Genomic DNA, 72,089 nt, shown 5'->3' with positions numbered 1-72,089 from the left:
CAGGTGAGCTTTGACTTCAAGACTGTTATTGTAATATCCAAACAATTGGATAGTTTCAAAATGTACTCAATCTGATGCCAGGACTGTATGATTACTGTTTTTTTATAATTGGTTGGCCAGTAATGTGATTAGTAGCTACAAGGTATAAAAATGCATAAATACTGTAAACTCAAAAGTTTTTAGGTACATTTACCATTTGATAATTAAAAGAAACTGTGAAAAATGCAGATATATTACTGTTTACATTGTATAAACAGATACAGTTGTAATGATCTGCAATAAAGACAATTGGTCCAGAACTCCACTATACCAACTGAAGTTTAGATGTTTTTAGTCAACCAAATTTTCATGTTGCAGAAATAGTTCCCTAGTTTTCTGGAATGTTTCATTCTGATATGAATAGAATATAAGGGTATTCTTTAATATCTGTTCTCAATGGTATGTGGTAAGCAAAATTTATGATATTGTTGCTGACAGCTCTTGTTTCTTAATTGGTGTATTCAAAAAAAATCTTAAATATTAAGTGTAGCTCCCTTTATCCATCATAATTGTTTTCTGGCCTCTACTTAATAATAGGTAGTTCAGGACACAGACTTTTCCCTGCATAAAGTTACTGAAGGTTCACTGCTTGAGTTGGGATAGCTCTCTGAATTCTCTCTTCTCCCTTCCTTCCTTGCAACGTAGAAGTATGTTGTGGCATTTCAGACAAAAGCCACGTACTTTGGTGTTATGGCTTGACCAGTAGTTTTTCACACTTTTTAGTGTAAAGGGACCCTTGCACATGTTGGAAAGGTTTTAGATGACTGCAAATATTGTTGCAGACTTAGGGTCCCCTCTGTCTCCTGAAATACTACATCAGCTATCCAAAGATCAACAAGTATAATTGCAGAAAAGGTAGTATACGCTACAAAATAAATGCTAAAAAGTCAATTGATAAAGTGTAGTATTTTGAGGCATTGTACTTGCTGTCTACTGACAGAATTCTGATTGAAAGTATGATGAGTGCTTGGAATTTATTTGTTAACTTTTAAAATCAGAGGATATATCCTAAATGTTGATGGTGCATTTAATAGTTAAGTGCTGATGAAGTTGGCAAAAGTGAGTTGAGCTGCAAGAGCGAGAGGGCACCAGCAGAAAAGTCTTACGAGTTGGAGAATTTAAATTGGGAAGCAGTGCCTCTGGTAGATGTTGAGAAGGGAGAAAAAGGCCCAAGAGCCCTGAGAATGAGTAATACAGAATCAGGGAAGGAAGGTGGTGTTCAGTTGAACAGTATGGTTTGAATTGTGAAGAGAACATTTTCAAATAAAAAATAAACTTCGCTAGAAATAGTCTGGATGAGTATCCAAAAATGCGGGGAGTTTCAGGAGGCTCGACCTTTGAATGTAACTGAGATGCAAATTTCAAACTGTCACTTAAAGCTGGCGCAAAGGTAAGCATAATATCAGATGTGACACTCATATGTTTGAGATGAGTACAAATGTGACAAAAATAGAAAATCTCAAAAATTCTAATAGAGGTAAAATATAAAAGTTGCATTGAGGTAACATCTTCCTTGTCCTCCGGATTTTCCCCAAAACCGAATTACTTTGAAAACATTGCTCTATCGTAATGAACTTGCTAAAAGCAAGTAAGATCAACGCCAGCTAATTTGCTTTGTATTAAATGATGGAGCTTTAGGCATATTATAATTTTAAAGTGAACTCAGGAGGTAATGAGAGTTTGGAATAATTGGACCTGAAGGTAATGAGGGTGTACGAAAGAGTTTCAGTGAGAGTAGAGGTGAGTGGATGTGGAATTGAGCAAGAGTTGCAGAAGAAGGCAGCTTTGGCGGTTTTTGTATCTTCGCACCTGGAGAATATTATTAAGTAATGGAAGGATTTGCAGACTAATTGTCTGATAGGCCGCAAAGTGAATGCTCCTTCCATGGTTTTAACCATCTTAATGCCAGCTGATGGGATGGTTTGTCATATACGGCAGAAATGTGGGTAATGAGCCTCCACAACCTGAACAATGAGGGGAGGGCCACCCATGCCCATCAGATATGTGTATCCCACTGGATGTCAGCCCAGAATTAAGAGCTGGAGTCTCTACATGCCAGGACCGATTTGAGCTGGGTTTTAACCAATGCTTCGTCCTCTTAAATTTTTGTGCACGGCCGGTTTGATGCACCTGGTGGTGCTTTATGTCTGATGCGCATACACGTTGCATAAAGGGAACATTGCTTGTGCGCAGTAGGAATCTTGGTTTGAACGCTTCATTTTCTGGCTCAGGAGAGATTACTATCACGAAGCTGAGGGCTTGCTCCTGCCTTTATTTCAGGGTCATGTGGAATTTGAAGCTAAGACATTCCATGGTTTTGCACCTTCGTGTTCGCCTTGAGGGAGTTGTCAGTGAGAGGGAGAGGGTTGATTAAGATGCAGAATTTTAGGCCAGAACTCCATGAGCTTGGCTCCATTGATAATATTGAAGGAAATTCTTGTTGAGCCAGGACTTGATTGTAGCTTGGTACAACACAGTGCTTGTCGAGGCAATGTGGTGACAGAGAAGTAAAATTTGTTTCCTCAGTTTATGTGAAAGCTGCCTACGGGTAGCAGCAAGGGGTAGGGTGTATATATAGAAAAGAAGGGCATCAAGAACAGAATTGTGGGATATTACATACTCTCAGAATTTTAATGGCACAGAAGGAAGCCATTCAGCCCATTGTGCATGCACCAGCTCTCCAGGCCATTGCCCTGCCTCTTCCCCATACCCCTGCACATTGTTTCTATTCAGATAATCATCTAATGCCCACTTGAATGCCTTGATTGAACATGTCTCCACCACACTTCCAGTCAGTGCATTCCAGACCTGAACCACTTACTGTGTGAAAAAGTTTTTTCCATGTCACATTTGCTTCTTTTGCAAATCACTTTAAGTCTGTGCCCTCTCATTTTGATCCTTTTAGGAGCAGGGACAGCTTCATTGTTAAAGTCGATATTCTCATTGTGTTGGATAATAACTTGCATTTACATAGCGCCTTTAAAATAGTAAAATGCCCAAGGTGTTTCACAGGGGAGTTATCAAAACTTTGACACTGTACCATATAAGGAAACATTAGGGTCAAAGAGTTAGGATTAGGGTAGCCACTACCCTTTGTGTAAAGACTGGCTTCTTGATTTCACTCCTAAATGACCCAGCTCTAATTTTAAGATAGTCTTCTCATCCCTTAATTCTCTTCAGAAGAAATCTTTTGTCTTTATCCAACCTATTGAGTCCTTTTAACACATTAAACACCTTGATCCGATCACCCCTCGATCTTCTATACTCAAGGAAATACAAGCCAAGTTAATACAACTGGGCCCCTAGGGACGAGGTTATGCACGTGTCTTTCACATTGTTCAAACAATGATATATAGAGAAAAATGAGTTGGTATCACAGGCTGTAAAACAGGGGAATAATTAGTTTAAGTGATAAATGGGAAAAGGACACAAAGGAATTGTGCCTGCTGTATTGTCAAATTCCAGTAAGCAGCACTGTGGAGAAGGACATCAGACAGATCAGTAGTGCCACCAGCAGGATATCTGCATCAGCTTCAAATTATGCTGAAGATGACTGGATTTAATTCCTTTTTTTAAAAAAAAACATGGACATTAATTTCAAGACAATTTAAAAAGTATTGTTCAGTTTAAACCCAGGCAACAATGTAGACAAAGAATAGCATTAGGGCAACAGTGGAACCCAGGGACATTGCTGGGTGTTTCTGTGCTAATACAATGTAAACTGCAATGAAAACAACCAAGCTTATAATTTAAATAAGTGGTATATCAAAGTAAAACCAACCTTCACAGAAATCAGTGGAGTCAGAACTCAACTTCATGAAGTGTGATATTGGGCTAATATTGATATTTCTCTTAACACATTCTTCTCTCCCTGGTCCATTGATCCTGCCTGTCCTGGCATAAATTGCATTTACTCATCTCTGCCCTTCTCCCTTCTCCTCACTTGTCACACAATTGGTTGGATTTTACATTGAAGATAATGGTGAGGCTATCGATGCTCACTTATAGGGAAAATCACACAGCAACTTCAGAAGTCTGCACATGGATATCTGGAAATTACGGTCTGAGTTACCCTGCTCCTTCACATGCTGTCCTGTTCCTCAACTATGGATTCAGCTCCAAAATCAATGTAAAAGAATGAAGTTATTGTTCTTAACCACTAGTTGCCCATTAAACAAGGCAGAAAAAGTTATGGTTGACGTATGAGGTAGAAGTGCACTTTTAATAGCATGATCAGTCATAATTATTGCCAAACCACCTCTGATACTAAAAGAATAATTTTATAAATGTGGAGTCTCATTCCTTCAGAACTGAATTGGTGTTAGAGATTTTAAAAAGTATATATTTTACTTTCTCTGTTTCTTCTATTTCTCCCTCTAATCCTATTTTTCTTTAGCAGCTGCTAGTTTGCTTTCTGTACATGACTTCAATATAATTTATGCTTCAAGGTTTATATTATGCATGTCTCAATGAGGATTCTTCAATCTGATTGGTAGCTGTTTCTTGCCGTGCTCACAAATGCCCTGTAGAGCACACCACAATGGATCAGATGCTTGATGACATCAAATCTATACTCAAAAGTTTGTGAAAATTCTCTTGGCATCCATCAGCATAATCAATGGCAAATGTTTTTTTTGCTGCTGACCATGAAATCTGGGCCCACCTCCTAGGACCAGAAAATAAAGGAGGAAAAAAGTCTTTAAACTAATTTAGAGAAAAACTCTAGGAACTTTCTCTCTCAAGGTGATAAAACAAGTGGCAGGAAATCAAAGACAGGTGACATTAATTACCATTTGGCCACCTATCTTATATACATGTATGTGTTTGGCACATATATTAACTTGTTCAGCTCCATTTTAGATGTTTGCAGTGAATCTGCACACACTGCATGTGCCAGAAACATATTCCACATAACACATACCTCTACCCTCCGTGATTGCAGTTGGCACTTGTACAGAGAATCCTCATGATTAAGTTTTAACCAGCACACCAACCTATATAACTCCCAAAGCTGCCCAAAAGCTTCAAAAACAAAAGCTGACAGCTCAAGAACAACCTTGAGAAATGAAAACAAATAGCTATCCTGGGTTAGTAACTTAAGTGGTACATGTACACGGCATTCCTTCATTTATCTTGAAAGAAAAAATAAGTACAAAAGATTAAGAGGAAATTCAAGTGTGTATCTTTGAGGGAGAGCTATGCTTTCTTATAGGAATTTTGATTTTGTTATATTAAGAATTAGTCAGTCTGGTTCTTATTAAGTATTTTACTATTTAAAAGATTTTTAATCAAATAAGGAAACACAAAGTGACATTTGGACTTTTAAACAGTTGAAACTTACCCAAAAATTTCAAAAACCATTATTTTATCACATCCAATACCCCCACCCCAGAACACAAAGGCAGTATAATTCTACAAATACAGTTCATATATAAGTTATGCTTCAGCCAACTCTCCATTCTCTTCTCAAATCCTTCCAATCATTCTGGTGCTTGTCCCTCTTCCTCATGAATTCCATCAGAGCAAACCTCTCCCTCTTGAGCCTAATTAAGCAGGTACTCTTCTCCCTCTCCACTATCCATACTGGCACTTTGCCTCTGTCCCATTCCTGCAGGCAGTCTACTGTCCTATCAGTTCATGCTGGCATTCTTGCTTCTCTCTTACATAAAAGCACAACATCTTTCTCCACTCCCAACCCCCGACCGTTCCCCCGACCGTTCCCCCCACCTCCCCAGCTACTGTCCCTCCAATTGCCTTTGTTACACTTCATACCATTGATAACCCCTTCCCTCCAATAAGTCCCACCACCAGCCATGCTGCCACCAATCCCCCCCACAACACCACCCGCCACCCCCCCACCCCCACCACACCCCCACAACACCACCCGCCACCCCCCCCCCCACCCCCACCCCCGCCCCCGCCCCCCTGCCCCCAAACAGCAGGAAGCGATGGCGTAGTGGTATTGTTGCTGGACTAGTAATCCAGAGGCCCAGGGTAATACTCTGGGGATCCGGGCTTGAATCCAGCGTACGGCAGATGGTAGAATTTGAATTCAATAAAAATCTGGAATTAAAAGTCCAACGATGACCATGAAACCATTGTCGATTGTTGTAAAAACCCATCTGGCTCACTAACATTCTTTAGGGAAGGAAATCTGTCATCCTTACCTGGTCTGGCCTACACGTGACTCCAGACCCACAGCAATGTGGTTGACTCTTAAATGCCCTCTGAAATGGCCTAGTAAACCACTACAAAGACACAAAAAAGGAATGAAACCGGACGGACCACCTGGCATCGACCTAGGCACCAGAAACGACAACGGCAATCACAGCCCTGTCGACCCTACAAAGTCCTCCTTACAAACATCTGGGGGCTAACTTGGGAGAGCTATCTCACAGTCTAGTCAACCAACAGCCCGACATAGTCATCTTCATGGAATCATACCTTACAGATATTGTCCCAAACTGCACCATCACCACCCCTGGGTATGTCCTGTCCCACCAGCAGGACAGACCCAGTGGAGGTGGCGGCACAGTGGTATGCAGTCGGTAGGGAGTTGTCCTGGGATTCCTCAACATTGACTCTGGACCCCATGAAGTCTCATAACATCAGGTCAAACATGGGCAAGGAAACCTCCTGCTGATTACGATGTATGGCCCTTCCTCAGCTGATGAATCAGTGCTCCTCCATGTTGAACATCATTTGGAGGAAGCACTGAGGGTGGCAAGGGTGCAGAATGTACTCTGGGTGGGGGATTTCAATGTCCAAGAGTGGCTCAGTAGCACCAATACTGACCAAGCTGGCCGAGTCCTAAATGACATAGCCGCTAGACTGGGTCTGTGGCAGGTGATGAGGGAACCAACAGGAGGGAAAAATATACTTGGCCTCATCCTCACCAATCTGCCTGCCACAGATGCATCTGTCCATGACAGTATCGGTAGGAATGACCACCAGTCGTTGTGGAGACGAAGTCCCGCCTTCACATTGGGGATACCCTCCACCGTGCTGTGTGGCATTACCATCGTGCTAAATGGGATAGATTTCGAATAGATCTAGCAACTCAAAAATGGGCATACATGAGGGGCTGTGGGCGATCAGCAGCAGAATTGTACTCGAGCACAATCTAACCTCATGGCCTGGCATATCCCCCACTCTACCATTACCATTAAGCCAGGAGATCAACCTTGATTCAATGAAGAGTGCAGGAGGGCATGCCAGGAGCAGCACCAGGCTTGCCTAAAAATGAGATGTCAACCTGGTGAAGCTACAAAGCAGGACTACTTGCATGCCAAACAGCATAAGCAACAAGTGATAGACAGAGCTAAACAATCCCACAACCAGTGGATCAGATCTAAGCTCTGCAGTCCTGTCACATCAAGTCGTGAATGGTGGTGGACAATTAAACAACTCACTGAAGGAGGAGGCTCCACAAATATCCCCATCCTCAATGATGGAGGAGCCCAGCACAGCAGTGCACAGCATAGCATTTGCAACAATCTTCAGCCAGAAGTGCCGAGTGGATGATCCATCTCGGCCTCCTCTGGAGGTCCCCAGCATCACAGATGCTAGTCTTTAGCCAATTCAATTCACTCCACGTGATATCAAGAATTGGCTGAAGGCACTGGATACTACAAAGGCTATGGGCCCTGACAACATTCCGGCAATAGTACTGAAGACTTGTGCTCCAGCACTTGCCGCGCCCCTAGCCAAGCTGTTCCAGTATAGGTACAACACTGGCATCTACCCGACTTTGTGGAAAATTGCCCAGGTATGTCCAGGACACAAAAAGCAGGACAAATCCAACCCAATTACTGCCCCATCAGGCTACTCTCCATCATCAGTAAAGTAATGGAAGGGGTCATCAACAGTGCTATCAAGTGGCACTTACTTAGCAATAACCTGCTCACTGATGCCCAGTTTGGGTTCCGCAAGGGCCACTCAGCTCCTGACCTTGTTACAGCCTTGGTTCAAACATGGACAAAGAGCTGAGGTGAGAGTGACTGCCCTTGACATCAAGGCAGAATTTGACAGAGTGTGGCATAAAGGAGCCCAAGCAAAACTGGAGACAATGGGAATCAGGGGGAAAAGTCTCTGCTGGTTGGAGTCATACCTAGCACAAAGAAAGATGGTTGCAGTTGCTGGAGGTCAGTCCTCTCAGCTCCAGGACATCACTGCAGGAGTTCCTCAGGGTATATTCCTAGGCCTAACCATCATCAGCTGCTTCATCAATGACCTTCCTTCCATCATAAGGTCAGAAGTGAGGATGTTTGCTGATGACTGCACAATGTTCAGCACCATTCGCGACTCTTCAGATACTGAAGCAGTCCATGTCCAAATACAGCAAGACCTGGACAATATCCAGGCTTGGGCTGACAGGTGGCAAGTAACATTCACGCCACACAAGTGTTATGCAATGACCATCTCCAACAGGAGAGAATCCAATCATCGCCACTTGATGTTCAATGGCATTACCATCACTGAATCCCCCACTATCAACATCCTGGGGGTTACCATTGACCAGAAACTGAACTGGACTAGCCATAGCCACTGTGGCTACAAGAGCAGGTCAGAGGGTAGGAATCTTGCGACAAGTAACTCACCTCCTCTCCCCAAAGCCTGTCCACCATCTACAAGGCACAAGTCAGGAGTGTGATGGAATACTCTACAATTGCCTGGATAAGTGCAGCTCCTACAACACTGAATAAGCTGGACACATCCAGCACAAAGCAGTCTGCTTGATTGGCACCACATCCACATTCACTCCCTCCACTACTGATGCACAGTAGCAGCAGTGTGTACCATCTATAAGATGCACTGCAGGAATTCACCAAGGCTCCTTTGGCAGCACCTTCCAAACCCATGACCACTACCACATAGAAGGGCAAGGGCAACAGATAGATGGGAACACCACCACCTGGAAGCTCCCTCCAAGCCACTCACCATCCTGACTTGGAAGTATATCGCCACTCCTTCACTGTTGCTGGGTCAAAATCCTGGAACTCCCTTCCTAACAGCACTGTGGGTGTACCTACACCACATGCACTGCAGCGGTTCAAGAAGGCAGCTCACCACCACTTTCTCAAGGGCAACTAGGGATGGGCAATAAATGCTGGCCCAAACAGCAAAGTCCACATCCCGAGAATGAATTAAAAAAAAAGCCCTGACATTTTTTTCCCTCTTTCATGTATTTATCCAATTCTCTTTTATGTATTTATCTTATTCTCTTTTGAAAGCTTCTATTGAACCTTTATCCACAACTCTCAGGCAGTGGATCACCCACTGATTGGTTCTTTTGCCAATCACTTTAAATCTGTGCCCTCTGGTTATTGATCCTTCAGCTATTGGAAACAGTTTATCTTTATTTACACTACCTAAACCCTTTATGATTTCAATCACACCTATTAAATCTCCTCTTAGCCTACCCTACTCCTAGGAAAACAAACCCAGCTTCTCCAATCTATCCACATAACTGTAATCCTCATCCCTGGAATCGTTCTAATAAAGCACTCTGTTACGTCTCCAAAGTCTCTATGTCCTTATTAAAGTGTGACACCCAGAATTGGACACAAATTGGACCATTTTAGCATTTGCTGTGTCAGGAAGATATAATGATGTCTATAATGTTATTTGAAAATTTAAAATAGTGTTCTAGTGGTATCCAGGTCCATGTGTATGTGTGCATGTCTTAATTAGATTAAAGCCAGCTGGTCTAGAGGCTTTGATGTATAGAAGTAGGTTTGATATGTTAATTATGTTATACGTTATCTGTTGAAGGGTCACGTTGGACTCGAAACGTCAACTCTTTTCTTCTCCACCGATGCTGCCAGACCTGCTGAGTTTTTCCGGGTAATTCTGTTTTTGTTTTTGATATGTTAATTGTTTGATATGTTAATTAGGTAAACATCAGGAAGTTAGAAGGTGAAGTTCAAAGGGCCAATTTGCATTTTCAAATAAACCATTCAAAACAATGGATAAAATATTACACCTAGCCAGAAGAAGCCAAACAATACGTTTATTTTTCCAAAGCTTACTAATAAAATTGCAGCCATGAAAGTGTTTTTTTATTAGATAAGGTAAAGTTCAAAAAATGAGAATTTGCATTCAAAGAGGAAAATATGTATAAAGGAAGAGAAGGCTGTTGTTAAAAGAGGGTTTCTAAGATCTAAAGTCTCCAGCCTGTAAGCCTCAAGCCACTGTTTGCAAGGACACAGAGCTGAAAGAAACTCATTTTGAATGCGACAGTCCAAAGTGTGCTTTGCTAGGGGTCTGTTTAAATCTGTGTTTTACTGCTGCCTTAATGGAGGTGTAACTGGGAGTCAGATTAATTAGGGGATTTTTAGAAGTTATTATAGTAGTAATTTGTAGACATATTTATGTGTTTACAATCTTTTAATTAATAAATGTTTAATTTAGTTTTATAAAAACCTCTCAAGACTCAGTGTTATTATAACTGAATTCAAAGCCTGCATCTTGAAACATAACCAATTTTTGCAATTTGTATGACAGTTGTTTCAAGTTTCCCTCTGGGATTTGAACAACTCAGCATTTACCATCAGCTGTGTCATAATGTTGTCTCTCCTCATTCATTCTGCCAAAATGTATCACCTCACGCTTTTCTGCATTGAATTTCATCTGCCATGTATCCACTCATTCCACCAGCTTGCCCAATTAATAGCTTTCCAACTGTCTAGTAGGCTGCCAAGTTTTGTTTCATCTGCAAATTTCAATTGTGCCCTGTACTTCCAAGTTCAAGTTATTAATGTGTAGAAGCTCTAGTACTGAACCTTGGGGAATGTCACAGTATACCTCCCTCCAGCCCAAAAAAGAGCCATTCACCATAACTCTATTTTCTACCCTTTACCTAATTTTCATTTGCATGTTGCTACGCCCCCCTTTATCCCATGGGCTTCAGTTTTGCCAAGCCTAGTATATGGTACTTCATTTAAAGTCTTTTGAAACTACATATAAATAAAAATGACACTGTCCTCATTCACTCTCTCTTTTACCTCATCAAAAAACTCAATCAATTTGAGTGGAATTTGCCTTTAGATTGCTCCTTGTCCTTCTCTATACTTAATCTAATCTAAAAATATGATACTATGACCGCTATTCTTGAAGTGTTCCCTAACAATGATATTCTTCACATGGGCCATTTCATTTCCTAGGTATCTAGACATTTACATTTAACATATTTTTTCAAAAACCATTTTGTCAATTGAACTTAAAATGCTATAACTAAAAACTTCAGAGGTTGTTCCAGCATGTTTGCACTTCTTATTGATACAGAATGGAACAGAATAGTTTGCATTAAGTCAAGTGGCTCACTTCTGGCAGTCAGTAGAGCAGACAATCATAGCAAAATTCGGCCCACAGCTATAAAACTGTTCAAGGGTGTGCCCCCATCACCACTGTCTCAAACAGACAATTCAATCTGAGCAAATTCCATACTTGAAACCACTGAAATTTGAAATAAAAAAAACAAAGGCACCCTGAAGATATCTTTGCATATTTTATTTGAAAGCAGTAAGGATTCATTTGAATTGCATTAAATACAAAAAAATGAAAATATCAATATACACATATGCTTGAGACAAACACCAAGAAAATAACATGCCATTCTTTAATTCTAATCACTTAAAATAAAATATAAAGATGATTAGCTCATTGTTATGTTCGATTTCTACTATTATAGTTGTAGGTTTCAGATACAATGCAGGCCGACACATAGTTCATCTTTTGAAAGGCAAAGCATTTATAATTTCCCAGCCTACAGAAGCACTGAATGGTTCTCTGTTTGGATTTGAAATTCAAATATATTAATTAAGATTTGTGTGATGAGATATATGGCCCTGCATACTTGTATAGGTTTTTGGGGAAGGGGAATATAATATTCTCCCTTTAAAGTAATCCAAAAGTGAAGTTATTAGACAAGTGAAAGAGTTGAAATATTAAAGGAAGGATGGAGGGAAAATTACATCAATATTTAGTGATGACATGAACATTTTTTTTTCTTCTCTCCAAACAGTGGTTATTCTCCAAACACATGAGCAATTAAAAACATACTTTATATCACATATTTAGGGAGTGGAAAGAGTTTATCCTAGAAGTAACTTCCTCCATAACCCAGATGACGACTTGAAGCTGAGGGGGAGAAAAGGTACTGGACTGCAAACACAGACGTGAACAATGCATCCTCTTGCAATCTGTCCAGTTTATTGTGAAAAATATTAGATTTGAGGTATGGAACAGCACATCTTGGTATTATTCAGAAGAGTATCAACAAAAATGAAGTAGCAGAGTTTGCACTACGGTCAGCAGATGACAATCAAGTAGGTCAGTCAAGTTGAAGTGAGGTAAACAACATGGTGTTCCCTCTACAACCAAATTACACTAAGTCAGAGCTGGGACTCTCTGAAGAAGAAAACCGCAATCACTGTCCCCATCTGAATATAAAACATTTCCAAAAAGGTTATAAAACCCGACATTACTTTAATCCACGACCTCCTCCAATTTTATGAAGTCGGAAATCTAGACTGAAAAATGGGGGATTCATTTATTTGGCTTTAATGAAAAAAAGATATCAAGATTACATGCCAATCTCAGTTTAAAATTAAATTTGTTTGCTTTGGTGAAGCCTTTCATTGCAATTTAGGAAGTTTTCATTGAAAGATTCTGAAGTGATATGTGTTTAAAAGGTTATATATGCATTGCACTGATCAAAACAAAATATAGAATTCCCCTGGCTTTTAGAAAACTTTTCACTCAGAACATCCAGTTTATCATTTGTAAAATAAAAAGTGCAATTTTCCCCCTAAAATAGAAGGGTCACTATTATTATAGAGTACACAACAAAAATTACAATGTGACTTTCAGTTGAAATGTATATACTGCAAATATAATTCCAATGTAATTGTAGCAAGTTTTTGAACAACCATACAAATTAATAAACAAATTTAATATGAGTTATTGATCTGAAACACATGAACTATATTTATAAAGCAGGGCTTGAACTTAAGCATGAGCAAGTGCAAAGTACTATTCAACAATGTGTTCAGCATTAATTGCACAAATCTTTAAAGTTCAGAAAAGCTCATTAACTTTTGATTCAGTCCCCATTTCGTTTTGGAAAACAGGGAGGACTTCAAAGATGCTGCTAATCTGACCAATGAACAGTGACAATATGACCCTAGATATTTTTAGGTGATGATCACAGCTAAACATTATACATCAGCATGGAATCTCAACCATATTCTATCAATTAAAACCTTGAAGAATCTTCATTTGACAAAAACGATCAGTTATATCAGCAAAGGCTGAAATTGATTGGCTAGTTATGGGTGTTTCACTGGAGCACACTGTTATGGAAACACAAATGCAATTAGTGATTATCAGAGCACAGAAACACTACTATATTTCCTGAACCACAGTCCAACCAATTCTCAGAATTAAATCCAGCGAAATTATGAGCTAAAGGAGACCCTCAATAGCCTCTTTGGTGCCAAAATTTAGCATCCATTAGCTTCCAAAATTAGATTACTGAAATTTATACACAAATGCTACAGGAGCAGTAACATTCCAGTGTAATGATTTTTTGATTAGCATTGTCAATAACAAATGTATGTTCCAACACTGCTTCCTGCTAGTACAATCAATACATAGTTGGCAAAGACCCAATTCTCCAAACATTTAATTGATGCTATTCTGTGACATTAATCGTAAAGATTTTCACACAAGTTATTTTTGGGTCATCAAAATACCTTCGTCCAGAAGTGCCTGTTTTTGTAGCACATCATTCTAATGCAGTTTACCTGAGATTAACAGTTCAGGTTGCTTCACTAGAATTGTAATAAACTGGACTACCCGTACAGATCATTGCAACTATAGGCTGCAACAAAAGATACCAATTGAGTCCAGGAAGATTTAATTCTTTTCCCCACTTCAGATTTGATACTGTTTTTACATCTTAGCATTATGTTCATTCCCATAAATGCTCACTATCAATTTATAGAATCAAATTATGTTGATGCAAACAAAATCACAGAAAATTTAGGTTCTTTGATGATCCCTACCTTAAAACCATACAAAACTTTTGCTGATTGGCTTTATCCATTGGGAAAGAATCATCGGCACAGTTGTCATTAAACAACCTCAGTTACCAAACACAACTTTTACACCAGAGGGTGCTGCAGAAATAATTCACAATTAACTGCTGTTCTTTATAGGTTTGCATTGGTTTCAGAGTTAATACATTGAATTGAGACTACAAAGTTGGACTGGGAACAATTGAATTCTTGTGGTAATGATGATTTGAAGATGGTCCTCCTCTTGTTCACAGGGATCAAATTCCTAACAATCATTACCATGGGTTTATCCCATTGCTTATCTCTTTGCAAGTCTATTGAGACTCACTGGCTTTGAGCTTCAGGTTAACATGCAGACGTATTGGAGTAGCAGGGAGTGAGGTGAAATGTGTAACAGTGTGTGCAGACACGGACTGGCTTCATCTGTCCATACCAAGGTAATGGTGCTGATTGGGAAGAACAGCGGGAACAGAATATCTGAAACAAAACAAAGTGGATTGAGTTTTTCCAGCGCATCCAACATCCTGATGTGGAGGTGGAATAGTTCTTTCTGCATATTGTAAACCTTCTAATATGAATCAGCAAAGCCAAACTCAGCATAAATACTATAAGATGCTTTCACCTAAATTTCTAAAAAAGGCAACACACACATTAAATGAACCAGAAAGCATTTAAAATAAGTTAGCCATGGTATTCTGGTTTGGAGTCTGAAGATTGTTCCCTTACAGGAGTTTCTGGTTCTTGGCACTAACGTATACATTATACAACTAATGTTGGTATTGTTATGGCACAGGCAATGGTAAATGCTGAGTTGTTCAAATCCAAAGGGAAACTTGAAACAACTACCGCAACTTATTTTGCAATTTGTATAAGTTTTGAGATGCGTGCCTTGAATTCAGTAGTAATAAGACCACCAAGTCTTATTGGTTTTTACAAAACTAGATTAAACATTTATTAATGAGAAATTATTTTAAAGCAGATACATACACTACAATTACTACTGTGATAACTTCTAAATCCCCTAATTAATCTGACTCCCAGTTACACTTTCGTTAAGGCAACAATAAGACAGATTTTAAAAGACCCAGGCAAAGTGAGACACAAGCCCTGAAAAAGTTGAATTCAAAATGAGTTTTCTTAATTTCAGTTCTTTGAAGACAGCAGCTTGAGGCAGATGCTGAAGGCTTTTCACACTTGTTAGATCCTAAAATGCCTACCCTTACACACAGCCTTCGCTCCTTTATACATATTTTCCCCTTTGAATGCAAATTCTCATCGTTTCACCATGTCTTTGGACTTTATCTGCCTGATCATAAAAAAAAATCATAGTACTAATTTTACCAGTAATCTTTGGGAAAAATAACACACTGTTCCTTAACTTCGACTGGTTCAGTGTAATATTTCACTCCTTTGAAAACAATCTAGTCTGCTTTATTTTAAAATGCAAATGTCCTTTTACACCTTACATTCTAAATTTCCCCCATGTTTACCATGTGTACATCAAAGCCTTCAGACCAGCTGCCTTTAATCCAATTAAATTTCCCACACATACACACAGATACCACTATTTTACAATAAATTCCAATAACATTATTATATCTTCCTGACAATATGTAATGTATGTTTCACAGCACTCAGCTCATATACTTGTGCCCATGAATTAGATATTAGTGCCATTCAATGGTTTCCCCTGTTTTATTATCATTGCGAAGATCTTTCATTAAAAAATGACTTGCATTTATATAGTTCATATGTAGGAAACATGGCAGCCTATTGGACAGAAAGGGACAAAAATTCTTGAAAAACATAATATTGCAAGCAAAAAGAGGCATAGACTTTCCAATATCCTCATTGATATCACATGATGTGCATACAGTAGTAACTGCATTTGATTTGATCACAAGCATTGGACTGTTTACATCCTTTCAGTACTTCATTCAACAGTCAGTTAAAAGTGACTCAGTAACATATTATGTTGATGGGCCTCAGTGCAATGCTAGAGGGTTTTGCCTACAACACCAAAAAATCAAGATATAATCTCAGTAATGAGAAGATAAGGCAGTAAACTAAAGGGCCTGGGGCTGGGTAGCCAAACTAGAGTAGATCTCCCTACAATGATTATTTGGAGTGAATCACTTGCTAACATGTTGATCAGAGTATTGTGTTAAACTGAAGAAAACAAGGAAAACATCTGTCTTTAGGGTAGCTAAAAGAAACATATTTCAGCTCAACTTCTGCTGAGTTAATTTAACAAATTATAAAGAAAAACAGCAAGTAAAATGTCAACCACATGGTTTCTATCACCGAAATCTATAAGCAACATGGCAACTGACTACTCAGTAAACCACATGTATGACACTGAAGCAATAGGCGGCACTATATTATATCCGTGGAATGTAAAAGTAGTAACATCGGTTTACTTAAGTCATTTGAACCCAAAGTGCCACTTTCATGATGTAGAACATTGGCTGAAACCACTGACAGGTAAAGCTGCAAAGATCCTAGATTGGAGTATCAGTTACTCCCTTCCATGTGTTATAGACAATGCATAATTTTAAGTTGAATTTATATGTATATATTTGTGTTAAGAAAGGTAAAAATGGTTTCAGTTTCATTGGGGTTTTGTTTATGAATCTTGGTGCCCAAGAGTCTGGATAGGCTTGTGACTAAAAGTTTCAGGTCTTTTGGGTTTGTTATATATATATATATATATATATATATACACACATTTTTAATGAAGACTTAATGCCTGAAGTTAAAGAGATGGGTTAAAAAAGGTTGAAAGCTCAGTGATTCTGGGGGAAAAAAAAGACACAAAGTAGAAAAGCTTGACTGTTGCCTAAGGACTGTGATCCGGTGACACGGACACAGAAAAGAAAGGAGTTGAGAGAGGGTATGTTCAGTGTGCATCAGAGAGTGAAGACAGGCTCTCTGGGCAGAGAAAAATACAAGGCTAGTGGAACAGTGGTTAACTGAATCATCAGTTAAAGGACTCAGTAAAGTGATCAGTTTAGCAGAGGTGCCACTGGAAGACTGAGTTTAGGGAACTCATTTGTTTGCTCCACAGTTGAAGAAACAATGAGTTTAGAGTGTGGTTTTTGGTATCTCGGAGAGAGATACGAGTTGGGTGAGAAGCATCAAATGAACACTCAGGAATTCACTGGAAGAAAACTGTTTGCAACGATGCCAGTCTCAAGCGAGAAGCCCTTGTATCAAGCTAGTGTTAACTCTTCACTGGTTTGTGTGTCTGTAAAGATATTGCTGGGGTAAAGGAATAGCAGGAATTTGAATCATCTTGTGTTTGTATTGAAATCTTTCCAAACTTTGTCTGGTTTAATATTAGTTCATGTTTCTTGTTTTAGTAAATATATTGTTCTTAGTATTAAAAGTTTATTAGCAGACTTCTGTGAATTTGTTCAGTAACATTTTTCCACGGTTTCTAAAAAAAAGTTAGGATCCATCCAGCCAGGTTTCATTCTGGGATCTGACTTGCCCAGCATTAACAGCAGCTGGGATTGTAACACATGTAATCAACACCTGATATCTGATCCTAATTTTATACGCCAATGTTTAAAATTCTATACCTTTCCACAATTCCTGCAGTGATGCCGCCTTCTGATAATCGTAAATGGTGCTTTACAAGACATGCATTGATTACAGGCAGAGTCTGCAATCCACTCTGGGGGCACTGTAATTGGGTGGGAAAAGAGATCAATTATGTGCACGAATGCTACAAAAACTAAAAAAAAAAGAACCACTTTGCTGCCATACAAATAATTTGTCCTTCTTCTGACTAGTCTTCTCAAACCAGATTGGTACTTCAGGATATTCTATGAGAGTAACCACTTGGGTGTGGCAAGAAGGCATAGAGAAAGGAAGTGGAAAAGGAATTCGTGCAGTGACTTTGTTTTTTTATTTGTTCATGGGATGTGGGCGTCACTGGCTAGGCCAGCATTTATTGCCCATCCCAAATTGCCCTTGTTCAGGGGGCATTTAAGAGTCAACCACATTGCTGTGGGTCTGGAGTCACGTGTAGGCCAGACCAGGTAAGGACAGCAGATTCCTTCCCTTAAGGACATTAGTGAACCAAATGGGTTTTTACAACAATCAGCAATGGTTTCATGGTTTTCATCAGAATTTTAATTCCAGATTTTTTATTCAATTCAAATATAGTACCGTCTTATTTTTATTCAATTCAAATTTCACCACCTGCTATGGCAGGATTTAAATTCAGGTCCCCAGAGCATTACCCTGGGTCACTGGCCCCGTGAAAGTACTACTATGCCATCACCTCCCTGGTAAGGATAAGGACTGGTAAGGGTAATACTGTGTTAAAGTAAAGCAACAGTAACTCAGTAAAATATTCAACAGATTAGTAATTTCATAGAAAATTCTTTCATGGGGGTGATTGGTGAAGGCCAAATGAAGAAGCTTCACCCCTAATGGAGCAGGAAATAGGATTTGAAAATCGATGCTTGAATCTACCAAGGAACAAGAGAGGAGGAAAGGTGAAATGCAGAAAGTGTATATATAAATCTATTTTCTCAAGAGACAAGAGTATTGTGTAAAAATAGTAGAGTTGACTAGAGTGCCAAATACATCCATTAATGAATGTGCAAAGATTTGCACAACTAGTTCTTTTACTGACATGCATCTATGGCAGATAGTATTTTTTAAACACACTGGTTGCTTCAACAAGTTGAACAATTCGCAAAATATCAAGATTTTTAAAAATAGATAACTGATAAAATTTGGGAACAAATTTTTACCTAGTAATCAGATAAAGATGAATATTAACCTTAATGGAAACTTAGCCTTACAGCAATATTTTCACAATTTAATAGTGATATTTAATTAGAGGCTAGCCATACTTTTATCCAGTAGAATAGAAACTTCATGTACAGTACCTTCTATTTTTGCGCTATTTAAATTGGAAGCTCTAGATGAGTAGGAATGGGATTCCTGACAAAGCACACAATCATCCAAGATAGGGTCCAGATTAACATGCTCCTCCTCTGAAAGATGTATAAAGGTAAAGTAAAGGAAACAATTGCAATGCACAACTGATTTTTGTTTTTAAATTAATAAATTGTTAGTACTGAATTTCATTAAGATACTGCACAAGACCAGAATGTACACAGGATGTTGCATTTTGCAGAGGTTCAGTATCTGAGCAGTGATTTTTTCTGATAGCTTCCCCCACTGAAATGCACACCTTTGCACTGAATTTATAGCAATGACCTATTCATTGTAGCTGTGCTTGGGAGAGTGGAGATACTCCAGGGCTCTCCTTTGTGCCCTACTCAGCAACTCATCAAACGGCCAGTCCATGTCTCCCCACTCTGTATAGTCTTATTTTTTCATTCATTCACGGGATGTGGGTTTCACTGGCTGGGCTAGCATTTATTGCCCATCATTAGTTGCCCTTGAGAAGATGGTGGTGAGCAGCCTTCTTGAACTGCTGCAGTCCATGTGATGTAGGTACACCCACAGTGCTGTTAGGAAGGGAACTCTAGGCTTTTGACCCAGTGACAGTGAAGGAACGGCGATATATTTCCACGTCAGGATGGTGAGTTACTTGGGGAGGGAACCTCCAGGTGGTGGTGTTCCCATCTGTCTGTTGCCCTTGCCCTTGCCCTTCTAGGTGGTAGTGGTCATGGGTTTGGAAGATGCTGCCTAAAGAGCCTTGGTGAATTCCTGCAGTGCATCTTGTAGATAGTACACACTGTTGCTACTGTGGAGGGAGTGAATGTTTGTGAGTGTGGTGCCAATCAACTGGGCTGCTTTGTCCTGGACGGTGTCCAGCTTATTCGGTGTTGTGGGAGCTGCACTCAACCAGGCAAGTGGGGAATATTCCATTACACTCCTGACTTGTGTCTTGTAAATGGCGGACGGGCTTTGGGGAGTCAGGAGGTGAGTTACTAGTCGCAAGATTCCTAGCCTCTGACCTGCTCTTGTAGCCACAGTATTTATAGGGCTAGTCCAGATCAATTTCTGGACAATGGTAACCCCCAGGATGTTGATAGTGGGGGATTCAGTGATAGTAATGCCATTGAACATCAAGGGGCAATGGTTGGGTTCTCTCTTGTTGAAGATGGTCATTGCCTGACACTTGTGTGGCACGAATGTTACTTGCCACTTGTCAGCCCAAGCCTCGATATTGTTCAAGTCTTGCTGCATTTGGACATAGACTGCTTCAGTATCTGAGGAGTCGTGAATGGTGCTGAACATTGTGCAATCATCAGCAAACACCCCCACTTCTGACCTTATGATGGAAGGAAGGTTATTGATGAAGCAGCCGAAGATGGTTGGGCCTAGGACACTACCCTGAGGAACTCCTGCAGTAGTGTCCTAGAGCTGAGATGACTGACCTCCAGCAAGTACAACCATCTTTCTTTGTGCTGGGTATGACTCCAACCAGTGGAGAGTTTTCCCCCCTGATTCCTATTGACTCCAGTTTTGCTTGGGCTCCTTGATGCCACACTCAGTCAAATGCTGCCTTTATGTCAAGGGTAGTTACTCTCACCCCACCATGGGAGTTCAGCTCTTTTGTCCATGTTTGAACCAAGGCTGTAATGAGGTCAGGAGCTGAGTGGCCCTCGCGGAACCCACACTGGGCATCAGTCAGCAGGTTATTGCTAAGCATGTACCACTTGATAGCACTGTTGATGAGCCCTTCCATTACTTCACTGATAATCGAGAGTAGACTGATGGGGCAGTAATTGGCTGGTTTGGATTTCCCTGCTTTTTGAGTACAGGACATAGCTGGACAATTTTCCACATAGTCAGGTGATGCCAGTGTTGTATCTGAACTGGAACAGCTTGGCTAGGGGTGCGGCAAGTACTGGAGCACAAGACTTCAGTACCATTGCCAGAATATTGTCAGGGCCTTTGCAGTATCCAGTGCCTTCAGCTGTTTCTTGATATCACGTGGAGTGAATCGAATTGGCTGAAGACTGGCATCTGTGATGCTGGGGACCTCTGGAGGAGGCAGGGATGGATCATCCACTCCGCACTTCTGGCTGAAGAGTGTTGTGAATGCTTCAGCCTTACCTTTTGCACTGCTGCGCCAGGCTGCTCCATTATTGAGGACAGGGATACTTGTGACACCTCCTCCTCCAGTGAGTTGTTTAATTGTCCACCACCATTCACGACTGGATGTGGCAGGACTGCAGAGCTTAGATCTGATCCGTTAGCTGTGGGATTGCTTAGCTCTGTCTATCACTTGCTGCTTTTGTTGTTGGCATGTAGGTAGTCCTGTGTTATAGCTTCATCAGGTTGACACCTCATTTTTAGGCATGCCTGGTGCTGCTCCTGGCATGCCCTCCTGCACTCTTCATTCAACCAGGGTTGATCCCCTGGCTTGATGGTAATGGAGGAGTGGGGGATATGCCGGGCCATGAGGTTACAGATTGAGTTCGAGTACAATCCTGCCGCTGTAGATGGCCCACAGCGTCTCATGAATGCTCAGTCTTGAGTTGCTAGATCTGTTCGAAATCTATTCCATTTAGCATGGTGGCAGTGCCACATAACACAATGGAGAGTATCCTCAATGTGAAGGCGGGACTTCGTCTCCACAATGACTGTGCGGTGGTCATTTCTACCGATACTGTCATGGAGACAGGTGCATCTGTGGCAGGCAGTTTGGTGAGGATAAGGTCAAGTATGTTTTTCCCTCACCACCTGCCGCAGACCCAGTCTAGCAGCTATGTCATTTAGGACTCGGCCAGTAGTGGTGCTACCGAGCTACTCTTGGACACTGAAGCCCCAGAGTACATTCTGCGCCCTTGCCACCCTCAGTGCTTCCTCCAAGTGATGGTCAACATGGAAGAGCACTGATTCATCAGCTGAGGGAGGGCAGTACGTGGAGGTTTTCTTACCCATGTTTGACCTGGTGTCATGAGACTTCATGGGGTCCATTGTCGATTTTGAGGACTCCCAGAGGAACTCCCTCCTGACTGTATACCACTGTGGCTGCCACCTCTGCTGGGCCTGTCCTGCCAGTGGGACAGGACATACTCAGGGATGGTGTTGGTGGTTTCTGGGACATTATCTGTAAGGTATGATTCTGTGAGGATGACTAATGTCAGGCTGTTGCTTGTCTAGTCTGTGAGACAACTCTCCCAATTTTGGCACTAGCCCCCAGATGTTAGTAAGGAGGACTTTGCAGGGTCAACAGAGCTGAGATTGCCATTGTCATTTCCAATGCCTATGTCGATGCCAGGTGGTCCCTCCAGTTTTATTCCTTTTTTTGTGACTTTGTAGTAGTTTGGGTGGCATTTAAGAGTCACATGTAGGCCAGACCAGGTAAGGACGGCAGATTCCTTCCCTAAAAGGACATTAGTGAACCAGGTGGGTTTTTACAATAATCGACAATGGTTTCATGGTCATCATTAGACTTTTAATTCCAGATGTTTTATTGAATCTGCCATGGTGGGATTCGAACCCGGCTTCCCAAAGCATTACCCTGGGTCTCTGGATTATTAGTCCAGTGACAATACCAATATGCCATCACCTGTCAGCAGGTCAGAGGCAGGTTATTTCAGGTTTCCCACCTTCTGCCACTACAGTAAGATTGAAGAAAAATTGAGTCTACTTCACTTATGTGCAATAGCTGGTCTCTTGATAATATCCCATTATTTAAGTTTCTGTGGGGGCTACAGATAGTCAGGGCTAAAAGAGCCCTGATTTGAGCTGAGAAAGATATTTGGTATTCATGTGTCCTTTTTAATCTTTCTACAAGAGACTACAATTGAGGCAGGCAGGTAGAAAATGAAGAGCTAGACCATGCAAATGCAAAATGAAATCCAGTATACCTGTTTCCTCTTCTATAACATCTTCATTTTTCTCTGGAGTTGACGTTGCAATCTCGAAGACAGTTTTTAAAATCCGTCGCAGGTCTCCTGCAAAGTTAGTCTGAAGTTGATCTGCTACACCTGTTCCAAACACAGCCAAGAAGATTCATAACTCTGATGTATGCTGGGGTTCAGTGTACACAAAATAAAAATACTCAAGACCAATTCAGATGACTAATGTCATTCAGTCCTTCTTACCTTTTACTTTCAGAATAATTAACTCATTTGCCCATTACAGCATCTATCTGTTCAAGTGAATCCAGTGTCCTAGCTTTAATCACCTTCTCTGGCAACCCATTCCAGCTAGCATTACTGAACTGTGAGAAATACCTAGACAATAGGTTTCAAAACCACTTTTGACAAGAGAAACAAACCTCAAAAAAGGTTCTAAAAATAGCTTCTGAAATCAAGATTATTTCATAGTTATATATTTAAATAGTCTATAGCAGTTTTAAATTTTTATTATTTCATGGCATTTGTTGCCCATCCTTAATTGCCCTTGAGAAGTGGGGTGAGTCACCTACATGAACCAGTGCAGTCCGTGTGGTGTAGGTACACCCACAGTACTGTTTAAGGGAGTTCCAGGGTTTTGACTCAGCGACAGAGAAGGAACTATTAAGGTTTTGGCTCAAAGCAAGAACATCTTTCAGTTACAAAAAATAAAAAATAAAAAATTGCTTTTAGGATGTGGTCGATGCTGATAAGCTAGTATTTCTTGCCCATCTTTAATTGCCTCAAGTGCATTAAGAGTCATTCATAATGTGGGACTGGACTGGCACACAGGCCAGATCAGGTAGAGAATGATATTGGTGAGCCAGCTGTTTTTGTATGACAATCCAACAGCTTTTGTGGGTTTTTTTAGTGCTAGCTCACAAATTACCAGGGTTATCGAATTATACTTGCCACAGTGGGATTTGAACCCATAATCTCTGGTTTATTAGTCTGGTACCAGATGCACGAGGCTATAATAACCTATTCCCCAGGATCCCTACACCACATAACAGTAGGTCCGTTTCCCACTCTGGTTTCCAAGTGCTTAGAAACAACTCTCTTGGATTTTCCAGTATCCCATTTACGGCAACATGGCTGCAGTCAGGAAGTCAATGGAGTGAGGGGCATGAAAAATCAAGCAGCATCTTTAGCACTCTGTGACACTACACATTAATGCTGCAATATCATATCTCAGCCTTAAAATCCTGAATGACATACCTGAGATACAAACAAAGAGCCGATGAAGCATATCACTACGGCTGCGGTACCGTGACCTGATTTCCTCCCTTACAGCCGCTCTCACAGCCCACACTGCGTGCTTTAGTGTTTCACGAACCACGACACAAGACTCACCCTCTCCTTTAGATACTCTGCCAGCAAAGCACAGAAATCAATGTGTAACAGTACCTTATTTGTTTTCCATAATTATGAAAAAGTAACAAGTGTTTTAGAAGTGCGTAACACTTGCCTTTTGCAGAAATGATGTTTGGTAATTAGCAAATTAAAATCTGAAATTTTCCCAGTCAATAAATTTTTTAGATTTCAACATCATTAAAAATCATTAAAGAAAAAGTTTTAACTTTGAGCTGAATGAAAACTACTGACTGGCTCAACAGTCATGAAACAATGACCTTCAAAATGGTGAAAGCTGCCAGACATGATGATGGACTGATCCAAAGAAATGGCTCTTGTTTAACCAAGGGTGATTTTGGACCATTTTGCTTCCCTCAATTTAGTAATAGGAGATCTCAATTATGAGATAGGAAAAATAATATAGGTTATGAAAAGCAAAGGAAGATATGACTGATTCACCATTTCTGTCCAAGAAGATCAGACTACCAAGCTGTTCCCTTTGTGGTTTCCCGTTCTAGGTTACTTGGACCTAATATACAAAAATCTCTTGGAGCCAAAAAGCAAATTTTAGTTGCTTTAGCAGTTTGGTTGCTCCATTCTTTCAGGGCTGGCTACCCTTCAGGAATTATGCCCAAGGTGGCCTGCCAATTTTGAAAGAATTTCTTAATATACACAAAATTTCTCCATCCTCTACCTCCAAGAGTTTTCTCTTTGAATTGTTAATACCCTGATTAGGCCTGAAATGCATACATAGGTTGAAATATACTTTTTAAGTGGCAACTTTATAGTGGCAAAATGTTGTTGGACAATGCTCAAATTGTTTAAATTTCAAAACACATTTCATGATGCCCCTTCAAAAAGCAACGGGAAACAGGCAGGAACAGAATAATGACTATCAAGAAGCAAGCATATTCACTGTGGTAAAAAACAAACACGTAAAAGTGGAGGCAATACTACAAGATCACAAGAAATAAGAGCAGGAGTAAGACATTCCATAGCCCATCGAGCCTGCTCCAACATTCAATAAGATCATGGCTGAAACAAAAACAGAATTACCTGGAAAAACTCAGCAGGTCTGGCAGCATCGGTGGAGAAGAAAAGAGTTGACGTTTCGAGTCCTCATGACCCTTCAACAGAACTGAGTATAGTTAGGAGAATGGTGAAATATAAGCTGGTTTAAGGTGGGGTTGCGGGGGGGGGGGGGGGGGGGGGGGGGGGGGGGAGAGATAAGTTGGGGGGGTGGTTGTAGGGACAGGCAAGCAGTGATAGGAGCAGATAATCAAAAGATGTCACAGACAAAGGAACAAAGGGGTGTTGAAGGTGGTGATATTATCTAAGAAAATGTGCTAATTAAGAATGGATGGCAGGACACTCAAGGTACAGCTCTAGTGGGGGTGGGGTGGAAAGGCTGACAAGGTATTACAGTTGTAGATTTAAAAATAATGGAAATAGGTGGGAAAAGAAAAATCTATATAAATTATTGGAAAAAACAAAAGGGAGGGGGAAGAAACGTGAAGGGGGTGGGGATGGGGGGAGGGAGTTTAAGATCTAAAGTTGTTGAATTCAATATTCAGCCCGGAAGGCTGTAAAGTGCCTAGTCGGAAGATGAGGTGCTGTTCCTCCAGTTTGCGTTGGGCTTCACTGGAACAATGCAGCAAGCCAAGGACAGACATGTGGGCAAGAGAGCAGGGTGGAGTGTTAAAATGGCAAGCGACAGGGAGGTTTGGGTCTTTCTTGCGGACAGACCGCAGGTGTTCTGCAAAGCAGTCGCCCAGTTTGCGTTTGGTCTCTCCAATGTAGAGGAGACCGCATTGGGAGCAACGAATGCAGTAGACTAAGTTAGGGGAAATGCAAGTGAAATGCTGCTTCACTTGAAAGGAGTGTTTGGGCCCTTGGACGGTGAGGAGAGAGGAAGTGAAGGGGCAGGTGTTGCATCTTCTGCGTGGGCATGGGGAGGTGCCATAGGTGGGGATTGAGGAGTAGGGGGTGATGGAGGAGTGGACCAGGGTGTCCCGGAGGGAACAATCCCTACGGAATGCCGCCGGGGGGGTGAAGGGAAGGTGTGTTTGGTGGTGGCACTAGAGCTGTACCTTGAGTGTCCTGCCATCCATTCTTAATTAGCACATTTTCTTAGATAATATCACCACCTTCAACACCCCTTTGTTCCTTTGTCTGTGACATCTTTTGATTATTTGCTCCTAACACTGCTTGCCTGTCTCTACAACCACACCGCACACCCCCCCCCCCAACTTCTCTCCCCCCACCCCCACCTTAAACCAGCTTATATTTCACCCCCTCCTAACTATACTCAGTTCTGTTGAAGGGTCGTGAGGACTCGAAACGTCAACTCTTCTTCTCCACCGATGCTGCCAGACCTGCTGAGTTTTTCCAGGTAATTCTGTTTTTGTTTTGGATTTCCAGCATCCGCAGTAGTTTTTTGTTTTTAAGATCATGGCTGATCTGATTGTGGTCTTACCTTCACTTTCCTGCCTGCTTCCCATGACCCCTGGCACCCCTGTAGATCAAAAATCTGTCTAACTCAGCTTTGAATATTATGTGGATTTTAATTTCCTTTAGGCTTTATTGCAGCTGAGGGTGCAGGAAAGGAATAAAATTATTCTATTATACCTAACTATTCACCTCAAACAAACAGAGTCTTAAAACCGCTTTTGAACTATCCATAATTTTTTAAATTCAGTCCTGTATTGGTTATTATACCTGTAATGTCCCAAACTTCTGCAATCCCCTCACCTGCTGTTATTCATGTATGGATCTTCAGACACCATACGAGTATTTGCGATTCTTCCATCACAACTGGACTGTTCTGTCATTTTATTTCGCTCTTCAACTCCTTCCACGAGTTCTTTACTTGGATGTGTTCTCAGAAAAGATGAAGCCTCAGCTTTTTGTTTCAAAGTGTCTCCGCCAGAAGAATAAGCATTTAATGAAGGGACAACATGGTCCTGTTTGGAAGTCGTTAGCACACAGCTTGTACCTGGATTATCAGTAAAATAATTAGTTTGGATGGTATTAAATGTGGATGCTCCTGTTGATTCAAGCCCATCAACTAATTCTGGATGGTCATTTTCTGAAGCGCTAAAGTGTTGGATAGCTTTGGAATCAGTCAAGCTGTTAGTAGAAGCAAATAAAGACGATTTAGGACTATCCGCCAAGATTGTTTCATTTTGATTCTGTGCATTCGCTTGTGTGCTGCCATTGGTGTCCCGTCCAAACTCTTGTTCCCATATTTCATTTTCTTTCTCAAATTTAAGATTAGAAGCTTCCAAAGAACCTTTCATTTCATTTGGAGTTTGCTTGAGTGAATTGGATACATCGGAGTTAGACTCTTGTGAATACACCTCATTGGTTGCTTGGTGGACGATCAATTTTAACTGGTCAAGTTCCTCTGAATCACATGTATTAGGTGAAACCCCATTGGCATATACATCGATTCCTTCATGATTCAATGTGCTGTTGTGAAGGGATGAAAGGCTGGGCAACACTGTGTGGCTATTGAAGAAATCTTCAGCTTCCACAGTACACAGGCTCTTCTCTAAGAAAGATAGTTCTTCTTCTGTGAGGACATAAAGTAAGTCCCTATGGATGAAGTGAAAAATTAAGGTAAAACTGCAATAAAATGATCAAGCTTTTAACCAATGACATGCTTGAAGTAGCCCAATCACTTGCATGGACATAAATACTTTGGTGAAGTCTGAACCAGTGTATCTGCAAAAAAATTACAGTTCTGTTTGCTTTCAGCTGCCTGAAGCAGCAAAATAATTGGATTGCAAAATGTTGGATTAGAAGATATATTTACATCTTGTCTTTAGAAATAAAAGTCTTTGACATTTAAAAGCACTATTTTGGGATTTTGAAACCCCCAAATCAGAAAGCTGTATGGTAAACAAACAACTTAATCACTGTACACTTGAATGATTCTCCCAATGGGTGTCCCTTGCATGTTTTATCTTCTATTTTAGATACTTGTTTGACTCAATCCTTTGCCTGTCCAAAGCTTTTTTTGTTCACATTCACTTATACCCCTTGTCCATTATGACATAGCGCAGGATACTTTACACTGCTTTCCAGTAGTTCAAAATCTGTCAGTCTTAAAAGAGCAAAAGAACAGTTATTAGTGAACAATACCAGTTTCAGTTGCTTACAGGCAGATTTAATCAGGGAAATAGAACAACACTGAATCTTGATAAGTTCAAGCCAGATTTGTAGATGAACGACCTGGTCACATCAGCTACCTTTGAACCTGAAAACTTGAGGTTATGGAAGTGACTATTTTACAAGATTGAGAAATGGCTGCAAGTGGCACTATTATCAAATGGGGATGAGGCAGTTACGAAGATGAATAGAGGCAGCAGATGGAAGGGCAAAAGTAACAAAGCCTGGTTTCAGTAATGCACTAGAGAGAGGGATTAGGGTGGTAATTCCCCAGCCTTTACCACCCCTAAGAAGGCACAAAGTGAAAGCAATCGAAGCTGAAAGGGGGAGCATATGAAAGGAAGGAGGTCAGAAAATCGTCTGAGACTTTGATCAGTGATAGAGATAGAGATCAAGAAGATTGCATTAAATGGACAGGAAGGCTTTGCTATGAGAAGAGGATTTCATGTGTGGAGTTCATGTGTGGGCTCATGGAACATAGACTGCCACCAGGCTCTACTGGTAATTTATTCTTAAAATCCAAAAAGACATTTGCATTGATCTCCAGGTGCTAAAAATAGTGTAAGCTACAGAGTTCACAGTGGGTGGGTGAACAGGGAACAAGGCAGCCTCAGGTGAGATGTCCTGCCAGCATACCTGTTGACAGAGAAATGGAAATATATAATCAGGGATCATACTTAAGCACCTTTCAAAAACTTTCCACATTCATTTCTGGCCTATTGGTGCCAATTTTCAGTAACAGTAACATACATCTCATTAGCCCATTCCCATCTTTCTCTTTCAGAAGCCATTCAGCCAACTGGTTACTTTCAGCATTTTCTGTCCTCTTAACTGGCCATGTTTCACTTAACGCAAATCGAACCAAATCCTTCTTCAAAAACCAGACAATGTGTCCCTTACCTTATTTTTTGCAGGAGGGTGTAGAAAGGTTTAAAAAGCTTGGACATGTCATCCGGCTGCCTCTGTAGGTTGAGCGGTCCTTCAGGGTAGATCCTCAGCCCACTGGAAATAGAAACAAAAATGGCTCTGGATCAGGGCAGCTGGGTGGAAGCTTTTGGTATCATTTTAGTTTTACTATAGTGACAAACTGCATAAAGGTCTATCGTCACTCAAAAAAATCAGATGCCAAACAGCAGGCAGTAGATTTTCAACCCACTGCTCAATGTAAAACTGCCATTAATTGCAGATCAGCTGCTAATTACAGAAGCCAGTTTCCATTTCCCATGTGGAAGTGAAAAATCAGGCTCTCTGTAACTGGTGCTCCATTCCAATCAATTTGAAATAGATTGAACACAGATCCCAGAAATGAAAAGGACAATGTTACCTAACCATTCTGGATGAGAACAAAGATCTGGAAGTTTGCCAGTTTCCATTTTAGGTCCAGCTTTCACATAACAAAAAAATGAGAATTTTAGTCCAAAACCCTCCGCACACAACAGCAACAATCAGGTGATCTCCACAAGATGACTTTAAAATTAATTCTCGGGATGCTGGCATTTATAGCCCACCTGAATTTCCCTCGAGAAGGTGGTGGTGTTAATTCTGCTAGGGGTGGAGTTCCAGGATTTTGACAGTGACAGTGAAGGAATGGTAATATAGTTCCAAGTCAAGATGTGACTTGGAGGGGAACCTGCAGGCGGTGTTCCCATGCACCTGCTGCTCATCCTTCTAGGTGGTAGAGGTCACAGCTTTGGAAGCTGCTGTTGAAGGAATTTTGGCGAGCTTTTGCAGTGCATCAAGTAGATGATACACACCACTGCCACTGTGTTGGTGGTAGAGGAAGTAAATGTTTAAGATGATGGATGTGGTGCCAATCAACCGGGCTGCTTTGTTCTGGACGGTGTCCAGCTTATTCAATGTTGTTGAAGCTGCACTCATCCAGGCAGGTGGAGAGTATTCCATCACACTCCTGACTTGTGCCTTGTAGATGGTGGACAGGCTTTGGGGAGTCAGGAGGAGAGTTACTCGCTGCAGGATTCCTAGCCTCTGACATGCTTTTTCAGCCAAAAGGCAGAATTTTCCATGCTTGCTGGCATCGGGTGTGTTCAGCGCTGTGAGCAGACAATATGGCGAGAAAGCCAAAAATTGGTTTCACAACGTTGTGAAACCAGTTTGCGATCGTTCGCTCAGCCTGCTGATGGCGGACTGCATTTGCTGCCATCGGACGTCAGGAACCTCACTGTAATACATCTACATATCGTTATAGGGCTAGCCCACTGGAATCAAGCCCCACCCCCCCCCACCCCGAACCCCGCTGGATCGTCTGCCCAATCACACTGTGTTTCACAACAGCACATTTAAAGGTGTGCACTTGGCGGGCTGCACTTTGAGGAGAGCTCGTAGGTATGTGGAAGCAACATTGCGCAGTGCTCACAAGTCAGGAGTGTGATGGAATACCTGTGGGCCTTGAAGGTTGAGGTGCATTGGGTATGGTGGGGGTTGGTGCAAAGGCTGCCCTACAGTTGAAGGTAATGCACAAGCACATGGGGGAAGCGGGGGGTTGGGAATCAGCCACGCATTAGGGAAATGTTGTATAAAAAGTCACCATTCCTCCACAGCTGAGACAGTTCTGACGCAGTCACATTGATATGCATGGAGTTGGGCCTTTAGCTTATCTGCCCACTTAAGCAATACAAAGGCATGAAAGTACCACCAAATGCTCCAGAGCTTTTCACCCCTCGGGCACAGACTATGATATAATGAGTGTTTTAATGGACTGCAGAACAGTTGGACGGCCGGGCACGTTGTTCAATTTCCTTGCTAAAGCTGGCCATGGAGCAGTCACTGGTGGAGGCGCTCACTGCCCCTTGCAAAATCATCATCATGGTTTGGACCAGTTTCCCCCATGGTGCAAGCTAACAGTGCAGTCTTGCAGTGCGGGTTAGGAGAATGCCTGCATCTGAGCTGAGAGCACAGCATACAGTCCAATGGGCAAAGCTGCTGTCAATCGGTCAGGTGGAGTTTAGGGCATCCATGAGGCGCACTAAACTCTGGCCATTCGAGTGGTGGCCAGCACTCTCCAGGGTGCATTAAAGGGCTTTCAGACTTAATCAAGAGAGGCTTTTAGAACACCCAAGTTAAACCACATGTCTCTCCCTTTCATCCTGCAGGAGTACAACATCAGGAGCATGGAGACTGGTGAACTAGCTGTATGCCTCGAGGCGTACACAGAATGAAAATGATGGAGGAGAGTGTGACGGAGGCACTTGGCTGTGCAGAGGGAAGAGCAACACCCTAAGGAAGAAGGGGCGGCCGGGGCTCCTGAACAGGCCAAAGAGCCACAATGAGCCGTCACTGGTGGGCGCCTAGCTAGACTCAAGGTTTATAGACGCTGCCTTTCATTCCTGCAGATGACCAAGAACCAGTGTCAAATACTGTGCATGTCTAGGGAACTGGTCGGTTACATCTGCCTGCTACTGCAGGATTTGATGCCTTGGGGACATGGAGGGCATCCACTGCCAGTGGCCGTGAAAGTGACCGTGGCGCTCAATTTTTACGCCAGTGGCTCCTTTCAGGGCTCCACAGGTGACCTCTGCCTCCACCCACAAATGCATCCATGAGGTCAATTACAATTTTCAAAAATCAAAATTATCTCCCTGAGGCAGCTCTGTGCCTCAGAGAGATTTCTGCGCTATTTCACACGCATGCCCCGACTCAGCCTACTCCCCCTGCCCGCACAGGGGGTGCACAATGCTTGTGTGTGCGCGCGTCACGCTGGGTGGGCCTTAATTGGCACGCCCATGTAAAACGGTGGCATGCAGCCGATCGCGGGCGGCGGTCGGCTACGTGCCTGCCCGCTCCCGTCCAACCCCCCCAACGGGAGAAAATTCTCCCCCTGGTCTTGTTGTATGCGGTCACAGACGGATTCATTATCTGAGGAGTCGCAAATGGTACTGATCACTGTCCAATCATCAGCAAACATTTCTACTTCTGACCTTATGATGGAGGGAAGGTCACTGATGAAACAGCTGAAGATGATTGGGCCTAGGACACTACCCTAAGGGACTCCTGAGGAATTATCTGGCGCTGCGATGATTGGCCTCCAAAAGCCACAGTAATCTTCCTTTGAGCAACACATGTCTCATAGCAGTGGAGATTTGTCCCCCCCAATTACCATTGAGTTCAGATTTATTAGGAATCCTTGATGTCACACTTGGTCAAAGGCTGGTTTGTTGTCACAAAAAGTCACTCTCACCTCACCTCTGGAATTCAGCTCTTTCATATATGTTTGGACCAAAATATTTCCAATGTTCATGAAAACTAAGTTCCTTACCAAATGATAGCAAGACGTGGAATGGTAAACATCAGTACAGGTTCTAAACCATCAATCATGTCTTGTGTCAAGTAACCCAGCTTCAATGCCCTGCAGTGGGGGAAGATGATATTTGACAGAGTACGTGTGAAATCATCTTGAGGAGCCATTACTAAATATAGTAAGAATGGTGGATTCTACATTTAAAGTTAGTACAGAGACATTTGAATTCAAGAACGTTACAAACGAAAGACTAATTAAATGGAAAACCATAGGAATACAAGATGAGTCAGAGGCTGGATGAGACAAAAAAGAAACAGTATTTCTGAGAAGTTGAGAATGAGGGGGAATTATTGAATGGAGCCCTTGGGTCAGTGTCTGGATCCATTTCTTATCCACATCAATGACCTATATGGTAAGATGTATTGTAAGCATCTCAAAACTCCATACAAACCTAAAACAGGGAGGCTGACTATGATGTTAAACAAATTACAGAGATCAGCTGAGCAATCAGGCAAACAATAGACAATGAAATTTAATACTGTTGAATCTTTAGTATTTACATATTATTGCAACATAGATTTATAATAAACAAATAAAATTAGCACATGGAAATCTCAATGGTACCTGAGAGTAATGGTAGACTCATCACTTTCAATGTTTAGATGATATGCCAAAACAACTTAAAATAAAACTGACATATGATAGAATTTGACCTCTGGGTGCTAAGCACTTTGAGACATCCTATGAAATGCTTCCTTTTTGTGTTGTGGTTACTGTCATTGTGTAGGCAAACATAGCACTCAATTTTACATAAACATCATCTGATAAACTATTTTTGCTGTTATTGGTTGATAGACATCTGTTGGTACATACACTTTCCTGCTGTTCTTCAAATAGACACACAAGATCTTTTACATCTACCAGAGGGGGGAAAGATAGGTTTTGATTTAACATCTCATCTGAAAGATGGCACCCCTGGTACTGTGGCACTTCCTCACTACAGTTCACTGATCCATGGAGAGCAGAATGGTCAGTTCAAGTTGAACCCTTCAGTTTGTCTCCTGCATTAAGTCCATTGCACAAAAGATATCTACAACATCCTGGTGATAGAGTTCACAGACCGCAAACTGTCCCACTCTCAAATTAGTAAGCAAAGCAATGGAAAACACACTCTCATCTAGACATTCATCAGGACAATTTGGACTAAACACAGCAACAACAGACAATTGTGGGAGTTTAAAATGGAAGGCAGGGTATTTATGCAAGGGAACATCAAAATTCAGAGGTACTGACCTATCAACAGTTTCACAGAAGAGCACAATAATCTGTTGCTGATTGTAGAGCTCCTCAGGAGATTTGATGGGAACTACTGCAGAAACATAGCTGGAATAGGAAGGTTACACTTTAGAACAAGCTTTAACTTTATATGGAAGATGGAATAGTGGCCTATACACTAATCAAAGAATCAGTTCTTTTTGCTAACCCTTTTAAAGGTACTGGTTACAAATAGTTAAACAGGTTTGCCAAGTGTATGATGCAACTAAATCACACTAAAACACATCATCACTTCACTTGTGTGGTACATCATTGTTAGTTGTTCAGCTTCTTTCTCTTCCAAAAGAAAATTAAGTTAACCCAATGCCTTTTCATTAATATTGTGATTCATAAATTGGTAGTTTCATTTGCTGTTTCTGGGGTCTTTAATGCTGTGATGTCACATGTAGGATAGCCGAAAGCAAAGGAAAAAACGCTTTTGAGGTCACATTCCAAATTCAAACAGCCTTTCTTTTTGACATAACCAAAATTTTTCACCTGTGCAGCAGTGATGCTCTTGGTTTAAGGAGTTCAAAAATTATTTTAAAGAGGTATGTATGGGATTGTATTTCACACAATGTTCGAAGCCTGAGATTCTTGTTTGTTCTGTTGTTGGGTGGAATCGCAAATGTGCAGTCAAGCATTCAAAAGACTGAATTTGCAAAGATTTAACCCTCCCTTTCCAGATACTTTGAATGGTCTGCCCATTATGACCTGGACTTTGCACTCGGTTGCACTTTCCTTTCCTGTGAAATTCACCCTAAATCAGCAGATCCAGTCAAAAGATAATGGAATTTGAAGCTCAAATACATTCAACACAATTCAAGTTTCTGCTAGTTTAAAAAAACATTGCAAGCCCAGCCCACAAAACTGGCCACACACCCAAGATGAATTGATAGTCATTGCAGGCCTTAAGGCTCCAAATTAAGTTGGTTTTTTGGCCAAAAGAACTCTAAATAGGAACTTGAGTTTTTGAATACAATGTTTTTCAATCTACTAATAAGATGACTACTGTACCCAAATGTAACTAGGATATGGTTCCATACGCTTTTAAAAGTCATTTATTTAAAAAGGAAATAGAGTTATTCACAGGTGATGGATGGATACCAATTAAAATGGTTATTCTTTTGTGATAAACCCATTTTCAGTTGCATAGAACTGCACAAAGTTACCAATCTTAATATTAATAAAGGAATACATTTTAAAACAATTTAAAAAAAATCTATTTTAAAACACTGCGCCTACTGGTTCATGGCAGATTGTGCCATTTGGCAATATGCAATTGAGTTTGAGTGAATACTGAAGAGAAAATTAAACTTTTCAAAATGGATGCAATTAACACCTGGATCACATTTTTGTGTGCAAAATGGAAATTCTACCCTGGCCTGGCTTACGAGAGAGTTCAGGCTCACATCAATGTGGTTAAGTGCCCTTTGAAATAGTCACTCAGTTGTACCAAACCAGTATAAAATAGTAGCACTGTGGGTGTACCTACATCACACGGACTTGGCAACAGTTCAAGGCGGTGGCTCACTGCCAACATTTTAAGGGAAATTAGGGATGGACAACAAATATTGGCCTGGCCATTGTTCCTCACATCACCTGACCAAATAAAAAATGTATTTTCTTTAATTATGCATATAACTTATTTAGCATTTACCATGGTCATACTTTCAAACCCTTTCTGATTTTGACAAGGGTCGCATACACTGCAGTGCTAGTGAAACTACTCTATATAGATTACGGAGTGGCTTTGCTTCTGCTAGGGAGGTGGGCAATAACTGTTGCCACTCAGTGCTGTGGATGGAATATAATCGCCAACACAAAGTCACCTCCAACATTGCACTAGGCTTGAGAGTTCAGACAGTTAGAGCTGTTACTGAAACATTTGGACAAAGAACATATTAAGATCCGCAATCTTAGCTTAATTTCAATAAAGATGCCGAAACTGCCACTTACAAGCACTTGTGACTCGAGTTTATTATTTTATTACCCCTCACCTTAACTCAAACTCTGCGAAGACCCTGTCAAACCGAATAAGAGCTGCTTTGATGTCATCTGTATAGATGGTGTAATCAGAGAGACACTGTTCCCGGAGTAGATAGCGTACCTCCTCTAGATTGCGCAGGAGTTCCTCTGCCAGAGGGTGCAATAGAAGCATTTCGGATTCATGTACGTCGATGAGGGAACCAGCTACTAAACACTAAGTACAAATGAGGCAAATTAATTCTTTGTGGCTTTCTCACATACAAATACATCTCCCATCCCCACATACCCACTTATAAGAGCAAGAACACAAAGTACAATTTTGGGTCATAGTTTCTCATCTGTGCAGATTATAATTATGAAATGCTGATGGCATCCAATGATGGCTCGTCTTTCGTTTTGTCTATGTTGTTATGTAATTAAATAAATAAAACTGGATTCAAGTTATAATTAGATACCAAATTGATGCAGATTATGAAACATTCCACTTAAGTCCTGTGAATTTTTTTCCCCTCTCACTGTGGTTTGCTTATGATAGAAAGTTACAGTGAAATATGAAAAATGTTTCATGGATCTAACATCATGAAAGATAGATGGTAGAAATTTAGCTGCATATTACAATTAGGTGATATTTAATACACTGTTCTGTCATTGCTGATGGATCATACTAAAGTTTCACTTCATATTTAAAGATACAGAGGGAATATCATGAACCTTCCTTAACTTCCAGAACACAATGACAGTGCAAATAGAGGTCCCACTTCATCCCTTATTTGAATCTTCTGGTCATATGTACATTGAATTGTATCTAAATTCAATGAGGAATGAGAGGACGCCTTCTCTTCTCCCTTCAAGGGATCATCCCTAAAATTACGACTCCAGAAATACATACGGAAATGAAAAAGAAAACTGCGAGTAAAATGATAAAATCAAAAGTATTCGAGTGCATACATACTACTAATGAAATGCAGAGGTCTTAATATTTATAGACAAGCTTTAAGTCATTCTACAGAATAAATGGTGCACCAAGTTGTGGAATGCAACCAATCAGGATTAGCTAATGGACATTTCATTATTCAATAGGTTTCTGGGAGCTTTTCTAGGTTAGTGCGAAATTTCACTTAACCTTTTGGAAGGACCAACTCTGCTTTTGGTTTCCTACATAGGATTAACCAAATTGGAAAGAATCCATGACATTGAAAGCCATGTATGGTCTGTTGACAGAAGTTGGCTTGAACAACCAAAGAGTTTTTAAAAATTCAATACTAAAGATAGCCTTCGATTGCCAGCCACACCCTAATTATGTACACTCTTGAGCTTAGGTATTGATTTTAGCTTTGTACAGGTTCTAAAGAACTTCAGCTGGTGTAGATAAGCACAATGTTCATGACTAATTTCAGCCCTACAAATGAATTCATTTTGATCTAACTGGTGGATTTAACCAGCACTTAATCATAATGATAAGCTATGGCTAAAACCCATAAAATGTGCAAACCAAAATTATGCAGGCATACATGATCATATTGTAATCTGAAGACCCACATTGCTTCCCACCCCTCCTCAAAGTCTACCTCAGCAGCAAACCACAGTTGTATTCCTAGGTGTTCCTGTAAAACCTCATCTGGAAACTTGATGTGGAAATCTCGATTTGGTCGCTCATTGGGGATGCAGTCATCCATTATCTGATTAATTATCTGTAGCATGTGGTCCTGAAAAGTAAAAAAAAACAAACTGAACCAATAACTGGGTCAATCAGACTGATATTGGAAAGGCAGTTTAGGGTCGATCTTTCCTTTGCCCCACCTATCGCTGGCCTTCTATTCAGCTTCACCTGCTCCACCCCACCTTAAACAGCATAAATTTCATCACATTTTTACTTCTCTTTAGCTCTGAAGAAGTCATAGGGACTTGAAGCGTTAACTCTGGTTTTTCTCTCCACAGATGCTGTTAGACCTGCTGAGTTTTCCCAGCATTTTCTGTTTTTGTTTCAGATTTACAGCATCTGTAGTATTTTGCTTTTATCTTTCAGCTTGAGGTCAGTTGGGTTGGGGGGTGGGTGGGAATTCTAACCTCCAATTTCCATTGTATCATCCAAGTAGACAACACATTCTGTCTGAACAACACATTGTTTCTATCCATGGAAATAAAAACAACTTCCAGGGAGGAAGATTTATGATAAATATATTCTCTGCATACACATTTCTAATGTTTCCATCCATGGATATAAGACTTGCAGGGAGGAAGATTTATGATAAATGCATTCATTGTACATACATTTCCAATATTGTTACAAATAACAATCACAAGAAATCTATTACTTCCTTCATGATTCAAATGTGGTTGACTCTTATATGCCCTCTGAAATGGCCTAGCAACCCACACAGTTGCAACAAACTGCTACAAAGTCACAAGAAAGGAATGAAACTGGATGGACCACCCAGCATAGACCTAGGTACCGGAAACGACAACGGCAATCTCAGGCCTGTCGACCCAGCAAATTCCTCCTAACTAACATCTGGGGGCTAGTGCCAAAATTAAGAGAGCTGTCTCAGATTAGTCAAGCAACAGTCTGACATAATCATCCTCACGGAATCATACCTTATAGATAATGTCCCAGACACCACCATCACCATCCCTGGGTCTGACCTGTCCCACCCAGCAGGACAGGCCCAGCAGAGGTGGAGGCACGGTGGTATGCAGTCGGCACGGAGTTGCCCTGGGAGTCCTCAACATCGACTCCGGACCCCATGAAGTCTCATGGCATCAGGTCAAACATGAGCAAGGAAACCTCCTGCTAATTACCATGTACCGCCCTCCCTCAGCTGATGAATTAGTGTTCCTCCATGTTGAACACCACTTGGAGGAAGCATTGAGGGTGGCAAGGATGCAGAATGTACTCTGGTGCGGGACTTCAATGTCCACCACCAAGAGTGGCTCAGTAGCATCACTTCTGACTGAGCTGGCTGAGTCCTAAAGGACATAGCTGCTAGACTGAGTCTGCGGCAGGTGGTGAGGGAACCAACAAGAGCAAAAAACATACTTGATCTCATCCTCACTAACCTACTTGTCCATGTCAATATTGGCAGGAGTGACCGCCGCACAGTCACAGTGGAGGTCAAGTCCCGGCTTCACATCGAGGATACTCTCCATCGTGTTGTGTGGCATGACCACCGTGCTAAATGGGATAGATTTCGAACAGATCTAGCAACTCAAGACCAGGCATCCATGAGGTGTTGTGGGCCATTGGCTGCAGCAGAATTGTACTTGAACACAATCCGTAACCTCATGACCCAGCACATCCCCCACTCTACCATTACCATCAACCAGGATCCACCCTGGTTCAAAGAAGTGTGCAGGAGGGCATGCCAGGAGCAGCATCAGGCATACGTAAAATTGAGGTGTAAACCTGGTGAAGCTATGACACAGGACTACTTGCATGCTAAACAGCATAAGCAGCAAGTGATCGACAGAACTAAGCAATGCCACAACTAACTGATCAGATCTAAGCTCTGCAGTCCTGCCACATCAGTCATGAATCGTGGTGGACAATTAAATAACTCCCTGGAGGAGGCGGCTCCACAAATATCCCCATCCTCGTTGATGGAGGAGCCCAGCACATCAGTGCAAAAGACGAGGCTGAAGCATTCACAACAATCTTCAGCCAGGAATGCCGAGTGAATGATCTATCTCAGCCTCCTGCGGAGGTCCTCGGCATCACAAATGCCAGTCTTCAGCCAATTTGATTCACTCCACGTGATATCAAGAAATGGACACTGCAAAGCATATGGGCCCTGACAATATTCCAGCAATAGTACTGGAGACTTGTGCTCCAGAACTTGCTGCATCTCTAGTCAAGCTGTTCCAGTACAGCTACAACACTGGCATCTACCCGGCTATGTGGAAAATTGCCCAGGCATGTCCTATACACAAAACGGGACGAATCCAACCCAGCCAATTACCACCCCATCAGTCTACTCTCTATCATCAGTAAAGTAATGGAAAGGGTCATCAACAGTGCTATCAAGCAGCACTTGCTTATCAATACCTGCTCACTGTCGACCAGTTGGGCTTCCGCCAGGGCCACTCAGCTCCTGACCTCATTACAGCCCTGGTTCAAACATGGACAAAAGAGCTGAACTCCCGAGGTGAGGTGAGAGTGACTGCCCTTGACATCAAAGCAGCATTTGACCGAGTGTGGCATCAAGGAGCCCTTGCAAAACTGGAATCAATGGGAATCGGGGAAAACCTCTCCGCTGGTTGGATTCATACCTAGCACAAAGGAAGATGGTTGTGGTTGTTGGAGGTCAGTCATCTCAACTCCAGGACATCACTGCAGGAGTTCCTGAGGGTAATGTCCTTGGCCCAACCATCTTCAGCTGCTTCATCAATGACCTTTCTCCCATCATAAGATCAAAAGTGGGGATGTTTGCTAATGATGATTGCACAATGTTCAGTACCATTCGCAACTCCTCAGATACTGAAACAATCTCTGTCTAAATGCAGTAAGACCTGGACAATATCCAGACTTGGGCTCACAAGTGGCAAGTAACATTCACGCCACACAAGTGTCAGGCAATGACATCTCCAACAAGAGAGAACCCAACCATCACCCCTTGACCTTCAATGGTATTACCACCACTGAATCCCCCACTATCAACATCCTGGGGGTTACCATTGACCAGAAACTGAACTGGACTAGCCATATAAACGCTCTGGCTACAAGAGCAGGTCAGAAGCTAGGAATAGTGTGATGAGTAACTCACCTCCTGACTCCCCAAATCCTGTCCACCATCTACAAGGCACAAGTAAGGAGTGTGATGGAACACTCTCCACTTGCCTGGATGAGTGCAGCTCCCACAGCACTCAAGAAGCTGGACACCATCCAGGACAAAGCAGCCCGCTTGATTAGCACCACATCCACAAACATTCACTCCCTCCACCACTGACACACAGTACCAGCAGTGTGTACCATCTACAAGATGCACTGCAGGAATTCACCAAGGCTCCTTTGACAGCACCTTCCAAACCCACGACCACTACCATCTAGAAGGACAAAGGCAGCAGATAGATGGGAACACCACCACCTGGAAGTTCCCCTCCAAATCGTTCACCATCCTGACTTGGAAATATATCGCCGTTCCTTCACTATCATTGGGTCAAAATCCCGAAACTCCCTTGCTAACAGCACTGTGGGTATACCTACACCACATGGACTGCAGCAGTTCAAGGAGGCAGCTCACTGCTACCTTCTCAAGGGCAACTAGGGATGGGTAATAAATGCTGGCCCAGCCAGCGAAGCCCACATCCCATGAATGAATAAGAAAGAAACTTCCTACCACTGAAATGATCTAGAGTGATAAATCCTTCAGCCTTACAAATGAATTCACTTTGATCTTTGTTTTCAGTTGACACATTGGTATTTTGGATGGAATTTGTCTTTTCCATCTATGGATGCTGACTCAGTAGCTATGCATCTCCCAACATTTTGGTGCCTTTGTCTCAGACATCATGTTGCAATTCATTTTGCCCCTCCTTCTTACATCATAAATACATTTTTTTTTTTTACTTCTCTCACACACACAAACACATACGCACAAATACAAATACACACAAGCAGAGAGTGGAGAAAAGATAGTCAAATCCCTCAATGTTCATTCCATACACATGATGGTGAAACCATACCAAGTTATGTAATATGTAAACAAGATCTTGCGAATCTTTTCTGGGGTCATATCGTGAGACAACACCATCCCCAAATAAGGATTCCAAATGCATGCTCCACACCCTCAAGTCTTACAGCAAAACCAGTCAGCATTGTGGTGTGGGGTTTCAATGCATATTTTAGAATCATCAGTATCTATTTAGCTGAACATTGCTAAAGACAGATAATTGCAGCTTAATGAAGATCTGAGATTTTATAAAGACAGATAATTGCAGCTTAATGAAGATCTGAGATTTTATTCAGTGGATAGTACAATAATTCTTGAGTGCCTTACAAAACATTTACACCTCAAAAGGGGTGGAATTCCTTCTTGTTAACAGAATCTGAGTAATTATATTCCACAAAATTGAAGGAAGCCCTTCAAGTGTCAAAGCTTTTGCAACCTTGCCACTTGTTCATCTTCATACGTTGAAATCATGAAATCATGAAAAATTGCATCAATAATGCATTGATCGCCTCTTGTTTATACTAAAATGCTGTGCGCTACAGGGCCAGTGTACTGGTAACACCCTAAACTGTTAAAGTATTAGCAGTTGTTATGAATGCAGGACTTTACAAGATGGTTTTGTCTTTAAAATGTCTCTTAACTTAAGCTAAAACAGAATGTCCTAGATAGGAAGGGATGGTAATCAAACTAACTCTGCCTGGAGACAGGCCCATGTGATCCAAACTGAAACCTACTGAAAATCAAGTAACAGTTTTCACCCCTTGACACAAGGATCGACAGCTACTTCTTGGACACTGGCCAGAATTTTCTGTCCCTGTTGGCATCAGGTGTCGTGGCGCACGTGAGCAGACAATATGGTGGGAAGGCCAAAATTTGGTTTCATGCCATCATGAAACCAGTTTACGATTGTCCACTCCACCTGTTAATGGCGGGCTGCCTTTTCTGCCGCCGCCGGTCAGGAACATCATTTTAAATACATCTGCATCAAATTATAAGCCCTGCTCGCTGGAATGAAGCCCCACGTCAGCGGGAAAACACGCTGGCCCAGAACACGTCTTGATAAGTGTGACATGCAGAAGTCGGGACTTACTGTTAGGGCCTTGCTCACATCGCGGACATCCGAAGAGCAGAAGAAGCTGGAGCCCTACAGCTACCAGACCCTGGAGGCACGTACATCGCATGCTGGGTGGATTCTCATGGACATGGCTCTGCTGCAAAGCAGTTCATGGAAGGTGGAAAGCCACTGTCTGCTTTGAGACATCAATGTCTTGGCCTTCGTCTGCTATCGATAATCTTTGGGGGATGGGAGAGGAAGGTCTAGGTTTGACTGGGAGAGTGGGACGATCTACCCGGCTGGGGAGACGGTTGGGGGTGGGGGGGCGTGTTGAGGTTGGGAGGAGGGGTTAAAAGTTGTTCTGCAGGGAGGTGAGAGGAGTTCTGGGGTGTGGGGTATGGATGGGGGGGAGGGGGGTGGGAGACTTCTGGGGGAAGGGTGGTTGGTGGGTCTCAGAGGCAGGCATGGACCCTGGGGGGTAGGAAGTTGGTGGTCAGGGGAGGTCAATGTGGATGGGGGTGGGGTTTGCAGGAAGGTAGGGAATGTGCACATTCCCAGGGCATCCCGGAAAGGGAAAAAGAGAGTTCTGGCTGGTAGGGCGGTGGAAGGTGAGGTCAGGGGGGTCCACAGTGATGGAGGGGGGGGGGGGGGTGGGGGGGGGGGGGGGAGAAAAGGACATGGGTGACTAGGGAAGGGGAAAGGGCAGGGGAGCTAAAGACAATTTACGACAACCATGCTTCTAAAATTGAAAGTGAGCGGAGCCTTGTGTTGTGTGGGCACAGGTGCTGCATGGGAGTGTGATAAGTGGGTGGGCGGAGATGCAGGTTGGCTCAGGTGGACAACTGAAAGCGAACCCCAGAAGGCAGCATTGAAAATGCTCAGGACAGTGAGATGTGTGATGGACGAAGGCTCTGCATTCCTGGGAGAATGATTGCATGAGGCTCCGAAAGGCCCTGCCACACACATACTTCTCCCTCCAGAATCACTCGTGGACTGGCTGTGTGCAGCTGGGGGTGGGGGTGGGGGCGATGCAAGGGGAAGACTCGTGAAGTCTGTAAATGAAGCTGAAAGACAACTTTTCACATTACTCAGTGAAAACGAATATATTTTCAGATTATGAAGTGACAAAATGTGTTCAGCCGTGCAGCAACTTTAATCAGAAATTCTTAACTTTTCTAAGTTTACCACTTCTTCTAGGTGCTGCTCTGACATCTGCAGCAGGGATGGAGACAGCCTGTGCAATGGTTGGCCCCGTTGCCTCTGATGACTTTGGCATGGGTCCTCTAGACAGCCGGGGCTTCAGGGCCCCAGCTTGCTATGGCTTTCTCATTCCTGTGGGCCAATTGCTCCTCTGTGGTGACAGAGGATGAGGTTGAGGGGCTCACAGGCAAAGAGGACTCAGAGGAGGACGACAACCTCTGAGATTCGAGTGGATGACCCAGGGGTGTCCAGCTGCTGCTCCTCCTCCCTTGAGGTGCTTGAGGGCTCCAGCTTGAATCCTTGAGCAGAAGGAAGGATGTTGAGGTGCCCCATTTCTCTCTCCTGTTGCCTCTACAGGAACTCACCCATGGCTATGTGATGGAGTGCAGATTTGCACACATCTCCGCATTCTGCTGGACTAGGGTCTCCATGGCATCTGCCATCCTTCCCATGAGACCTCCATATGCGTACTGTGGGCACCACTTCAAAGAGCAGACGGATGCACTCCTCCAACTTGCCTGCCACTCTGTTGAGGGCTTCCAGCAGCTCTGGGTGATGTTCCCCTGCCTTCTGCTGACTCCAGAGGCTCATCTGTCTTGGGCCTCATAGGTGCCTCTTCCCCAACAGTCCTCAGTGTGCCAGACAGCTTCGCTGAACCTGCATCCTCCTGCTGCAGACACATGTCTGTGTGGTGACCACCAGATTGTGAACCCAAGCCTGCTCTAGATCTAGGTCCCACTGAGGTGTGTCTCTCTGCTCTGGTGGATGGTGTGGGTAAGCAGAGTGATGGGTCTTCCAGGCTGCTTCTTTTCAGCTTTTCAATGGAGGTGGTGTACTCTTGGCTGGAGGCAAGGACGTGGATGGAGTTGAGGGATTGGCTGGCTGAGGGTGTTGGTCGCTTGGCAGAGCTCACTGTGAACCAAAGTAGTGATAATCAGTGCATGGCAGCAGAGTCAAAAGTAGGAGAGAGCACACTCATATTTGTGTTGAGGGAAGAATGATGTGGCAGGATCCCCACATGGTGTTCGCCGCTGACCTCACCATCACTGCAGGCACAGGCCACGTCCTCACCAGTCAGCACGATGGCACGCTCCTCAAAGTGAGTGAGGGGTCTAATGTGGGCCACTGCGCTGCTCCGCCGCCCCCCAGTCTATGACCTCTTCCTGCTGTTGTGAGCCAGCTTCTCCTGCATGAAAACAGATGGAGAGTGTGTGAGCAGGACACATGGCACTGCACGGAATGTTTGTGTGGTGGGCAGAGTCATGGATGGCATGAGGATGCGAGCTCGAGAGGATATGAGACTGGTGGAGATGTGAGGGTGTGTGTGAGAGTTAGTGGTGTTGTCCCTTGAGGTGCGAGATCCCTGCGGATGTGTGGCGGGTTTGCGAGTGTGAGAGTTGAAAGTGATGAGAAGAGCGACTTACCCTGGCAGAATGGATGAGACCATTCATCTTCTTCCTGCACTGGATGGCTATCCTCTTTTTCAGGGCATTGGCGTGACTACCACTGCCACCGCCTCCCATGCTGGATTGACGACCTTGCTTACTGGCCTTTGCCCAGACCGGGTTAGAGGACATCGCGGCAGGCTTCCACTGCACCCTGTAGGGACTTCAGGGAGGTGTCGCTAAATCTGGGGGCAGCACATTTCTTCCCTTTGGCAGCCATCAGTTCCCAGTAGCTTCCTATCCCTTGAAGAGTGTTAACTCTTTGTAGGAATGGTCTTTAAATATGGTATCAGGTTTATTGAAGAACTGAGGTGATGGCGAGGCGGGCGAATCAGAGGATGTCCCACTAGTGGCCTGGCATGTTTCCTGGGAATGCATATTTAATGAGGTGGGAAAGGGACGATACGGTGTGAAAACCCGCCATTACGGTTAGCAGGTAAAACGTCCTTTTTCCTGCCCGTTGCCGCAATTAGATCAAATCTGGGATGATTCCACCCACAGGGAGACCAAAGAAATTACTGCTGTGGGAGGGAAGCAGCAGCCTCTGCTGTGAAGAGCAGGGTGAACAGTTTTTGTGCTAACAACCAAGCAGAATGCTTGGAGAAGTTACTTTACTGTTCAAAAGGAAGGGAAGAGACAGATGGGACTTTGAGTTTTAAGGAACAGGAGTCATTGAGGTGGGCCTTTCTGGTGGAAGTTGGATCTGAAATACTTTGTCTTGGTGGAACAGTTTTCAAAGGACATCAAAAGATTTGACCTGATGTGGCAGGGAGAAGCGAGCCTGTTGGAAGCCAGGAGTACCTCGAGACTTAATCTTGCATTGTTACCCATTAATCAGAAACATAGCATAAAGTAAAAACGTGCCATGTGGCAAATTTCAATTGACTTAATTAGTTAATGCAAAAGTACCTTTTCTTTAAGTTGTTGCATTAGTTGCCTGTTAAGTAGTGTTTGATCTTTGTTGATTTTGATTTGTTTGTTACAGTTAAGTCTTAAAACATGAAATCTTGTCCTTCAATAATTTCTATCGGTAGCTGTGAAATCCATGTTCCTTTAAAAAAATGTTTTTGGTCTCCATAGGGATTGTAACAATGTACAAGAAAACCAGTACTGCAAAATACAACATAAAACAACTGCCTCCTGCCTGGTGTTAGGATCTACAACAAAAAGGAGGCATTTCTTTTTTCAGCCAAAGTCCATTTTTTCTAAACATTAAGGATCCAGATTTTGCAGTCAGTGGCATAGGAATGGTGCTTACCACTAATGTTGATAAAAGCTATTCGCAAATTTTTAGTGGGCTCTAGTGTGCAGCTTCCTCTATTCCACTACCAGTTTGAATTCAACACCTTCTACAGGGGGTTGTGGTATCCAGGAACAGAGCAAGACATTAGGGAGATGGATCAGCTAATCAGTTGAAGAATTCTCAGCCAGCAAAGTAGGAAGTCAAAAGCAGGGACATGGGGTTAGGGCTTCAACATGAAGGTGCCCCCTCCCTAACATTTTAGAAAATTCAGACGAAAGTCCCAGAAAACCAAGGAGGGCCTTTTAAACAGCCTGCCTTGGCACTCAGCAGCCTCTGTGGCCATCTCCGATCTGTGTCTGGGGCAGCAGGCCCAACTCTGCTGCGCCCGCCCCTCCAAAGTGAAAATTGTGCCATGTGGGGTACTTTTTACTCTAGGGCAGGTGCACTGAGCCAGGAAATTTCTTGACTCGAGATACTTACCTTGGCAACAAAAATCCAGCCCTGTAGATCTAGAAGTTAGGTTCATTTTAGAACTATCCATATGTTGGGTACGTTAGCCTTAAACAGGACACACAAGGAGATAATGTATTATATCGTCACAAACATGTTATTCCATTCTCATATGCAATAACATCCATGTGCTGTGCTACCAGTGTGCAGTTAGGTTGGGTGCTTGGTGATTAAGCATTTGATTGTTGTGATGTTTAAAAGAGCACCACCCATAGTAATTGTGCTCAATTGTGGTTTCTCCTTGATACCACACAAAGGTGCAGCCTCATTACGAGATCTTGGGCTGACTTTTTTTGGTTTGTATTTGTGAGAATATACATTATGCCCTTCTGCCTTTCAATGCCTTAGCTTCTTAACTCAATACTATATCTTAATAACCTGGTATTGAAACCAGAGTGGGAAAGTTTCCATTCCGTAATTAATACTCATAAATCTCTATCGATATACAGCCAATGCTATAGCCAGTTGAATAGCAGAATTCTTTAAATAAGGCAATGATGCCAGAATGAAGCATCATGGTCAAATTTTATGAAAATTATCCAATTCCAAATTATAGTGGAATATACAAGGATAGGCCAATTCAATCCAAATTTACGATCACGCTTCAGAAAATGAAAGGACTTGATATAGTGTATTCAGAAAAAAACTTGGCAATTCATTCGGTTTTAAAGGAAAAACACAAGGGAAAATGCTTGGAAAACGTAATGGCAGTTCGTGATATGAGCAACAAAAGGAGGCCCCCGTTTGAGAGCTTCCAGCTGATCTGCAGTCCCAGCAGCACCAGAACTCAGTACTGGGTGCTGCTGGGACTGCAAACAGTTCGAAAAAGAAGAGAAAATGAACGCCGGAGCCAGGGCAGAAAGGCAGTTGGGTGGGCAAGGATCGGAGGGTGTGAGGGGGGGTTGATTGGGTGGGTTTTGGATGCTAAGTGGGGAGGAACAAAAAGGGGGGGTGGGTGCAGTGTAGGGAGATAAACAACTTGGGGAGGCAGGGTGCCCCTGATGCACAAGGGGCATTCCCTGAATGATGTGCCCCTCCCACTTTCTTCCCACCTTGCGAAATATTTTTTTTCAAAAGCAGGCTCCTCACCCGTGCCAGCCTGCCAATTCTAACTATTTTATGGCTTGGGCAGTGTGACATACAGGTCAATTGACTTGCTGACAAGCTCAATTGCCCATTAGTTATTTATTTAAAAACGGTGGATGAGCAGCTGATTTTGGAGCCTACCCACCCACTATATTATGGGAATCAGGCTGGGGATGAACAGGAAGGTGGTGGGCCACTGCCGCCCCTCATATTTCACATGCCCTCCAGCCAAAAGCACACCCGGCAGCAGGTCACAAAATCCAACCCCTGATTTCAGGCCCACTATTTGAATAAACTGAATGATTTGTGATTTGTAACTATTTTGAGAGCCTAACGGTTTGTGAAGGTTTGTTGTGATTAGCCCAGTTGTCAAGTGGCTACTGCTATACTTACTCATCTGGCAGAAAAAGCAACAGCTTAAAACATGGAAGGGTATGGGGAAAATAAGTTTTGTGAACGGTTTCACCTAGTTATCTGTCTTTTCTCTCAGATGCTGCCCGGCCTGCAGTAGTACAGCCCCAGTAATTTCTTTTGTTCTTTTACGGGATGTGGGCACCACTGGCTCGGCCAGCCCTTTTTTGCCCATCCCTAATTGCCCTTGAGAAGGTGGTGGTGAGCTGCCTTCTTAAACTGTTGCAGGTCATGTGGTGTAGGTATACCCACAGTGCTGCTCAGAAGGAAGTTCCAGGATTTTGACCCGGCAACAGTGAAGGAACACCGATAGATTTCCAAGTCAGGGTGTTGTGTGGCGTGGAGGGGAACCTGCAGGTGGTGGTGTTCTCATGTATCTACTTGTCCTTCTAGGTGGTAGAGGTCATGGGTTTGGAAGGTCCTGTTGAAGGAGCCTTGATGAGTTGCTGCAGTGCACCTTGTAGATGGCGCACACTGCTGCCGCTGTGCATCGGTGGTGGAGGGAGTGAATGTTTAAGATGGTGGATTGGGTGCCAATCAAATTTTTATCTTATTCGTTCATGGGATGTGGGCTTCGCTGGCTAGGCCAGCATTTATTGCCCATCCTCAGTTGCCCTCGAGAAGGTGGTGGTGAGCTGCCTTCTTGAACCACTGCAGTCCATGTGGTGTAGGTACACCCACAGTGCTGTTAGGAAAGGAGCTCCAGGATTTGACCCAGTAACAGTTAAGGAACGGTGATATATTTCCAAGTCAGGATGGTGAGTGACTTGGAAGGGAACTTCCAGGTGGTGGTGATCCCATCTATCGGCTGTCCTTGTCCTTCGAGATGGTAGTGGTCGTGGGTTTGGAAGGTGTCTGATGTGGTTGCAAAACTAGACTAAATTGAGGTGTGTAACAGGTACCTTTAGAAATGCTCCAACTGGGATTTTGCAGTATGTTTACATTTATTCTGAGAAATATTTCAATTTCTATTAACATTTTTTTTGGAATATTGCCTGGCAAAATAAAAAAAGTTGAAAGCACTAAAAGCCTGATCACTATAACCAAGTTTGTAACCTCCACTATGTTTAAGTTTGAATAGTATCCATAATTTGTTTAAGTGTCTAGCATGTGCAAAATGAAATTGGATTAGCTCTACCACACAAGATTGTCTGCATGAGTCCAAGTCTAAGTCACTGACCTGCCTGGCCCGAAGATTATTTAGTTGTACCATATATTGTTGGGGGTCATTGTGCAGATTCACGCTATTCAGCTCAGACATCACTTGAATCACTTCCTTATCTGCATAGAAGAACTGAGCCAATGGATGTGGGTTGGATCTCTGAAAATATACAAAATACAAGTGTCAAAATACAGAAATGATCCAGCGAGATCATCTCACCACAACACCCTATTGTAGCATATGAAAAGACATCTTAACTTGAGCAGTGATTCATAGCAATAGGATCCTGGCTCTTTACTGAACAACCAACGGATTCATTGGAATTCATTTTGCAGCAGAGCAAAAAACTTCTGAATAAATGACAACCGGTTAGGGAGTTCTCTGCACATAAACAATTCATGCATTCTCAAAATAATAGCCAACAGAAGAACAGTAACTTGATCCAGAGTTTAAGTAGAGCTCTTGATGTCATCTAAAGTTATGTACATCCTTATAAAAGGTGCATTATTCACCACAATTCATATACAAACTTAAATTATAAACCATCCTACAAATCATAACACGGAATGTTATGGGCTGCCAGTCTGTACAGAGGATTGTCCCAGCAAATGGAAAGGTAGAGAATATTAAAATTTATACTAAATTGCTAATCCTCAAAAAGAAAAACAAGATTAACGGAATCAAAGGAATGTGACAGCAATCCTAACCGATGCAAATAATCAGTGCGTTTGAGTTTGTATGTCACTTAGATCAAGAGATCAGATAATTGTAGCTCCCTCCAAGCACCTGTATTTTTTTTTAAAAAGGCGTCCCTTAAGGTGTAAATGAAAACTACAACTTAATGAGAAATTTAAGTAACAAAATGTAAACACATCTGATGTTTTACCCTCCTGATTTCCTGATGCCAAATCTGGGGTTCAGCTAGATTTCATATTAATTTTTGACTCTTTCAATATTTAAAATTTCTGATTTTGTACTTCCTCTTTAGGATGGTGTCAGCCTACTTCAATACCCTCAAAATTAACAGACTGTTAAAAATTAAAATCTCAGAATAATACATCCGTACTATTCTTACAATATCTCAAATTGGAAATTAGGGGGAGATGGCGGCATTGTGGTACTGTCACCGGGCCAGTAATCTAGAGGCCCAGGCTAATGCTCTGGAGACAGGGCTTCATATTCCCACTATGGCAGCTGGTGAAATTTAAATTTAATTAATAAACCTAATTGCTAGTTTCAGTAATTGCCGATTGTTGTAAAAATCCATCTGGTTCACTAATGCCCTTTAAGGAAGGAAATCTGCTGCCCTTTCCTGGTGTGGCCTACACGTGACTCCAGACCCATAGTTGATTCTTAAGTGCCCTCTGAAAGGGCCTAGCAAACCATAGCAGTTTGATACAGCTGAGTGAAGACTAAAAGGAATGAAACCGGACAAACCACCCGGCATCAACCTAGGCATCAGAGATGACAATGGCAAACAGTCCTACAGATCCTGCAAAGTGCTCCTTACTAACATCTGAGGGCTTGCGCCAAAATTAGTCTGTCCTACAGATTAGTCAAGCAACAGCCTGATACAATCACACTCACAGAATCATACATTACAGACAATTTCCTAGACAACGCCATCACCGTTCCTGGATATGTCCTGTCCCTCTGGCAGGCAGGCCCAGCAGAGATGGTGGCGCAGTGGTATACAGTCAGGAGGGAGTTGCCCTGGGATTATCAGCATTGACTCTGGACACTATAAAGTCTCATGGCATCAAGTCAAACATGGGCAAGGAAACCTCCTGCTGATTACCACATGCTGCTCCCCACTCAGCTGATGGGTCAGTACTCCATGCTGATCACCAATTGTAGTAGCACTGAGGGTAGCAAGGGCACAGAACGTACTGTTGGTGGGGAACTTCATTGTTCATCACCAAGAGTGCCTCGGTAGCACCACTACTAACAGAGCTGGCCGCATCCTAAAGGACATAGCTGCTAGTCTGGGTCTGCCATAGGTGACAAGGGAACCATCAAGAGCGAAGAACCTACTTGATCTCGTCCACAACAACCTGCCTGTCACAGATGCATCTCTCCATTACAGTATTGGTAGCAGTGACCACCGCACAGTCCTTGTGGAGACAAAGTCCCACCTTCACATTGAGGATACCCTCCATTGTGTTGTGTGGCGTTACCACCGTGCCAAATGGGATATATTTAGCAACTCAAAACTGGGCATCCATGAGGCGTCATGGGCCATCTGCAGTAGCAGAATTATATTTAACCACAATCTGTAACCTCATGGCCCACCATATCCCCCATTCTACCATTACCATCAAGCTGGAGGATTAACTCTGGTTCAATGAAGAGTGCAGGAGAACATGCCAGGAGTAGCACCAGGAATACCTGGTGGACAATTTAAAAATCCCTGGAGGAGAAGGCTCCACAAATATCTCCATCCTCAATTCTGGGGGAGCCCAGCACATCAGTACAGAAGACAAGGCTGAAGCATTTGTAATCATTTTCAGCCAGAAGTGCTGAGTGTATCTCGGCCTCCTCCAGAGATCCCCTTCAGGCAATCTGATTCACTCCACATAATATTACTAAACAGCTGAAGGCACTGGAGACTGCAAAGGATAAGGGCACAGAGAACATCCTGGCAATAGTACTGAAGACTTGTGCTCCAGAACATGCCACACCCTAGGCATGCTGTTTCAGTATAGCCATAACACTGGCATCTAACTGGCACTGTGGAAAATTGCCCAGGGATGTCCTGTCCCCAAAACGCAGGACAAATCCAACCCAGACAATTAGCATCCCATCGGTCACTCGATCAACAAAATGGTAGACACTGGGAAAATTTTTCTCCTGGCTAGGAATTCGAGAAAACACAGTTACCACCTCGGAATAAAAGGGTCAACCACTTAGCACTGAGATGAGGAGAAATTTCTTCACTCAAAAGGGCTGTAAATCTTTGGAATTCTCTACCCCAAAGGGCTATGGATGCTTAGTCAGAGTATATTCAAGACCAAGGCAGTATATTTTTGGGTACTATGGGAATTAAGGGAGAGTGGGATAGAGCAGCAAGGTGGAATTGAGTGAGAAGATCTGCCATGATTCCATTGGATGATGGAGCTGATTCGAAGAGCTAAGTGGCCTACCCCAGTTCCTATTCCTTATAATCCGCCTATCTAATTCGCTTTCCTCCTTTCAGAGGCTCCTTGAAACCTACATCTTTGATGAAGCTTTTGGTAATCTGCCCAATACCTCCTTACATGGCTCAGTGTCAAATTTTGTTTTATGATGCTCCTGTAAAATGCCTTGGGGCATTTTAATTTGTTAACCAGCTTTATAGATGCAAATAGTTATCACTGAAATATCTAAAACAGTGCAAGTAATCATAACATCTTCCAATACTCCAAAACGCAAACTACCATAGCCAGTAATACCTTGGCAGCAACACTATACCAGAATAAGCAATATAACTACAGCAGAAAAGAAACTAGGGCCTTCCAGGAGTTTAGATAAGAAAGAAATGCCAAACTATCACTTTTCATAAAGATTTGTAATTGTGTTCATCTCACCATTGATCCCAAAAGAAAGTTGTTTTTATTCTTGAAAAGATTAACCTTCATCATCAGGATTTAGTTGTGGCTCAGTGGCAGCACTCTTGTCTTGGAATCTGAAGATTGTGGGTTCAAGTTCTATTCCAATGACCGGAGCATATAATCTGTGCTGAAACAAACTCCTGTGCAGTATTAAGGGAGCACTACACGGTCAGAGGTGTTGCCTCTTGGATGAAATGTTAAATTGTCTACCTTCTCAGGTGGGATTAAAATATCCCAGAGCACTATTTGAAAAAAAAATTATAGGATTTCTACACTGTCCACAATTCAAAATTGTTTAATTGGTTCTGAAGGACTGAGATGTCCCAAGGTCATTCATGAATGGTGCTTTATTAATTCAAGACTTTCATTTCAATGTAGGTAGAGGGGTTTTGAAGGTGCCTTAAAAATATTGTATGATCCACTACAAATACTGGATTGGAAAAAGATTTTGGTATCTGTTGAAATGTAAGTACAACATTTGCTCTTTATGCAAGCGACATCAAGGAGGTCAGTACAAATGATACAGAGACAACCTAAAGAAAGCTCTTACAAATTTCTGCACTGCAGACCACCTCTCTGGGGAAAACACTACGGCCAACCAGCCCACTTGAAAGCAAACACTGAAATTTGGTTCAGCATGCCTCGAGGACCATCTATACCAAACTTGCAACATCCAACATGCCTAGAGGAAGGTCAGAAATGATGCTGTTGCAGAGGTTCCCCCTAGCACCAACAATGACAACATGAACTGCCAGATCTGAGGATGGTCATGTCAATCTCACATCAGACTCTCCAGTACTGAGAGGACCCTCAGAAGACAATGAAGCCACCTACAGCTTGAACATGCTTGAATAATGAGGACTTTACCTCCATGATCTTTATACTCATTCATTCAATTGCTTTAGAATTAAATTCCTGCTTTGTTTCGTGTTTAAAGTTCTCCATGAAGTTTTAAAATATTATAGAGAACAATGTCCAATTGCCAGGAGTACAAAGTATCCCAGCATATTTGTTTTTGAAACAGCTTTGTTATAAGCAGCATTTAAAAGTTGCATTGAGACACACCTGTTTGTGTCAAATCACAAACATACAGTTTGCTTGGTTCCAAGAATCATGTTACGAAAACACTGTCATACTTTTAATTAAAACTGAAGCTGTTTGTACAAAAAGGGTAATGCAGTCCATTATGACAATCATTGAAGAATTATACTGCACAATTCACAATTGCTTTTGATCTCCCTTCCCTCCAATATACACTCTTTACATTTCCAAAAGGTTACAAAGGCTCATAGCCATTATTTAACAGAATTAGTGATCACCAACCAATAATTGTTAGCACGATCTTAGTGAGAGGATAACACAAGAACAAAGAATAATGGAAGTAGTTATATGCAGAAATAAAAAGACAAATAACTCACAAATGCTTGAAGTCTAGAAAAACCAAACAACTAAAAATATACAGCAGACTGACCAGCGTACATAGAGAGAAAAGACAGGTCGATATCTGGGGTGTGTACCTTTCATTAGAATTGGAAACTAACATGCATTTTCACACAGAATTGAGGGGGCAATAAAAGGGGGTACGGAAACAATAGGTTAAATCAGTTGTAGTCAGTGGTTAGAATGATGCATCATCTACTTAAAAGAAAAGCAGGAAATGATGTGATCGTTTATGAAATCTAATTAAGGGAATGAGAAGACATTTAAAACACCTCAAAGCAATGTATGGGTAGCCAAGATAGTGGGAGGTCTGGCCAAGTATGGAAACCCACCATATCTTTTAGGCTATATGGAATATGCTTTGTTCTAATCCTGCCCAGGTCAATTTCCTGATCTCTCCGGATACTACAATTACGACAGTTGCTTCCAGATTTAGAGAACTTCATTAGCTCTGCTTTGACTTTCCACTCAAACTTCTCGATCCACTTCGGACTTTCCTCTTCCCGAATTCCTTGCTGGTGGTAGCCTTCTGCATAAAGGCTCCTCACCTTATTCCTCAACTACGCTTTACTCTCGGAGATTGACAATGATCCCATTTCTGTGTCACAGCTCTCACCTCCTCTTTTTTTCTTTATTCTTTCACAGGGCATGGGCATCACTGGCAGGGCCAGCATTTGTTGCCCATCCCTAATTGCCCTTGAACCAAGTGGCTTCTTAGGTCATTTCAGAGGGCAGTTAAGTGTCAACCACATTTCTGTGAGTCTGCAGCCACATGTAGGCCAGATCATGTAATGGTGGCAGATTTCCTTCCCTAAAGGGCATGAGTGAACCAGATGGGTTTTTACAACAATCGATGATAGTTTCATGATCTCCATTACTGAGACTAGCTTTATATACCAGATTTATTGATTGATTTTAAATTCCACGAACTGCCATGATAGATTTGAACATGTGTCCCCAGAGATTAGTCTGGCCCTCTGGTTACTAATTCAGTAGTGTTGCCATTACACCATTACCCCCTGAAATTAATGGCAGGATCTTCCTTGTCCAACCTTTCTAATCCATCAGCTTCTGTATTTGTCAGCTCATTTTCCACCACCTCTAAGGCTGTGCTGCCACCAAACACACCTTACTGTCCCTGTCAATCTTTTGGAGGAACTCTAAGAAATATAATTGCACACTCTTCCACTTCAACTTCCAGATGCAACATGTATCCACTTACTCTTGCACATTATCCAGGGCACTTCTTCCGTATTAAACAATAACCTCAGTGTATTCCTCTAATCAAGTATGTTGTACTCACTGCTCAGTGCAGTTTCCTATGAAACCAGGATTAGGTGACAGTTGTGCAGAACAATTGCGTTCTGTCCCCAAGTTAACCTTGACTTCACCATGACTCATTCCTTTAACTCCCCTTCCATTTCCACTTTACCGCAGTCTTTGACCTCGCATTGTTCCATGTCTGTTTAGCGAAAGCTTCAGGAACAATGTCTCATTTTTCTCTTGGACACTCTGCAGCCCTCTGGCCTGTGCATCGACTCTCCTAACTTAACACCTTACCTATGTATCCACTCTCTTTACAGCAAGGAATAATGCAGGGGTTGGGAGGGGGAACCATTTCTTCCTCAACATCTTGGGCTAGGAGAAGGAAGGTTGATATTCCAGTTCTAGACCTTTTTTTTTGTTAGAACACAGTTCCACCTCAGAGGCAGGGCATCTAAACCTTTACTGTTAGCTTGTGATACTAATAAAATCATTGTTGGAACTAATATTTCAGTATTCACTTTAGATTTGTATTTGCTAGTTTCAATTCCCTTAGGTGGGCTCTTATCATCTTGGTTAGTTGCAGGATTTAAAAAGAAATCTACTTTAATATATTTAAAAATGTACTTGCATTGTCTCAAGGATATATCTCGCAAAGTTTCCCGTTTTTCTTTTAAGCAGGTCAATCAACATATTCACTTCCTATCTCCGATAAACATAAAAACAGACTGTAAAAGCTTCTATAGGTATGCAAAAAGGAAAAGATTAGTGAAGACAAATGTGGGCCACTTCAGGCAGAGACAGGGCAATTTATAATGGGGAATAAGGAAATGGCAGAGAAACCAAATAAATAAAAGAACAAAGAACAAAGAAAAGTACAGCACAGGAACAGGCCCTTCGGCCATCCAAGCCTGCGCCGATCATATTGCCCGTCAACTAAAACATTTTGCACTTCCGGGGTCCATATCCTTCTATTCCCATCCTATTCATGTATTTGTCAAGCTGCCTCTTAAACACCACTATCGTACCTGCTTCCACCACCTCCTCTGGCAGTGAATTCCAGACACTCACTACCCTCTGCATAAAAAACTTGCCCCACACATCTCCTCTATAGTTTTCTCCTCTCACCTTAAATCTATGTCCCCTAGTAATTGACTCTTCCACCCTGGGAAAAAGCTTCTGACTATCTACTCTGTCCATGCCACTCATAATTTTGTAAACTTCTATCAAGTCGCCCCTCAATCTCCATCGCTCTAGTGAGAACAATCCAGGTTTCTCCAACCTCTCCTCATAGCTAATAACCTCCAGGCCAGGCAGCATCCTGGTAAACCTCCTCTGCACCCTCTCCAACGCCTCCATATCCTTTTGGTAATGTGGTGACCAGAATTGCAAGCAATATTCCAAGTGTGGCCTAACCAAGATTCTATACAGCTGCAGCATGACTTCCCAGCTTTTATACTCAATACCCCTGCCAATGAAGGCAAGTATGCTATATGCCTTCCTGACTACCTTATCCACCTGCGTTGCCACTTTCAGTGACCTGTGGACCTGTACACCCAGATCTCTCTGCCCGTTGATGCACCTAAGGGTTCTGCCATTTACTGTATAATTCCTGCCTGTATTAGACCTTCCAAAACGCATTACCTCGCATTTGTCCGGGTTAAACTCCATCTGCCATTTCTCCGCCCAAGTCTCCAACCGATCTATATCCCGTTGTATCCTTTGACAATCCTCTTCACTATCTGCAACTCCTCCAACCTTAGTGTCGTCTGCAAATTTACTAATTAGCCCAGTTACATTTTCCTCCAAATCATTTATGTATACTACAAACAGCAAAGGTCCCAGCACTGATCCCTGCGGAACTCCACTAGTCACAGCTCTCCATTCAGAAAAGCACCCTTCCACTGTTCACTGCTACCCTCTGTCTTCTATGACCAAGCCAATTCTGTATCCATCTTGCCAGCTCACCTCTGATCCCGTGTGACTTTACCTTCTGTACCAGTCTGCCATGAGGGACCTTGTCAAAGGCCTTACTGAAATCCACGTATATAACATCCACTGCCCTTCCATCATCGATCATCTTTGTCACTTCCTCGAAAAACTCGATCAAGTTAGTGAGACACGACCTCCCCTTCACAAAACCATGCTGACTCTCACTAATACGCCCATTTGCTTCCAAATGGTAGTAAATCCTGTCACGAAGAATCTTCTCCAATAATTTCCCTACCACTGACGTAAGGCTCACCGGCCTGTAATTTCCTAGATTATCCCTACTACCCTTCTTAAACAATGGAACAACATTGGCCATTCTCCAGTCCTCTGGGACCTCACCAGTAGCCAGTGAGGATACAAAGATTTCTGTCAAGGCCTTTGTGCCTGTCTTCATAGAGGAAGATACAAAAATCTTCCAGGAAATACTAGAGAGCCATGGGACTAGCGGGAATGAGGAACAGAAAGAACTTAGCAAAAAGGTAGTACTGGAGAAATTAATGGAACTGAAAGTTGATAAATCCCCTGGACCTGATGATCTACATCCCAGAACGTTGAAAGAGGCAGCTGTAGAGATAGTGGGTGCATTGGTGGTCATCTTCCAAAATTCTATAGATTTGGAATTGTACCTGCAAATTGGAAGGTTGCAAATGTAACCCGACTGTTTAAGAAAGGAGGAAGAGCTGGAGAACACAGGAACTACAGACCTGTTAGCCTGACACCAGTAGTAGGGAAAAGGATAGAATCTATTATAAAGGATGTGACAATGTGAAAACAGGACACTTTGCCAATCCTACCATTATTTTCTGAGTCAACATGGATTTATGAAAGGGAATTCATATTTGACAAACCTATCGTAGTTTTTTTGAGGATGTAGCTAGAAGAATAGGTAAGGGAGAACCAGTGAATATGTGTATTTGGATTTTCAGATAAGGTCCCACACAGGAGATTAGTAAGCAAAATTGGAGCACATGGGATTGGCGATAACATACAGGCATGGATTGAGAATTGATTAATTGGACAGAAAATAAAGAGTAAGAATAAATGGGTCATTCTCAGGCTGGCAGGCTGTGACTAGTGGGGTAGCGCAAGGGTCCCAGCTAATCACAATCTCTATCAATGATTTGGATGTGGGGGCCAAATGTAATATGTCCAAGTTTGCTGAAAGCACAAAACTTGGTTAGAATGGGATTTGTTAGGAAGATGCAAAAGAGCTTCAAGGGAATTTAGACATGCTTAGTGAACGGGGAAAAACATGGCAGATGGAAAATAATGTGGAAAAATGTGAAGTGATCCACTTTGGTAGGAAAAACAGAAATGCAGAGCATTTATTAAATGGAGAGTGCTTGGGAAGTGCTGATGTCCAAAGGGATCTGGCTGTCTTTTCTCATGAGGCACAAAGCTAACATGCAGGTGCGACAAGCAACTAGCAAGGCAAATGGTATGTTGGCCTTTATTGCGAGAGATTTGAGTGCCAAACAAAGATGTTTTGCTGCAATTGTACAAAGCCTTGGTAAGACTAACTGGAGTACTGCAGAGAGTTTTGGTCTCCTTACCCAAGGAAGGATATACTTGTCATAGAGGGAAAACAACAAAGGTTCACCACGCTTGATTCATGAGCTGGCGGCATTGTCCTGTGAGGAAACTGGGCCTATATTCGCTAGAATTTAGAAGAATGAGAGGCCGCCAGCCAAAAACCTATCCCCAGAGCTTTGCCAATACCATTCTACTGGTTGACCAAATTGAAGGTAGCTTGACTGAATGACTGACCTTCACTGAGGCACAGCCCATGTGGGGAAGAATGAGGAAATAACCATCTCATCAAAACAAAAACAGAATTACCTGGAAAAACTCAGCAGGTCTGGCAGCATCGGCGGAGAAGAAAAGAGTTGACGTTTCATGAGGACTCGAAATGTCAACTCTTTTCTTCTCTGCCGATGCTGCCAGACCTGCTGAGTTTTTCCAGGTAATTCTGTTTTTGCTTTGGATTTCCAGCATCCGCAGTAGTTTTTTGTTTTTAACCATCTCATCAATGTGTTTCCCTCAGTTGTGCAGTTGAAATCAACAACTTGTATTATCCATGGCTGGAAATGGACAATACAAAGGTTTTGAGTTCTGACTTGCTACATTACCAAATCAGCCACAACTACTCTGCAGCCAGTATAAGACTGTGAACCAGAAAGCTATAGGTACAGGAAGTTTCATGTGTAGCCAGTCGGAAAGTGCTAGGGCAGAATTTTCCATGCCTACTGGCGTCGGGCAATGCTCAGCGGCGTGAGTGGACAATATGGCGAGGAGGCCAAAAATCACGATGTTGTGAATCCAGTTTGCAATTGTTCGCTCAGCCTGTCAATGGCAGGCCACGTTTCCCACCATCGGATGTTGGGAACCACATTGTAATACATCTGCATACCTTTATAAGGCTAGCCTGCTGGACTCATCCCCCAATGCTGGATCGTCCACACACGTCAGCGTGATTGCACACCAACATGTTTCACAACTGCACATTAGTGACATGCACCTGGTGAGCTGCACTTTTCTTGGGACGTTGAAGTTTACTTGTCTACCTAGCTTTGGGTAGCACTCGTGGCCATCAGCGCCAGGCTTTGCAAACAGCACCACATCACTTTTAGCCGGGGGGTGTCACAGGTAGGCATCTACCTACCAGACCAGCCATAAGGTGGGGGTGGCTTTGTACAGTTACAGGGCTAGGGTTTGTTTGAGGAAGGGGGAGCAGTGGCCTCAGGCAAGGGAAGAGGCTGTACTGGATAAGGGGATGGGTTTGTGTGGAGGACAAGTTGATCTGTGCAACTGGCCTCAAGATGGTGAGGGCTGAGGAAGCAGTCTCCAGAGGAGATGAGGCCAGATGGAGATGTGAGAGCGTGTGTGAAAGAGTGAGTGGTGATGTTCCTGGAGTTGGCAGTGAGTGAGATGTGTGATGGGCTAGAGCGTGTGAGTTTAAAAAAGTGATGAGATGGCTGCGTTACTCTAGTGGTACGGATGAGATCATTCATCCTCTGTCTGCATCGGATGGCCAACCTCTTCTGTGCAATGCTGGCACTGATCACCATTGCCATCGCCTACCAAGCCAGAGTGGTAATGTTGCTGCCCCTCCTGCTGCCAGAGCGGGGTAGAGGACATCACAGCAGGCCTCCACAGCACCCAAAAGGCGCTCAAGGGATGTGTCACTAAACCTGGGGGCTGCAGCCTCCTTCTATTTCGGAGCCATGTCTTATCTGCAGGAGTCCTGGGCTGGAAGCACGGAGAGGCATGTGCGTGGCTGTACTTTAAATTTTGTGCCCAACGTTATGAAGTGGCAAGGTCATGGCCAGCTGGGGGGGGAGGGGGGGGGGGGCGCAACTCGGAGCCCACCTGTCATCGAAACAGTGTGTTTCCTGGGAATGCATAATTAATGAGGTGGGTTTGGGATGATACGGCCCAAAAGAAGCCGCCATTGCAGCCAGTGGATAAACCATCCTTTCACCTGCCTGCTACCGCACTAGTGCAAATCTGGGACAACTCCACCCCTAGCCTGTTCTCCACAGGTTTAAAAATAGGACTCAGAACACTATTCTGCAAAACATCAGAAGGAGTGAGGAGTATATGCCACAAGAAATTGCCTGGAGTACTTTAGATGGCTGACAGCAGTGTGCTACGTCATTCCACAACAAGATTAGCAAGGAGCCTAAGAGAGTGAAAAGTCATCCAGGGGTCTTTGTGATCTGTGTGTATGACTCATACTGCAATAAGATCATCTAATTTGGGTACAAAAGCCCCTTTAGGAATTCTCATATTACTTGCTGTGTTTACAAGGCAGCTGTGCAGATCACCATAAAAAAAGTAAAGAAATCATAACGATCCTGATTTGGAGATAACAATTCATTTTAAATATTGTCAGTTTGTTTTATTAAAAACTCACTGCTTATGCAGCAGCCTTTGGAGCAACAGCTCCATACCATCCTATGCAACAGAATCACTGGCATCAATCCCAAAAACAACCTATACAAAAGAACTGTAACCCAGTACAGGATCAGAACCTAATGCATGCAAACAATGAAACCAGTGTTTAAAGATTACATCAGAAATGAAACACTTAATTACGCCATTAAACTTAAGAAAAACACAGAACAATATGGGTTCAGACACAAATCTTTAAAAAGTATTAGGACAAGTTGATGAAATGTTGAAAAAAACAATTTTTAAAATATGTTATGTGCCCCTATTTGTTAAACCTAAGAACCAATGTTAATATTTTATGAATTAATGGGTTAGGCCATAGTTAGAATATTGTATCCAGCCTTGAACCTACTTTTGGACGGCTGTAAATACAAAAGAAAAGGTGCAGAAGAGGTTCAACAAGGTGCTACCACATTTTTTTTTATTATTCTTTCACAGATGTGGGCATTGCTGGCTAGGCCGGCATTTATTGTGATCCCTAATTGCCCTTAAGGTGGTGGTGAGCCAACTCTTGAAGCGCTCCAGTCCATGTGGTGTACGTACACCCACATGAGGCGTTTTAGGGGACTACTAAAGGAACTAGGCCTCTCAATTAAAATAAAGAAGTTTAAACAGGTTTAATATTTTAGAAAAGGTATTTCAAGATTGAGAAGGATTTTCATAAAGGTAAATAATTAGAGGGAATCTGTGCCAAGGGTTGTATCAATGAACACAGGTGTGTGTGTGTGGACATGTTGTACTAACCAGCAAATCTCAGAGTGGCAGGACATGAATGAATTTTTACCACTGTTTCACCGTAGCAAGTTACCAAACATATCCAAATGAGATAGCTGGGTGCATCTTTCCCCTCAGATATACGAACAATGATGGACAGGTGAAGAACTTCTGGTCTGTCCAGCCTGTCCTAGACAATTGCAATATCTTGTGCATCACAATGCATAGTCTCTCCACCCCAACCAAAACCACGTGATCTCCTGGTGTGATGAAGAAAGCTAAAACCCCAGGCCAATTTCCCAAAGGGGAAATTTCTCTTCAATCCATCTAGGTGATTGAAACTAGCCCAGAGATTACTCTGGCCCCGTATTCTCCAAATATCCACCTTTCACAAGAGGTGATGTTCACCCCAATCAGAAAAGAAAGTCCAGCTCTTAAGCAAATTCAGTAAATTTGCATCCACGGAACAAGATGCTAGCCAATTCTAGAGGTCCACTATTCTCGGAAAAGAACCATCGCCTGACATCTGACCCAGATCTGGTCATACACAATATAAACTGTGATCCCTGGTCCTCCCTAGCCCATTTCATTGGAACAAACTATCACAATCTATTCCCTCTGTCATCTTATAAACCTCATTGAGACCACCACTAAGTCCAAGCTTCTCTAAAGTGCAGAGTCGCAATTCTTTCAACCTATTTTGATAGTTAATATGCTTTATACTGGGAATTAATCTAGTCTAGTGGCCCTCCTCTGCACCCTTCCCAAACTTCCCAAACACATGTATACAATAATATAACCTTCTCAGTTTTCTTTAGATGGTGGTGGGGAGGGGTGACTACTAAAATCATATATTATAATCTTCATTTACGAAAGCCACCAAGTTTTATTTTTAAAAAAGCTCTGTCAACACTCCAGAGTTGATAAACACCTAGTGGGACAAAGGCAAGCTATGCTTCAAGCTCTGCTTTTTCAAAGCATACTAAAAGTGCTTTTGGAGCCTCTGGCAACCATTATCTTTCATATTTATTGGAATTGTAAACACCTGGTTCTTTTACTAAGTCTGCAACAATCACATTTATGCATCATTACACAGGACAACTGAACACAAAGTATCCACAATGCTATCTTCCTAACATAAAACAGACACAATAGTAACCCAAATTCACACTCTTATGACTGATTCACCCAGTTATAAAAATACATACTTCCTCTTCAAGCTGAAATCAAATGCTGTTATAAATAGGTGAGAAGGAAAACACCATCATGAGTTTAATCAAAATCGCTAAGATAAACCCATCTGCATCTCTAAACCAAGAGCCTACTTACTTAAAAATAGTTCTGCTCAAACCTCTCCACACTTCATGATACAGATCTAGCTCCTACGTATTTGTGCAATATATTGGTTTACAGATACTATTTAGTTAAAAGGCCTCCAGACAAATGCAATGCATTGCATCAGAGATCACAGCCATCAGAATCTGACAGGCCCTTGGAAATTGACAGAGCTTTCCCATCTTCACAACTCATGGCTGTACAAAGTGTTCAGTTCAAAACAGTTGCCCTCTGCACAAGATTGCAAGGAGGTATGTACAGTAGTCCTATAAGCGATAACTATTTCCCTTTCAGGTCTGTGACGTTTTATCAGGAAGTTCTGAGGAAAGGTCACAGACCTGAAACATTAACTCAATTTCTTTCTCCATAGGCATTGCTAGATCTGCTGAGTATTTCCAGCATTTTGTTTTTATTTCAGATTTCCAGCATCCACAGTATTTTGCATTTGTAACTGCTTCCCTTGCTGCATGACTGTCCATTCTGTATACAAGAGAATCATACAGTAAGGTTTTAACAAAATTGGTGCACTCTCACTGCATAAATGAGAAAAAGCGTGTATTATAGCCAGGGGTGTCAACCAGCTCCATCTCATCTCATGACAAAGTACAGCAAGACAAAGTGTTAAGCCCAGATTGATGAATATCTAATCTTAGGAAGTGGGACTTTTTCAACTAATCTTAAATTCAGGCAGAGCCCCGGTCAGTGGTCTTACAAGAAGGAGCTCCTCTACTGTACCAGTGTGATTCTTACCTTGTCTTACACCAGCCATGCTTCTAGACCTCTCCAAATGAGAGTCCAATTTAGTGCCCACTACAAATGGTTTAGCATTACTGGCTCTGACTACTCAGTTTAAATTACCCAAACTAATTTTATACAAGGCCCTAATTTTATCCAAAGTCTGAACTAGGTGCCAGAATTTTGTGGGAGTACCTTCACCACACAAATTGCAGTGTTTAAGAAGGCTCACCACCACTTTCTCAAGGCCAACTATCGATAGGTAATAGATGTCGACTTGCTAGTGACACTCATATCCCAAGAGCATATTTAAAGAAAAAAAAAGGTCAATGTATTGCCCAGTCCTCTGCAACTACTGATTTTTAAATATTTTTGATGAAATTGAGGAGGTGGAGCCAAACTCGATTGATAGAATCGTTATTTTAGGAAATAAATGTGTTTATTTTCTCTTTAAAGTTTCAAAGATTTGAATTTGGTACACACAAAATATGATATATTCCCAACTAATGCACTCAGGGAGGCAAAAAGGTAACATGTACTCAAATGCCATCTATAATCTTCCCATTGCACAGATGAGGAATGGAGCTCAAAATCATGTGACAGATTTAATTTTTCATGATACCCAAGATTGTAAGCGGTAGAGAATACTTAAATCTGTCTCATTGAAAAAAATTATTATACCCCACACAGAAAAAATGTACATTCAACTGACTTGCCCTGTTCTTCTGAAAAGTCAGTAATAGAGCATTTATGCATCACACTTGTGGAAGATTTTGTAAACCCAAACCATTTGCCCTTTCTTCCCGGCACATTTGCTGACACAATGAAAATGAACAAACTGGCTTTCATTGCATTTCAACCACAGGTTTCATTGGCCAATGCTAGATTTGCATTTACACCCCTGGTGACAGGTTGAGAATCGACCCCAAGGTGCTTCAAGAAGTTCTGTTGCCAGCTGGCAACAGAATTGATTAAATCACCACATAATGACTGCAAGATTTTTGGGACCTGTGCAATCATTTCATACCTAGAAAAATTATTCAGAACTCACCACAGCAAGAGACTGGTAATCAGAGCGCCTACTCTGCAGACTTCATAATGATCAACCAAAAATGCCTAGTATTTGTTGACTAGTTTACCTTAAGAGTTGACAACATGTTTTCAGAGTTAAGGAAGTGTCATCAACAACTTATGACCAATTTGCTCACCTACATCAACCATTCTTCTGATACTCTCTCCCTCTTTTTTGGATCCACATCTCTTTTTCACTGTGGTTGTACAATTGTTCTTCTACACCTCCAGCCATCACCAAGCCAGCCCTGCTTTCAACAGTAGCCCAACCAATCCTTAATCACGACGATACTTGTCTGCCTGGCTGAACTGGTTCTTACTTTGAATACCTTTTCACTTCTTCCAAATAAAAATTCCTGCTGTGGAAACCCACATGGCTTTTGGCAATGCCTATCTTTTTGTAAATATGCTGAACACTCTCACTGAAGCCCTTTCCCAGACTCTTTTTACTGTTTCATTGGAGAGTGTGTTGGTGCTGCTTCCTGCTCACCCCTGCTGGAAATTTATCAAAATTGAAAGGCCCATTTATCTCTTACCTTTACACGGTCCATTTCTGTTGCTTTCCACTTCAATTTCCCCTCCTACTCTGACCGTCAATTTAACCTTGAGGAACAGCACTATATTTCCCTCTTAGGCATTCTGCCTTTAATAGCAACTGTAGTGACAGTCAATATTAACATTAGCTGCTACTTGCTTTATGATTTGAGATGCAGGTGTTGCCATGTTGGGGGTGGAGGTGATGAGTTGGTACATAGTCCCCAGCCTATATCAGAATGCTGTGTTAGTGGAGTGATCTCCACTCATATGTTCACCTTTTCTTTTCTTAGGCTTCAGTGGTGAAGACTATGGGGCCCTATGTGTCACCAGGAATCATTAAGCCACTGCTTCCATTAGAAACAGGTTCATCTGTGACCTGCCTTGAAAGCCAGCCCAGAGAATAAAGGCCTTGCACCTTTTCTAGCTGTACAAGTGTCTGGGCATTCACAGCCTGGTTTCTAAGACGTAAAGGCCAATAGTCCAAAACTCTCACTTTTCAATGAGGAAAAAAATCTAATTTAAAAGGTCACAAGAGTGCCTGATATGGAAGTGAAAACACCACACTAGTTCATCCAAGTGTGCTCTTTACTGTTTGAAATGATGGTTTCTTGTTCGGGGAAAGAGTAGGGTGACTATGCTGCTTGGCTACTAATGAGATACCTGACTGAGAAATGGTTTATTTTGACCTTAGAATAGGAATGTAGTCCATTCCCTTGAACAAAAACTCCTTCCCTTAATAAACACTATTTATCAAAAACTATGAATCACAGAACTGAACTGCTCCAAGATTGGGAAAATGGTGCAATATTCCTTGTGGAATGCCAGTCATTGCCCACATGCTGAGCAATTCACCTCATTCGCATTGTAGTGTGGATTTCTGAGCAGCAGCAGCAATAGGAAACAAGTGATTGTGCTCAGTTGGTGAAGAATCCTACCTGCAAATTTAGGTTTCTGTTTCCAACTTTCCCAACTATCAAGGAAAGGTGTGTGTGTGTGTGTATATACGCGCTGTAAAACAATACATGCATCCATCTATTGCGAGAGAAAAAAAATAGCAGCCTGTGGCAGGAGTGCAAGCAGCAACAACTTTTTAATCTTTGCAATCAGCAGTACTGCACCTCCAGCATTGCAATGGAAAGTTAGTTTTTGGGATGGGTCAATGTGCCACTGGAAGTCACCTGACATTAGAATGTTGCATCTAGTAGCAGGGTCTTAACACATATGCAACTATTATATATCAATTGCAATATGAAACAAGTTAGTTAGTTTTGTATATACCCAAAAAATCATAAAAACAGAAAATGCTGTAAATACCCAGCAGGGCTGGCAGCACCTATGGAGAGAATGAAAAACAGAGTTAATGTTTCAGGTAATTGGCCTTTAGTCAGAACTGTTTAGGTTCTGATAAAAGGCCATTGACCAAAAATATCTCTCCATTTTTGTGCAGCAATTGATAGAGAGAATGCAGTGTATTGAAATATCAAATGTTGACAGGGTAGGGAGAAATAAAACAAGTCAAAACACAACATGGTTGATCCCTGCCTCCTCAGGTGATTCATAAACATGATTAGTTTAAATGAGCAATAGGTCCTACTTGCATGTCAAATAATTGTGTAAGTTGTAATAAAAAGAGTTAGGAATCAGAACTAAATTAAATTTACTTGTGCTTAACATACAGATCGGGATAAAGCAAAGAAATTATGATAGGTTAATTATGGCCCGACTACACAATCAATTCAGTCCAAATGACATTTCAATAGGAATGTAACTTTTCCACCTTTTAAAGGCACACCCTAAATTAGCCTTGCATCCCCACAAGAGAGAGGAAATAAATCTGTTGAGTTCTCAAATGCTATTCAATGGTACCAACTGGAAAATGCAGAATGTATAGATGTGGGGCAATAACAGGATTTGGGTTTAGGTACTCGGCCCCACCATGGTCGGATGCTCTGGTAACACTCACTTATCACACATGAAAGCTTACTCAGCGAAGATACTATTGTTTCTTATGGAACTCTGCCAACCAAGAGTTTACAAGAGTTCAAGGGAGGGAGGGAGGAGTGGTTGGGGGGAAAAAAAGAAAGCCAGTTACTTTTAGTTAAATTGAATCAACTAACCAATCACACATTTTACATGTGCACTGGTCAAGAGAGAGCAGCTACATACACAAACAGTTAACAAATTCTTGCACATATCTCTAACCTGGGCAACTAAGTTCTCCAAAAGCCAATGGTTACAAATTAGACAACTTTCCCTAGTGCACATCATGCAAAGACACAAAATGAAGAACCATGAAAGATGATTCATATCTGCCAAATGGGTTGATATGAAAATTCATGAGTGAACTTGCTATTGAGTTATGACCAGGACCATGAATGTGATGCAATTCATATTTGACACCACACCATGATTTATATATGTATTAGGCAAGCAACTGAAATTATTAAGACACACAGATACAAATATCCATTTAATCTCAAACCAAATAGAAATATGGATTGAAGGCTGGGTTCAGTGAAGTCATTTTGAAATCCCTTCCTCCTTATTTGCCTGTTGCCTGTTCCCAAATTACTTCCACAATTTTAGGAATACTGTTTTGTTAATTACAACTTAATGTGCCGAAAGAAACAATTATTGGACTTCAAACCTTTTTAAAATAAACATGTTGCATTTGTCAATTTAATTTATGACCTACTGAGGTGATGTAGTATGCTGGAGTTTGAATGCATTGCTGATCAAGTAGCCAAAGTGAATGTACTGAAAGTAGTTCAGGCACTTCCCAACAGGAGAAAAGGAGGCAGATAAGAAGAGACATCCAATAATCTCTGGCTGCTATGACACACTCAGTAGAGTGTACCAAAGGACAGTAATTTGAGGGCACTTTGTTGTGTGAAGGAAACAGAAGATTAAATTGCCCAATAGCTACTAAACAGAAAGCCAAAACTAAGTCACTATTTTAATAGACTGCTACAGATTAGAATTCTAATTGCAAGTTTAAAAATAAAAGTAGCTGAAAGGCCAAAATCATTAGAAAAAGGACAGAAAATATTAAAAACAAGTACAAGCTTTTAAAATTATAGCAGAGGTGAATGGAATGAAGAGTGGAAAGTTTGAGTGCAGAATATACACTGTCAAATAGCCTCTTACTTTGGGTTTGTAGAGCCATCTCTTCACTGCAGCAGGCAGCATATTCAGCTCCTCAGAGATGCTGTGCATTCAAAACCCACACTTCAAGCAGCTGGATCCACAGTCCTGATTTCTGTTGTCTGGGATCTGCTTCAATGTTTTTTGTACACTTTTTCAAGCATGGCAATACTTCTCAATCACAATCATTGGCTTATCTCTGTCCCCTCTCACTTCAACAGGTTGGTAATTGTGTCCCCAGCAGATAGACTGGCAATTCACTTCCTTTCCATGGGCAGGCTGATTTTATTCTTCAGTTTCTCGCACACTCGCACAAGGGCAAATAGCCAGTTCTCGCTCTCTCGCTCTCTCTCACACACAGTTTAAATAACTCTGCACATTCTTCCTTGAGCAGATTAGCAATTATTCATCATTCTTCCTTGGGTAGGTTAGTATTTCTTGATCTGGCAAGACATGTTTTTCTGTCAGGTAGAGGGGTGGTTCACTATCTCCCGGGTGCTCTGCTGTTTCCTTTTCAGACACTGCAATAACTCCTCCAGCTGTTAACTACTCAGAAAGTATTTTTGAGTTGAACCGAGCCTCTCATTCCATCTCCGACCTGCCCCTCTGCTCTCCTATTATCGGGTCAACCCGCACCCTCCAGTCCCTTCCGTCTTCGCCTCTGTCCTGTCTACCTTATCTCTCTCTGCCCACCTGACGCACTTACCTAACTTAATCATAATTTACGCGCTGACGCGATCAAATTGGCCCCGCCTTTCCGTGCACGGCTCCGCCCTCCAAGCTGTAATCCCGCCCAAAGGACGGTCCAGGTGAGGGCGCAAAACCTACCATATTGGTAAAGGAAATCTTCTCAACACCTGCAAGCCTATGTTCTGAGGTTTTCAACGCAAATATTTAGGCAGTAAGTATTTCTGTTGCAGTTTCCATAATAAAACAAGATGAACCATCAAATCTGTAAAATAATTCATCTCCACACCAGTGCGTGTTTTCTTTTACCTGGTAACCACTATAACGACAACAAGAGCATGTGTTTCAGAGACTGCTCGATAGAGACGCTGGGTGACAGTGACACTGCAGTCAGCCAAATATTTTTTTATAAATTATACCTCTTCAAAGGAGCAGCAATACAGTCAGATAGACCTCTATCTATTGCCTTTCTAACACATTGGCCAAAAATAGTGTGACTTTGGAACCTTATGAATGATTCTTTTATTCATCCATGGGATGTGGGTGTGCTGGTTGGGCCAGCATTTATTGCCCATCCCTGATTGCCCTTGAGAAAGTGGTGTGAGCTGCCTTCTTGAATCGCTGCAGTCCATGTGGTGTAGGTACACCCACAGTGCTGTTAGGGAGGGAGTTCCAGGATTTTGACCCAGCGACAGTGAAGGAACAGCGATATATTTCCAAGTCAGGATGGCGTGTTGCTTGGAGAAGAACTTCCAGGTAGTGATGTTCCCATCTATCTGCTGCCCTTGTCCTTCTGGATGTTGGCAGTCGTGGATTTAGAAGGTTGAGTCTAAGAAGCCTTGGTGAGTTCCTGCAGTGCATCTTGTAGCTGATACACACTGCCGCCACTGTGCGTCGGTGTTGGAGGAAGTGAATATTTGTGGATGGAGTGCCAATCAAGCAGTCTGCTTTGTCATGCATGGTGTCGAGCTTCTTGAGTGTTGTTGGAGCTGCACTCATCCAGGAACAATGATGTGGCTTAAACACCTGACATACACAATGCATACCTGATGGAGACTTGAGGAAGGGCTGAAGTCCATTGGCAACACAGGAAATATTATTCTGATGTAATGCATTAAGTTTTCCTTTGTTTTTAGTTACTGTTTGGAGATTATTGCTTATGCCCCTTTAGATGGTGGTGGGGATAATCTTTGCTAAATTACTTTTGTTTGATGACATTCTTGTCTTAATTGACAATTAAGAAGTCAATATCTGTTCTAAAGTATGGAAATATCCCAGTTCTGCTCATTCTGTCTGCTCTTTTGAACAGCTACAATTTTGCTCAAGTTCAACTTCCTGGGCTTCTGGATTCCTTTCCCATCAATGCTCTGCTGGATGAATCAGACATGACTCTGCTCTGCTACTCAGTCACTTCAAATGTGAAGGTAACATGTGTAGCTTCAACCCTCACTTGCTGAACTTCAGAACTGTAATTAAACATACTGCTATTTTATCAGCGTTACTTTGCTGCTATGTTGGGTTTCAACCAGGAATCCACTTTCTCCTGGGTTGAATCTGCACTGACTTCTGGATTTTCAGCACTGCTGTTGTTTGCTATTGAGCTTGCATCTTCTGCAGGACTAAGTCTAATTCTAACACCTGGTCTGCTCCTACATTCTTGGTTTTCAGCTCATTTGCTGGGAATTTTTCCCACTTTTCTGAGACAGCTCTGATCTGTTCTTGCTACCTCCCATCTTGATCTGGATTCTGCTCCATGAGTTTTGCGTTATGGTTTTCCATGTTTCCTGTTGAACTCGTATC

General features: G+C 42.2%; 1 protein-coding gene across 6 annotated transcripts; it reads right to left on the bottom strand.

Annotated features, from left to right (window-relative positions):
* Positions 1–14,219: 14,219 nt before the first annotated feature.
* On the bottom strand, positions 14,220–70,269 carry LOC144685769 (lateral signaling target protein 2 homolog). 6 transcript variants are annotated; one of them, XM_078550624.1, is made up of 14 exons: positions 69,606–70,269; positions 49,846–49,986; positions 37,619–37,756; positions 36,062–36,264; positions 34,041–34,130; positions 32,766–32,855; positions 29,393–29,494; positions 27,071–27,916; positions 24,185–24,336; positions 22,937–23,056; positions 19,028–19,135; positions 17,705–17,808; positions 15,338–15,426; positions 14,459–14,597 (listed from the first exon to the last, which is right to left on the bottom strand). In XM_078550624.1, the coding sequence occupies exons 1-13, from the start codon at positions 69,672–69,674 to the stop codon at positions 15,361–15,363; spliced, it is 2,229 nt and encodes a 742-aa protein (XP_078406750.1). In that variant the 5' UTR covers positions 69,675–70,269; the 3' UTR covers positions 14,459–14,597; positions 15,338–15,360. The 6 variants fall into 6 exon arrangements, with proteins under 6 accessions (XP_078406747.1, XP_078406748.1, XP_078406749.1 ...); XM_078550621.1 differs by lacking the exon at positions 15,338–15,426 and having other exon boundaries at positions 14,220–14,597; positions 49,876–49,986; XM_078550622.1 differs by lacking the exons at positions 15,338–15,426; positions 69,606–70,269 and adding an exon at positions 65,990–66,090 and having other exon boundaries at positions 14,221–14,597.
* Positions 70,270–72,089: the final 1,820 nt, after the last annotated feature.

The sequence above is a fragment of the Cetorhinus maximus genome, chromosome 10, assembly GCF_964194155.1.
Source record: "Cetorhinus maximus chromosome 10, sCetMax3.hap1.1, whole genome shotgun sequence".
Classification (NCBI taxonomy): Eukaryota; Metazoa; Chordata; class Chondrichthyes; order Lamniformes; family Cetorhinidae; genus Cetorhinus; species Cetorhinus maximus.
This window is presented reverse-complemented; position numbering and strand designations above follow the sequence as displayed.

Excerpts from the sequence above, each read along its gene's own strand:
- LOC144685769 (XM_078550620.1), bottom strand. The coding sequence starts at position 69,674 with ATGCACAGCATCTCTGAGGAGCTGAATATGCTGCCTGCTGCAGTGAAG. Across the intron at positions 32,856-34,040 it reads TTCTGTGAAACTGTTGATAG|GGCATTGAAGCTGGGTTACT; the intron begins GTCAGTACCTCT and ends CCCCCACTGCAG. Across the intron at positions 29,495-32,765 it reads CCACGTCTTGCTATCATTTG|TGGGCTGAGGATCTACCCTG; the intron begins GTAAGGAACTTA and ends TTCTATTTCCAG.